Source organism: Cetorhinus maximus, chromosome 6 (genome assembly GCF_964194155.1).
Source record: "Cetorhinus maximus chromosome 6, sCetMax3.hap1.1, whole genome shotgun sequence".
NCBI classification, from domain to species: Eukaryota; Metazoa; Chordata; class Chondrichthyes; order Lamniformes; family Cetorhinidae; genus Cetorhinus; species Cetorhinus maximus.
This window is the reverse complement of record NC_135884.1, coordinates 11,688,662-11,760,750: the sequence shown is the minus strand read 5'-3', so window position 1 is coordinate 11,760,750 and position 72,089 is coordinate 11,688,662. Positions and strand designations below refer to the sequence as shown.

Genomic DNA, 72,089 nt, shown 5'->3' with positions numbered 1-72,089 from the left:
CTAGGGTTGAACAGAGAGCAAGGAATAAGGGTTGGAGATAATGGGAGACAAGTGGTCAATGAGAGGGAGATGAGGAATGGAAGCATTATCTGCAGAGCTAGGAACCATAGCTTAAGTAACTTGGTGAGTATGAATTGGTGTCTCAGAGGAGTAGCCAGTAAAGGGTGTGCAAAATCTGGGGACCTTACTGTGGATAAGCAGCAAAAGATTGTTTCCACTGGTGGGTGAATGGGAAGCAAAAAGTATCTGATCTACAAGGGAGTCCAAGGATTATGGAGGCAGACAGGAAAGTGGAGTTAAGGCCACAATCAGATCAGCCATGATCTTATTCAATGGCACAGCAGGCTCAAGGGACTAAATGGCCTGCTCCTATTTCTTATGATCATATGACCTGGTTGCAATACAGAAAGGAGAATCAGATGGAAAGATTCCTCACTTATCACCCCACCAGCCTCCGCATTCAAAGGATCATCCTCCGCCATTTCCGCCAACTCCAGCATGATGCCACCACCAAACACATCTTCCCTTCACCCCCCCTGACGGCATTCCGTAGGGATCGTTCCCTCCGGGACACCCTGGTACACTCCTCCATCACCCCCTACTCCTCAACCCTCACTTATGGCACCTCCCCATGCCCACGCAGAAGATGCAACACCTGCCCCTTCACTTCCTCTCTCCTCACCGTCCAAGGGCCCACACACTCCTTTCAAGTGAAGCAGCATTTCACTTGCATTTCCCCTAACTTAGTCTACTGCATTCGTTGCTCCCAATGCGGTCTCCTCTACATTGGAGAGACCAAACGCAAACTGGGCGACCGCTTTGCGGAACACCTGCGGTCTGTCCTCAAGAAAGACCCAAACCTCCCTGTCGCTTGCCATTTTAACACTCCACCCTGTTCTCTTGCCCACATGTCTGTCCTTGGCTTGCTGCATTGTTCCAGTGAAGCCCAACGCAAACTGGAGGAACAGCACCTCACCTTCTGACTAGGCACTTTACAGCCTTCCGGGCTGAATATTGAATTCAACAACTTTAGATCTTAAACTCCCCCTCCCCCCATCCCCACCCCATTTCTTCCCCCTGCCCCCCCCCGCTTTTTTTTCAATAATTTATATAGATTCTTCTTTCCCCACCTATTTCCATTATTTTTAAATCTAAAACTAAAACCTTGTTAGTCTTTCCACCCCACCCCCACTAGAGCTGTACTTTGAATATCCTGTCTTCCATTCTTAATTAGCACTTTTCTCAGACAAATATCACCACCTTCAACACCTCTTTGACCCTTTTGTCTGTGACATCTTTTGATTATCTGCTCATCTCCACAATCACCACACCCTCAATGTCTCTCTCTCCCCCCACCACCCCCCCCCACCCACCTTAAACCAATTTATATTCCTCCCTTCTTCTAACTATGCTTCAGTTCTGCCGAAGGGCCATGAAGGCTCGAAACGTTAATTGATTTCTTCTCCGCCGATGCTGCCAGACCTGCTGAGTTTTTCCAGGTAATTCTGTTTTTGTTTTGGAAAGATTGCATGTTGTGTTTGTGCTTGTGAAGTTAAGATTTACTTGGATCTCACTAAGTGAGTCCCTTATTCTGTCCCCTGAGGTGATGCAGCAGGGTTCCATCTACTTATACTTGTTTCTGATTGAGTCAGTTCCAACTTTGCTTGGATCTCATGAAGCTTTGTGTTATTTGGCAGATCCTGCTTGTTGATGAAGATTAGGGTGACAGCAACCATAATCTCCTATTTTTTGGTAAATCAGTGCAACAATCTTGCCTTTAAAATGTACTTTTAATGTAATAAAATGTCATGGCACTTCACAGGAGTGTAATCTGGAAAGAACAATTGACAAGCCAAAGAAGATGGCATTCGAACGTGTGGCCAAATGCTTTCTTAGGCATAGGTTTTAAGGAGCATCTTAAAGGATGAGAAATACACTGAGATTTAGGGTGATAATTCAGAGGCCTAAACAGCAAAAGGCACAACTGCTAAATTGGGCAAAGGACAGACAAGACTTGAAGGAATGCTCAGCTCTTGGACGGTTGCAGGGCAGGAGAAGGTTAGAGATAGGGAGGAGCCATAGACAGATTTGAACACAAGGACGAGAATTTTGAAGTTGAGGTGTTGGTGTACCAGGAGTCAATGTACATCAGTGATCAGGATTTGGTGTGAGTAATGATAGGAGCAGTAGAGCTTTGGGTGAGCTCACGTTTATGGAAGGTGGAAGATGGGAGACTGGCCAAGAGAGCATTGAGATATTTGAGTCATACGGTAACAAAGGCATGGAAGAGAATTTCAGAAGTAGATGCATTGAGGCATGACTGAAGACAGGTGATTTCTATGGAGGTGGACATCACAGAATCACAGTGCAGAAGAGGCCCTTCGGCCCATTGAGTCTGCACCAACACATGAGAAACACCTGACCTACCTACTTAATCCCATTTACCAGCACTTGGCCCATAGCCTCGAATGTTATGACGTGCCAAGTGCTCATCCAGGTACTTTTTAAAGGATGTGAGGCAACCCGCCTCCACCACCCTCCAAGGCAGTCCATTCCAGACCGTCACCACCCTCTGGGTAAAAAAGTTTTTCCTCACATCCCCTCTAAACCTCCTGCCCCTCACCTTGAATTTATGCCCCCTTGTGACTGACCCTTCAGCTAAGGGGAACAGCTGCTCCCTATCCACCCCCCTCATAATCTTGTACACCTCGATCAGGTCACCCCTCAGTCTTCTCTGCTCCAACGAAAACAACCCAAGTCTATCCAACCTCTCTTCATGGTGACATGGCGGTCTTCATGAGAAACTTAGCTCAGGGTCAGTTAGGAAATCAAGATTTTAAAAAGTATCAGTTACTTAGATGAGGGGATCAAGTGTAATATATCTAATACAAAGCTAGGTGGGAAAGTAAGCTATGCAGAGGATGTAAAGTGGCATCAGAGAAATATAGACCGGTTAAGTGATTGGACAAGAAGGTGGCAGATGGAGTATAAAGTGACGAAGTGTGAAATTATCCAAAACAAAAACAGAATTATCTGGAAAAACTTAGCAGGTCTGGCAGCATCGGTGGAGAAGAAAAGAGTTGACGTTTCGAGTCCTCATGACCCTTCGGCAGAACTGAAGTATAGTTAGGAGAGAGGTGAAATATAAGCTGGTCTAAGGTGGGGGGCGGGGGGAGAGAGAATTTGAGGGTGGGGTGGTTGTGGGGACAAGCAAGCAGTGATAGGAGCAGATAATCAAAAGATGTCACAGACAAAAGGATCAAAGAGGTGTTGAAGGTGGTGATATTATCCAAGAAAAGTGCTAATTAAGAATGGATGGCAGGATACTCAAGGTACAGCTCTATTGGGGGTGGGGTGGAAAGACTAACAAGCTATTAGTTGTAGATTTAAAAATAATGGAAATAGGTGTGAAAAGAAGAATCTATATAAATTATTGAAAAAAAAGGGAGGGGGAAGAAACGGGGTGGGGAAGGGGGGAGGGGGAGTTTAAGATCTAAAGTTGTTGAATTCAATATTCAGCCCGGAAGGCTGTAAAGTGCCTAGTCGGAAGATGAGGTGCTGTTCCTCCAGTTTGCGTTGGGCTTCACTGGAACAATGCAGCAAGCCAAGGACAGACATGTGGGCAAGAGAGCAGGGTGGAGTGTTAAAATGGCAAGCGACAGGGAGGTTTGGGTCTTTCTTGCGGACAGACCGCAGGTGTTCCGCAAAGCGGTCGCCCAGTTTGCGTTTGGTCTCTCCAATGTAGAGGAGACCGCATTGGGAGCAACGAATGCAGTAGACTAAGTTAGGGGAAATGCAAGTGAAATGCTGCTTCACTTGAAAGGAGTGTTTGGGCCCTTGGACGGTGAGGAGAGAGGAAGTGAAGGGGCAGGTGTTGCATCTTCTGCGTGGGCATGGGGAGGTGCCATAGGTGGGGGTTGAGGAGTAGGGGGTGATGGAGGAGTGAATTATCCACTTTGCTAGGAAGAACGGAAGGGCAGAATATTCTCTAAACGATGGGAGATGAGTAAATTTTGGGATTCAGAAGGATTTGGGGATTCTCTTTGGCAAATTACAAAACGTTAACATGCAGGTAAAATTAAAGCGCATATAAAGCGATGGTGGGGGAGTCCAGAACCAGGGGTCACAGCCTGAGGATACGGGGTAGACCATTTAGGACTGAGATGAAGAGAAATTTCTTCACCCAGAGAGTGGTGAGCCTGTGGAATTCACTACCACAGAAAGTAATTGAGGCCAAAACATTGTATGTTTTCAAGAAGGAGTTAGATGTAGCTCTTGGGGCGAAAGGGATCAAAGGATATGGGGACAAAGTGAGAACAGGCTATTGAGTTGGATGATCAGCCAAGATCATAATGAATGGCGGAGCAGGCTCGAAGGGGCAAATGGCCTACTCCTGCTCCTATTTTCTATGTATGTTTCTAGGTAGGTACAGAAAGCAATTAGGAAGGGCAATGGTATGTTAGCCTTTATTGCAAGAAGAGTTGGAGTATAAGAGTGAGGAAGTCAGCTACAACAATTTGCATTTATGTAGTGCCTTTAATATAGTAAAACATCCCAAGAAGCTTCATAGGCGCGCTATCAAACAAAATTTGACAACAAGCCATTTAAGGAAATATGAGAGCAGATGCCCAAAAGCTTAGTCATAGAGGTATCACAGAATCTTTACAGTGCAGAAGGAGGCCATTCAGCCCATCAAGTCTGCACTGGCTCTCTGAAAGAGCATTCTACATAGTCCCACTCCCCTGCCTTATCCCTGTAACCTTACACATTCTCTCTTTTCAGATAGGAATCCAATTCCCTTTGAATACTTCGATTGAACCTGCCTCCACCACCCTCTCAGGAAGTTCGTTAAAGATTCTAACCATCCTCTGGGTGAAAAAACTTTTCCTCACATCACATTTACTCCTTTTCCCAATTATTTTGAATGTGCCCTCTAGTTCTTGGTGCTCCCTTGAGTGGGAACAGTTTCTCACTATTTACCCTGTCCATATCCCTCAGGAACTTGAATACCTCTATCAATTTTCCTCTCAGCCTTCTTTTCTCCAAGGAAAACAGTCTCTCCTCTCCAATCTATCACCATAGCTACCAGTTCTTTATCCCTAGATTCATTTTTGTGAATCTCCTCTGTACTCTCTCCAGTTCTTCACATCCTTCCTCAAGTATGGGGCCCAGAAGTGGACGCAGTACCCCAGATGAGGCTAGTGCCTTATAAATGTTCAACATGACCTCCTTACTCTTGTACTCAAGGCCTCTTTTAATAAAGCCTAAGATACTATATGTTTTATTAACTGCTCTCTTAACATGCCCTGCCATCTTCAATGACTTATGTACACATACTCCAAGGTTCCTCTGTTCCTGCGCCTCCATTAGAATTTCTCCCTTTATTTTATACAATCTCTCCATATTCTTCCTGCCAAAATGAATCACCTCACACTTCTCTGCATTGAACTTCATCTGCCACTTGTCTGCCCAATCCACCAACATGTCTATGTCCTTTTGAAGTTCAAGATTATCCTTATCACAGTTGACAGATCTTCCAGTCTTCGAATCATCTGTAAATTTTGAAATCATGCCCTGAACGCCACAGTCTAGGTCATTAATATATATCAGGAAGAGCTAGGGTCCCAGCGCTGACACCTGGGGAACTCCACTACAAACCTTCCTCCAGTCTAAAAAACAACCATTTATCACTACTCTCTATTTCCTGTCACTCAGCCAATTTCTTATCCAAGTGTCTACTTTCCCTTTTATTCCATGAGTTGGAATTTTGCTCACAAGTCTGTTGTGTGGCACTATATCAAATGCCTTTTGGAAATACACATATACCACATCAACAGTGTTAGCCTTATCAACATTCTCTGTTACCTCCTCAAAAAACTCCAGCAAGTTAGTTAAACATGATTTTCTTTTAATGATCTACATCCCAGGATACTAAAGGAGGTGGCCATATAGAAATAGTGGATGCATTGGTTGTCATCTTGCAAAATTCTGTAGATTCTGAATGGTCCCGGAAGATTGGAGAGTGGCAAGTGTAACCCCACTATTTAAAAAAGGAAGGGGGGTGGGAAAAACAGGGAATTACAGACCGGTTAGCGTAACATCAGTAGTAGGGAAAATACTAGAGGCTATAATAAAGGATGTTATAATAGGACATTTAGAAAATATCAACGGGTTTAGACAAAGTCAACATGGATTTATGAAAGGGAAATAGTGTTTGACAAACCTACTGGAATTTTTTGAGGACGTAACTAGCAGAATTAGGTAAGGGAGAACCAGTGGATGTGCTGTATTTGGATTTTCAGAAAGCTTCTGATAAAGTCTCACATAAAAGGTTAGTGTGAAAAATTAAAGCACATGGGATTGGGGGTAATATATTAGCATGGATTGAGAATTGGTTAGCAGACAGAAAACAGAGAGTAGGAATTAATGGGTCTTTTTCAGAGTGGCAGGCGGTGACTAGTGGGGTACCGCAGGGATCAGTGCTCACCATATATATGAATGATTTGGATGAGGGAACCAAATGTAATATTTCCAAATTTGCTGATGACACAAAACTAGGTGGGAATGTGAATGGTGAGGGGGATGTTAGGAGGCTTCAAGATGTTTTAGACAAGTTGAGTGAGTGGGCAAATACATGGCAGATGCAGTATAACATTGATAAGTATGATAAATAACATAGAGGGAGTGCCGCGAAGGTTCACCAGACTGATTCCTGAGATGGCAGGATTGTTGTATGAGGAGAGATTGGGCCGACTAGGTCTGTATTCACTGGAGTTTAGAAGAATGAGAGGGGTTCTCATTGAAATGTATAAAATTCTGACAGGGTTGGACAGACTGGATGCAGGGATGATGTTTCCTCTGGCTGTGGGCGTCTAGAACAAGGGGTCACAATCTCAGGATATGGGGTAGGCCCCACTCGAAGGGTGGTGAACCTGTGGAATTCTCTACCAGAGAGGGCTGTGGAGGCCAAGTCACTGAATATATTTAAGAAGGAAATAGATAGATTTCTAGATTCTAAAGGCGTCAAGGTGTATGGGGAGACAGTGGGAATATGGCGTTGAGATAGAGGATCAGGCATGATGATACTGAATGCGGAGCAGGTTCGAAGGGCCGAATGACCTACTCCTGCTTCTATGTTTCTATGAATCCATGCTGGCTTTCCTTAATTATCCTGCATTTGTCTAAGTGATTATTGATTTTGTCCCAAATTATAGTTTCCAAAAGTTTCCCTACCACTGAAGTCAAACTGACTGATCTGTATTTGCCAGCTTTATCCTTGCACCCCTTTTTGAACAAGGGTGTAACATTCACAATTCTCCAGTCCCCTGGCACCTACCCTGTGTCTAAAGAAGACTGGAAGATTATCACTAGTGCCTCTGCAATTTCAACTTTCACTTCCCTCAGTACCCTTGGATGCATCTCATCTGCTCTTGGTACCTTATCTATCTTAAGGTAAGCCAATGATGAGCAGATTGAGAAAGAGAGATGGGAGCAGACAGTTCAACAGATGCTTTTTAATTTGTTTGAACTACATGGATGGAACTGGAAGTCCAGGAGAGAAGTCTGAAGCAGGCGCAAAGACTGTGTTATGAGCCACAAACAAAATCAGCAGTGGACCCTCAAGCTATTGTATTTCTTAGATTGCAAGTTTAGCAAAACCTTCTGAAATAAAGACCACCCAGCACATACCATAGCACAAAATAAATAGTTATAACATTGTAATTGTGAAATGCATTGTATGGACATTATAATGAGGTGTTCACTCATTGTTCACAGTGTCAGGCGATAAAAGTATGAAATCTGATCATATACAAGTTAAAGTGTTAGTCTGGGTTTAAGTTAAGTTACGTTTCTCCCTATCATAAGTCTGGCCTCTGTCAGCACAAAATAGAATTAATTTACTTTCAAAGCACAAATTATTGAAAAGTCCACCAGCAGTAAGTGTCCAGACTATGACGGTAAATGCTTCTTTTTATGACTGCTTGAATACACAATAAATAGGCGTCTTTCACAAGTGAACTTTAGCTGATTTGTTCCTTGAGTAAACCTCTTGATTTTCTCATGTTAGCTGCAGTGTTTAAGCAAGAGGCTGGGATCAGGTTGAGCTATTTCATTGCTGAAGGGTGTGTGCGGCAGCATTGAGTCTGATTGCATGACCCTACACAGGTGCCCTGTGATACACCACTTCAGCAGAAAGTCATAAATGATTTCCTTCCATGGAACACTAGCTTTCTTTCACAATTGAGCACATTGGGAACCATATGTGAACAAATAGTGTGTCCATAAACACTGACTCAGTAACTAAAAAATTAGGTTTCTCGGAAGTGACTTAAACTCATGAGGCACCTGGGTGAGCAGCGACTGACTGTATGTTTGCAGTGCATCCAAAGATCACATTTCCTCTTTCATCATTTGCTAATTCATACCGGCTATTTCCCTCGGATTTTTAATCATCTTATAGATTTTATGTCATTTACCTAACTAAATCAATATGCAGACCATCAAGTAAATGACTTAAAACCTATAAGCTGATTAAAAACCTGAGCAAAATAGCCGATGAGAGTTAACAGATGTTCAAAGCAGGAATGTTGTCTTTGGAATACTGACCAACTGCAATAATTTGCATTTATATAGTGCCTGTATAATTCCAATGCACTATACAGGAGTGTTTTCAAACAGCAAGCCACAAAAGGAGATATTAGGACAGGAGGCCAAAAACGTGAAATAGGTTTAACTAAGCCAAATTGGCAGTGAAGCAAATAATTCTCTAATCATCTGCTTAATGCTTTTGTTAGAATCTATAGGTCTGCATGTGTCAAGATAAATAGGCAGGAGCAAGTACAGAACTAAAAGCGTTCAACCTTTCAAAGCTGGTGGAAGCAGACACAATCATTATTTCAAAAGAAATTTAAATAGGCACTTGAGGGAAATAAATTTACAGGGTTACACGGATAGAGTTGGAGAATGGGACTGACTGAATTGTTCTACAGAGAGCTGGCATGAGCTTGGTGGGCCGAATGGCTGTAATGACTCTATAGGTATAATCTTCCCAGATCCATGGAGGCAGATTTGAAGGCAGGACCAGGAGGAAGTTCACATTTCTGGGTATTGGGTCAGTGATCTGGCAGTGGTAGGTAGTCAATTTGAATAATTAACTCCACAATTATGGGCTGATTGGGGACACCACTGGGATCTAGCCAACAGCAGCAGATCCCCATGCCCCAGTCCCCAAGACCAAAACCTGGCAGGTTCCTGGAGGCGGTTCACCAGACCTGTGAGGTCTCCTGTTCTTATCCCTTAACGGAACAGCATTGATCAGTGGCCTAAAGCTGCAGCCACCAGCCATCCTGTGGAGGGTTTCCCCTCCATCTCTGAGATTTTCATGCTGGTAGGCATGTTGCCAGCATGCGCAGGGTTAGGACCCGGAATGGCCCTGCCACTCAATAAAAGGGACGTGAGTCCACGATATGACTCTAAATAACAGTTTGCCTGAAGCAGCGAAGTAGCTTTCCCATAGAGAAAACAGGCCTCTGTATTTCTTTACAGAGTGAACAACCTACAGGATGTCCATCCACGCATTTGGCCTGACCAATCTGTACGTTTGTAATGATGTCCTCCATCTGAATCAGAAAGCTTTCCAAGTTAATTTCTCCTTGCAAACTGTGGAGAGTTTATACCTTTAGAAAAGGCTTTCTCTCATCAGTTGTTTTCAAAGTATAGGCATGCTAGGAACTGCCTACATATCGAGCTTTTCACCTGAAGACACTGAATATTTTAGTAATGATCTAGTGAGACAAATAAAAACTGAAGTGTTAAGTAGCCCAATCCATTTGTGGGTGGAAAAGAATTTTCAGAGTTGGGTTTGAAGGATACCATAATGGTGCAAAATGCCACCAAAATGTTGTCAGTTGCTCCCATGACACTATATTCTGACTTCAGTGGGAAGGCACCTCTGTGCAATGGGCAAGGGAAAAATCATATGGCTCAGCCTTCAAGGTATCCAGACTGCTTCTTTGTATTTCCTTGCTGGTGTATGGCTTGGGGAGAAGGGGCATCAGCTCTGTGACATTGCCCACCTTTGTCTCTACCTCAGCTCATCAGCCGCTGAAACCACCACCCATGCCTTTGCTCACCTTGAGAATCCAATGTTCTTCTGCTGACCTCCCATCGCCCAAACTGCATAAAATTCATCCAACACAGTTGCCCATATTGTGCCCCAATCCAAGCTTTCACTTGCCCATCACCCATTACCACACTGACCAACACTGGCTCCTCCAATTTAAATTCTCTTCCTCGTGTTTAAATGCCACCATAGTCTCATCCCTCCCTATTGCACTAATTTTCCCCAGTCCCTTAATGTCCTCCGAATTCGCCATTCGACTCCAGTGTCTTGTACACCCGACACTTCCACCCAGCTTTGGCAGCTGTGCATTCAGCTAGGTCTTTTGAATTCTATCCCAAAACATCTCTGCCTTTCCACCTCCCTCTCCTCCTTAAAACCATCTTTGAAATTAACTTTTAGTAACCCACTTCTACAGCGGGATTTTCCGCACCCACCCACCACTGGGATCTTCCAGTCCCGCTGCAAGTCAATGGGCTGCTGGCTGGGGCGTCGCCTTGCCCGTGGTGGGTCCCACCCATGACGGGGCCAGAAAATCCCGGCCCTAGTCTCTCATTAATAAAATCAAAAGTGCGAGAAATACTCAAACAGATTTGGCATCTGTTGGGGAGTGGGACTGACTGGATTCCTTTTTGAAAGACTGAGGGCAGGTTCGATGCACTGAATAGCATCATTCAGCGCTGCACTTTTCCAAGGCATTCCAATTATATAGGACTTTACTGAGACTAGTACTGTGTACATTTTTGGTCTCAATACCAAACGTTATTCATGTTATGATGAAGATTTGAGAGGGGAAGGGTCCAAAGGAAGCTATTTGTAGGATCAGTTTAACGTTTCAGGTTGATGACCTTTCCTCCTCTTTGGCTTGGTCTGTTTTCTCCCCAGGTGCCTCTGTGCAGAGTATTTTGATGATTTTCCTATAAAGGTACCTTATAAATGCAAGTTATTATGTAGTCCACGTGGAAAATTTCAGGCTTGGTCTCTCTCTTCTTGCACTCCTTTTAAAATTGTACCATTTAGAATATATTGTCTCTCTTCATTCTTCCATCAAAAATGTATCATCTCACACTTTTCTGTGTTGAATTTCATCTTCCACGTGTCTGCCCATTCTAAGACAAGTATATCCTTCCTCAATAATAAAAGCAAAATACTGCGGAGGCTGGAGATTGAAATAAAAACAGAAAGCGCTGTAAAAACTCAGCAGGTCTGGCACCATCTGTGAAGAGAGAAACTGAGTTAACTTTGAGTCCAATATGACTCTTCTTTGGAACTTCGGTATGGAGACCAAAACCGGGCACAGTACTAGTCTCAGCAAAGTCCTATATAATTGGAATGCCTTAGAAAAGTGCAGCACTGAATGATGTTATTCAGTGCATCGAGCCTGCCCTCAGTCTTTCAAAAAGGAATCCAGTCAGTCCCACTCCCCAAAGGATAAAACAAAAAGATTTCACATTATGTAACAAAGAAACAAAAAGCACCATGACTAAGCACTACTTCAGTAGGCAACTTATACTTCAGCTACAGAACAGAATTGTCCCCTTTTACTTTTAACACAACCAAAAATCTCATTCCACAGTTATACTTTACGCTGTCCCTTAAGTAGACATTCAATTCTCCTGGAACCAGTCCAAAGTGATTCTCAACTCCCAAGGATTTACTTACATTCTTTTCCCCTCTCAGCCAGGTAAATGTTACTCCCAGAATTGTCTTTCACAGGGGGATTTTTCCTAGAGATTCTCCCTCTAAGTCAAGTTACGCAAATCTTCCAGCCTCATTCTAAATCCACACAAATTTTGTCTTTTCAATCTGAGCACAAGTTCCTACCCACATTTCTGCGAGATGAATCCCTCTAGCCTCTAGCTGCGCTCTCTCAGATCCTGGCAGACTGACTTGTTTGTGAGTTTGAGCGCTATCTTTTGGAAGGCCTATAACCTGATCCTACAAATAGCTTCCTTTGGACCCTTCCCCTCTCAAATCTCCATCATAACATGAATCATGTAGGTCTTGTACCCAGGCAGAAATGCTAATTGGCTATCCTTTAGCCTTCCAACTCCATTCTATCTTAAAACTAATAGACAGTTGAAGTATAACCATTTTTTTTTTATTCCTTCACAGGATGTGGGTTTTGCTGGCTAGGTCAGCATTTATTGCCCATCCCTAGTTGCCTTTGAGAAGGTGGTGGTGACCTGCCTTCTTGAACTGCTGCAGTCCCTGTAATGTAGATACACCCACAGTGCTGTTAACCATTTACAAAACCTGATTTTAAACAATTTCCTGGTATTTAGAAACTAACAGTCTATCCACTGTCAGCACAAATGCTTCTGTTGTTGTGTACGTGTAAAACCTTGCACTTTCTTCCCAGTTAACAATCTTAGTGACTGAGCCTTCAACTTAGGGGAACAGCTGCTCCCTATCCACCCTGTCCATGCCCCTCAATCTTGTACACCTTGATCAGGTTGCCCCTCAGACTTCTCTGCTCCAATGAAAACAACCCAAGTCTATCCAACCTCTCTTCATAACTTAAATGTTTCATCCCAGGCAACATCCTGGTGAATCTCCTCTGTACCCCCCCCAGTGCAATCACATCCTTCCTATAATGTGGCGACCAGAACTGCACACAGTACTCCAGCTGTGGCCTCACCAAGGTTCTATACAACTCCAACATGATCTCCCTACTTTTGTAATCTATGTCTCGATTGATAAAGGCATGCGTCCCATGTGCCTTTTTCACCACCCACTAACATGCCCCTCCGCCTTCAGAGATCTATGGACACACACGCCAGGGTCCCTTTGTTCCTCAGAACTTCCTAGTGTCATGCCATTCATTAAATACTTCCTTGTCAAATTACTCCTTCCAAAGTGTATCACCACACACTTTTCAGGGTTAAATTCCATCTGCCACTTATCTGTCCATTTGACCAAACCATCTATATCTTCCTGTAGCCCAAGACACTGAACCTCACTGTTAACCACCCGGCCAATCTTTGTGTCATCCGCAACTTACTAATCCTACCCCCCACATTGTCATCTATGTAGTTTATATAAATGACGAATAATAGGGGATCCAGCACAGATCCCTGTGGTACGCCACTGGACACTGGCTTCCAGTCACTAAAGCAGCCTTCTGTCATCACCCTCTGTCTCCTACAACTAAGCCAATTTTGAATCCACCTTATCAAATTACTCTGTATCCCATGTGCATTTGCCTTCTTTATAAGTCTCCCATGTGGGACCTTGTCAAAGGCTTTGCTGAAATCCATATAAACTACTAATCAACTGCACTACCCTCATCTACACATCTGGTCACCTCCTCAAAAAATTCAATCAAATTTGTTAGGCATGACATCCCTCTGACAAAGCCATGCTGAATATCCCTGATCAAACCTTGCCTCTCCAAGTGAAGATAGATTCTCTCCTTCAGAATGTTCTCCAATAGTTTCCCTACCACTGACGTGAGACTCACAGGTCTGTAGTTCCCTGGCTTATCTCTTCAACCCTTCTTAAATAGCAGAACCACATTAGCTGTTCTCCAGTCTTCTGGCACCTCCCCCGTAGCCAGAGAGAAATTAAAAATTTGGGTCAGAGCCCCTGCAATCTCCTCCCTTGCCTCCCTCAGCAGTCTGGGACACAAATCATCCGGACCTGGAGATTTGTCCACTTTTAAGCCTGCCAACACCTCCAATACCTTGTCACTCCCTATATCAATTTGCTCAAGAACCTCGCAGTCTCTCTCCCCAAGTTCCATACCTTCATCCTCATCCTCATTCTCATTCTCTTGGGTGAAGACGGATGTGAAGTATTCGTTCAACACTCTACCGATGTCCTCTGGCTCCACCCATAGATTGCCCCCTTGGTCCCTAATGGGCCCTACTCTTTCCCTGGTTATCCTCTTCCCATTGATATACTTATAGAATATCTTGTGATTTCCCTACTTTTACCAGCCAGAGCTTTCTCATTTCCCCTCTTTATTATCCTAATTGCTTTCTTAATTTCTCTGCAATGACTGGACATATTAGATATTGAGATCACAATCAGTCTCAGATTTCTAGACTCTGAGTCAGAAGGTTGTGGATCCAAGTCTTACTCCAGAGACTTGAGCACAAAAATATAGATTGATACAGTTTGAGGTGCTGTCTTTCAGATGTGAAGTTAAACTGTGGCCCCATCTGCCCTCAACAGATGAAACTAAAATATTTTGTGGCACTATTTCGATAAAAACTTGGGATTCCTCATCAATATTTACCCCGATCAACAACACTAAAAATAGATTATCTGGTCATTACCACATTGTTATTTGCGGGTGCTTGCTACACGTAGATTGGCTGCCACATTTCTTACATGACAATAGTGTCTATATTTCAAAAGTACTTAACAACATGGAAACATAAAAACAGGAGCAAGAGTAGGTCATTCAGCCCTTTGAGCCTGCTCCGCCATTCAATATCTCAACACCATACTCCCACTCTCTCCCCATACCCCTTGATGCCTTTAGAGTCCAGAAATCTATCTATTTTCTTCTTAAATATATTCAGTGACTTGGCCCCCACAACCCTCTGTGATTGAGAATTCCATAGGTTCACCACCCTCTAAATGAAGAAGTTTCTCCTCATCTCAATCCTAAATGGCCTACCCCGTATCCTGAGACTGTGACCCCTCGTTCTAGACCCACCAGTCAGAGGAAACATCATCCCTGCATCCAGTCTGTCCATCCCTGTCAGAATTTTATACGTTTTATACTTAACTAGCTGTCAAGCACTTTGGGATGTCCTGAGGTTTTGAAGCATGCTATATAAAAGCAAGTCTATTTTCATTAAGCACATCCTCCATTTTTCCCTTACAATTGCAACTATAATTCATCCTTCTGTAGTTCCTTGGTTGCTTGGTCCCTGTTACTTTGTATAATTTGCAACAATGACCAACTTGTATTGTTATTTATGGATAAATGTTTATCAGAAATAGTGGGGCCCAGCACTGGAATGTTCCACTTAGCAGATCTCCTCAGCATGACATTAACAAGAACAACTTTGCATTTATAGAGCACCTTTAAATAAAGAAAAATTCACAAGTAAGTGTTAACAAAATAGACACTGAGACAGCAAGCACAGATTAAGGAGAGATAACTCAAAGCTTGACCAAAAAGATGTGCTTTGGTGACATTTTTAAAAGTGGAGCAAGAGGTGCAGAGTCAGAGAAATTTAGGAAGGGAGTTAAGGAGACTGGGGCCAAGGAGACTGAAGGCTGTGTCACCAATGGTGAGAAAAGTTGGGGACCTAAAGAGGGAATTAGAGGAATGGGGCATTCAAGAGAGCATTTAGGAAATTACAGGGACAGAGTGAGACAAGGATATTGAGGGGATTATAGATGAGGATGATGATCTTTATTTTAATGCATTGGGGTATGAAGAGTCAGCATAGGTCAGTGAGGATGGGAGGTGGTGTGCTCCATGTAGGACAGGATGTGTGTGGCACTGTTTTGGGGTGTTTATAGAGGCTGGAAAATGTAAGGCCAGCAAGGAGAGCATTTGAAATATTGATTCTAGAGGTGAGACAGGTATGTGCAAGAGAGTGTCAAAGAGGTGGAAGTTGTGGCAGAGGGGCGGAGGTTGAGGCAGAGGGGCGGAGGTTGAGGCAGAGGGGCGGAGGTTGAGGCAGAGGGGCGGAGGTTGAGGCAGAGGGGTGGAGGTTGAGGCAGAGGGGCAGAGGTTGAGGCAGAGGGGTGGAGGTTGAGGCACAGACAGTCAGTGCTGCAAAGGTACAAGTATGTAAATGTGGTGATGGATCACATGTGGATTTAAAGCTCAATTCAGAGTCAAATATGATTGCACAATTGCAAATGGTATTGTTCAGCCTGACAATGTAGCTGGGGAATCAATGACAGGGTAAGAACTTTGTGAAGGTGAAGACAATTACTTTGATTTTCCAAAGATTGACCTGGATGAAGTGGAGGGAGAGCTAGGTATCATCAACACACAAGCAAAAGTTGTCATTGTGCCTGTGATGATGTCAAGGATGAGCAGCATATAAACAACAAAACCTACTTTTATATAGTGCCTTTAACATAGAAAAGATCCCAAGATGCTTCATAGAGGGTTAAAGGGAAAAAATGGACAAGTCTATTCTCAGTTCTGATCTCATTTGCATTGTTGAGAAGTGTATTCATCACATCAACAGTCAGGGGAGAAGCGATTTCACAAATGAAAGTTGTTTTGTGTAGCATGCAGATAAAGAACTGAAGAGAACTGGGAAAACAATCCCAAATAAAAAAAAATACATTTAATGTACCAGGGGATGTGAAATCCATTGGCATTGGTTAAATGCTGGCATCACCACAGCCACAATGTTCACTTTCCTCATTTCAATAATGCTTCAACTTCAATTTTCTCCTCCTACCTCTGTCCCGAAGATGTTGACTCCTTCACTGGGTTCTATGGCCTACAGTTAACTTGCTGGTACCAAGGTGGCTATTATTCACACATGATTCTTCACTGCCTATCCAAATACTGAAGCTATCAAGGGCAAACCCAAACCTGTTCTCACCTGTTGTCCACACATATGCACATGCAGCTAATTGTGGTGCCCGCATTATTGGGTCAGCTAATTTGTAGAGGAGAATAATGCTGGCGAGGCATGTACTGCCCAATCCTCATTGCCCTAAGAAGGTGATGGTGGGTCTTATCCTCAAACCGCTGCGACCCTTTTAGTGTTGATATTCTCAAAGAGGGGTTAGGAAGAGACTTCCATGATTTTCACCCAGCAGCAATGAAAGAAGTAAAAACAGAAAATGCTGGAAAACTCAGTAGGTCTGACAGCATCTGTGGAGAGAGAAACAGAGTTAACGTTTCAAGTCTGTTTGACTCTTCTTCAGCTCTGAAGAAGATATAATTGCAGCAATATTTCCTTATTGTTATTTTTTGACCCTTTTGAAATAAAAGCTAACATATCATTTACCTTTCCAATTGCTTGCTGTGCCTTGGGCCTCCTATATGTGTTTGGGCATGTCCTGTGATAGGGGTTATGCCCTTAATTTAGTAGTAGTTGAATTTATTGGAAAGGTGTTGGAAAGTGAGGTGATTGGGTTTGTTTTGTGCAGCAGCATGTTGTCTGCATATAGCAATGCTGCCATAGGGAATAACATAGAGTCGTTACGGTACAGGAGGAAGCTATTCGGCCCATAAGTCCATGCTGGCTCACTGTAGCATAATCCAGTCAGTCCCATTGCTCTGTTCTATTCCTGTGGCCCTGCACGTTTATTTCCCTCAAGTGCCCGTCCAATTTCCTTTCGAAATCATTGATCAACTCCATTTCATTCCACTAAGTCATTACTACTCACTACGTAAAAAAGTTCTTCCTCACATCTTCTCTACATCTTTTGCTGAAAACTTTAAATCTGTGTCCTCTAGTCCTAGTATATTCAGCTAATGGGGACAGCTTTTCTTTGTCTGACTTATCTAAACCTGTTATAATCTTGGGTTTTTATTTCCTGCACATGTGCTTCATGGATGTCTCAGTTTGCCCTGATCCATGTTGCCAAGGATAAAAAGTAGGTAAATGGCGAGCATCCCAATCTGATCCCCTCATGGGAACAGGGCATATTAGGGAAACTGATATAACTGGTGCACATAAGTGGCACATTTAAATCTAAATTAATCCAAATCTACTTCTAAAATGTATTTTTTTCTGGGTCTGCTGACAATATTATTTGTTCCTTTCACATTTTCCCTCATTCATTGTGTAGGCAAGATTCAGTCTAGGCACAATTTCATTCTACTTCCCATCCCTTGGCTCTCATTCAAGTGTGCATGACATCTCTATGGGCATCACATCATCAGAGCTATTATCTTTTGCTGAGTTCGAGGCTGGAAGTGGCGAGGCTTGGCACAGTGGGCAAGATCTTAGGACAACTGAAAGCAACAGCATGCGAAAAATAAACGGGCCACCAATACATGGATACTTTAATCAGTTGGAGAGCTGAACTTCACAAAGAAATTTGTAAGCAGCTGATTTCTGATGTGTTTCTTAAGGCAGAGCTGTCCTGCTACATGCCCCAACCTTGTTCCAGTGGTGAAAGGATGAATAAGCTGCAAAGAAAGAAGTGAGCCAGCACTCATTGAATTTAACAACTGCCACTTAGAGGGAAAACCTTTTTCTAAAATTAAATAAATTAAAACAGAACTTTCTACCCAGCTTTCAATTACAAAAATGACCAGTTGCCTATCATAAAACCAGTTTTGTTCTCCTCATCATTAACTGAAGGCCACACGCTATCATTTTGAACGTGCGTCAAATATGAGCAATGGGAACAGGGGTCTCTGGCTAAATTTGTTCCTTTCCCTAGCCTAGGGGCACTCAGGCCCCAAAACATCCCTTGGGAATCTTTGTCTCACAATTTGAGCTTTCTCTCAGCAACAACAACTTGTATTCATATAGCACCTTTAATTAAGGAGCTTCACAAGAGCATTATAAAACAAATCTTGACACTTAAACACTCGAGATGTTGTGGCAGATGACACAAGCTTGGTTTTAAGGAGTGTCTTAAACGAGGAAAGGGAGGCAGAGAAATTGAGGGAGGGAATTCCAGAGCTTAGGGCCTTGGCAGCTGAAGGCGCAGACATCAATGGTGCAGCAATTAAAACTGGAGATGCTCAAAGGGCAGAATTAGAGGAGCACAGATATCTCGGAGGATTAAGGAGGCATTGCCTAACTGGCAGCCAAAATAGGTCATTGAGAACAGGGATGATGGGTGGCTGGGACTTGTGCAAGTTAGGACATGAGCAGTAGAGTTTTGGATGATATTGAGTCTATAGAGGATAGAAAGTGAAAGGCTGCCATGGAGAGTGTTAGCATAATCAAGTTTAGATGTAACAAAGGCATGGATGAGAGTTTCAGCAGCAGATCAACTGAAGCAAGGCAGAGTCAAGTGATGTTATGGAGGTGGAAACAAGTAGTCTTAGTGATAACATGAATATATGATTGAAAACTCACCTCTTGATCAAAAAAGACACCTGTTACAGACATGGAAGGGAGGCAAAACTGAACTCCTTTATTTTCTCACCATCTATTCGTAAGCAAAGGTATTTTAATTTTTGAAATAGGCTGTGGCGTGTTTCCCCAAACCCTGTTTGTGGGTCAATTTTTAAAGTGACTTGCAGCAAACTCTCTTCAGAGTTAAATCAGAAGTATAGTTTATTCACACATTCAAACCCAGGGAATTGTCTCAACTTCATACAGACACACAAGCACACAGTAAGAAGATAGGAAAGAGGAGTTTACAACTATGTATAACTTAAAGGAAAAGCACCACTAATATGGATATCAGTTCATGTGATTGCCAGAGTCCAGAAAGTCAGAGTCCAGTGGGGGTTCCTTCATGGGCGAGCTACAGTTCAGGTTTCCTAAGGTAGCTGAACCAGGATTTTGCAGAGTTATTTTAAAGTTGATGGTGATGCAGTGAGATGAGGCTGGTATACAGAGACTTGGTCTGCTTGGCAGGCGATGGCGGGAATTTTCCAGAGAAACAGGGTTCAAGGAGGCTTAGACTTGATGCAGACTGTTAGTCAGTCTGGAGTCCTACTTTGATGTTTGCAGGCTGGAGTTTAAACAGCAGACTGAGTTGTGAGCCTAAAAATGTAATATTAAAACTTTCCAAAGGGCAGAAGCTTAAGTCATGTGATGTTGCCCATTAATTAGTCAGTTGCAGGCTAATAAGCAGTTTCTATGTCTTTGATCAAAATACATTGTTTGCCTTGGGAGATGAATGGTGGCTAAGTTTCAATGGCTTCCCCTTTGTTATAATACCAGGCTCAGGAGATGGATTGTCTGCTGATCCCTAGTTTTGTAATGTATCCTCACAATGAGAGGTATGAGATCCCACAAGGATGACGGTTCAACTTTTGTCCTATAATTGCTATTGGAAATTTCCAGAAGCTGTAGCCAACTTGTGAATCAGGTGACCCGTAGCAGCCATCTTTTGGTTCAGCAGAGTCCACTTTTTAAATAAGCAAAAAAATAAGGTTTGATTTAACAGTTTATGATCTCTTTCATGTCTTAGGGACATGACACACCAAAGTTGCAAACAGTCTGATTCAGCCTCAGAGAGTTGCCAGGGAGAGGGATGAAGTCAATGGCTAGGGAATGGCTCCAGTCTTCCTAATGTTTAATTTGAAGAAATTTCTACTCATCCAGTACCGGATGTCAGTCAAGCAGTCTGACAATGGAAGGGTCGAGAAAGGGGTAGTGAAGTAGAGCCATTATAGGTGATTGTCTGGCTACGATTAGATAGGTAAGAACGAAAGCACAATGAGAGCAGCCCCACCCAGCTGGATGTTAGTGGAGAGGCGTTGGAAGGACGATGGCGTGATCAACCATGTCAAACATTTCAGAAAGGTGGAGAAGGAAAAGGAGTATGGGTTTACCTTTGTCGCAGTCACACAGAATGTAATTTGTGAATTTGATAAGAGCCGTTTTGGTACTGTAATGGGATGGAAGCCTGATTGGAAAGAAATTCTCTTGACAATTTCATATGTGCCATTTCATTCTGCACAGTGGGGTTTTCTGTATAAGGTATGGTTGCACACTGTCTACTTCCTTGCTTAGTCTTCCATCTGGACATGCCTATTGTGATAACTTGCTGGCCAACAAAGGTGAGCATCCCTAGGTGAAGGATCCTCCCCTGAATCACCGAGGACCTAGGGTTGAAAGTGTTACATGGATTGCTGGCCTCCAATATCCATCTGACCTATATTACAGATACGAATGCCATATGTATATTTTGCAGCTTATATGAGCCCATCTTCCTCACATATATACAGTGACAAAGATTACAGCTCCTCTTCAATTATCTTGAAAAGCTGCTTGAATTTCAACCTCACATTCAACCGTAATCAGCTGGCATGCAGAGGACCAAACAACCCTGCTCCTCGGCCTGACTAAAATTACCATCCATCGGTCCAGGGTCCACTGGGAGGGTCACTCTGACTGTTTGCCACTTTTCTCTGGCCTTATGCAAACCCAGGTGACCCCGGAAAGAGATCACACAGTACCCAAAATCTCCTACGACCACTGAGCACTACAGGATACTGTTTGTATCATTAGCCAAGAGAAACTAATTTTAATTTAACCCGCATACAATTTTAGTTCATATAGACTATTCATATTAGTGGTGCTGTCCTCTTGAGAAGAGGACATTTCAAATGCATATTTTAGTTTTCTGGAACTGGGTTGGCACAGTGTCACCCTATTGGAGTATTTAAAACAGTTCTTTGAGCACTCAGCTGAATTTAATTGTCATGCCCCCAGATCAGGGATTGAATCTGAAACTTTTCAAGTGTCTATGGCTCATTGTACGCTATAGAATGCATTTTTACCACTGAGAGGGTTAATTTCGTCTGTTAGCATATTTGTGATTAATGCGTCGGCATAAAATTGCTTTTGTGATTTATGGCAATCTAGTCATTAAAGCAGGCACAGAGGAATTTTTCTGTAGATGTGTTAACTAGTGCAGTGCCAAAGCCTTATCATCAACAATCATAATTTGAGGAACACACACATCCCCACCCTAATCTAAATTCTTTCTTTCTCTCTCTCTGCAGGTCCTTCACATGATTCAGTACCAGTTTGTTGAGGAAATAGAGGCTTGTCTTTGAAGAAGGGCTGCCTGTATTGCTTTGAATTGTGGCTGCCACCCCCTCAGGCGTGGCCACGTTGATCTGGAGGGCGCGTTGTCTGAGCCTGGGCTGGTTGCAATCGAGAGAGAAGAAGAAAAAAAGGAAGCGGCGCCAGAGAGAGAGAGAGAGAAAAGGGACAACAAAACCTACCCCTACACACAGAGGCAGAGGCAAAAATAAAAACCCTGTGGGTAAGTCACCTTCCTTCAATCTTGCCTCTAACTGGGGGAAGATCCTTAAGAGCCTTTTTTAGAAATAGAAATTAACCAAAAAAAGCCTCTTTTATCGAGAATAAACACCCCCCCCCCCCCCCACCCACCGTCTTCTTTTGGGGAGGGGGTGTTTTTCTTGTTAACAGGAATTGGTTCTGACAGGACATGTTTTGTCTTCAACTGACAGGATTTTTTAAGGGAGGGGAGGGGAAGCAGTTTATTTTTAAATAAATATATTTTAGTATATCACTTGTGTGAGAATCTATGCGTGTCTGATGTGTTAGTCTCTTGATGTCTTGGGTTAGATTTCAATGTTTTTTTTTTGGCCTAATTTTCTCTCTTTAATCATCTGTTGCTGGCGGCCGCCATCTTGTGTTTGGAGGAGTTTTCAGGGGGTTTGGCCCAACCCAAGGAAAATATGAGCATCTTGAAGGGTGGTGGTTTTATATTTATAACCAAAAAAATATATATATAAATAAATAAACTTTAGTGGTTTTAGAAAGCACAGGTTAATTAACTCCGAACCCTTTCTTTCCCCACCCACCCAGTACAAAGTTGGTGTTTCTTTTGCAGGTCAGTATTGCTTTTCCTAACTGTGGAGGGAGAAAGTTTTCTTTTGACTTTTTTTTATTTGTTGTTGTGTTGTTTGTTTGTGTTTGTTTGTTAATTCCTGAAGTCAAATCGATTCCTGAACTTTCAGACTCTCCTTTAGTCTGGAATGCCAATTAAGGCCAAAAATATTGTAGGTTCATGGGTTTTCTCTCTCCTTTTTTTTGTTGTAATTCGAAGAGGAAACAATATAAATGGAGGCCTTTGTGTGTTTATGAAGGGGATTTATTTTTTTTTTATAAATTTAAAAACTGGAAGGTTTGAAGGGTTTTAATTTTTTTTTTGAAACCCTGAAAGCGCCACAAGGTGTCTTTGAAATGCTTGTCGCGCTTCGCGTGTATTTGGTGTTTGTTCTGAATTTGAAGCATAATCAACGTTTTCTTTTATATTTAAAAAAAAATTTCAACAAAACGGAAATATCAGGACATCTAAAATGAGGTAATCTATTTTAAAATGGCAACCGCCCTAAATTTAGATTTTTTTCTTTGGCTTCAGTGTTTCTGTTCTTTAGGCACCTTGGCCATATTTTTGTTAAAAGATTTTTCGACCCTTTTTTAAAAAAAAAAGGGCGGGGGATAGAAAGTTTTGATTTTTTTTGTCCTTTTTTGTGTAAATGTGGCCCAGATTAGAATAGTTTTTTTTTAAATAAAGAATAAGATGCCTATCGTTTGATGTATTTGGTCTGTGCTGTTTTCATAGGTTTCCTCTTTTTATGTATAAAAAAATTTACGTGAACGTCCCTAATTAAAGGGAAATGTTAAGGCACTCGGACGTGGTGTCATTCCCCTATTTTTAAAAAAAAATCTGTTTTTTCCTCCCTCTCGATTTTGAGTAACTATTAATGCTATTTCAGAGCTGCAGTCTGTGAATATTCCCTCTTGTTTTGAAATGGTTATGGCGGCTTTTCTGTTTTCAAGCCACGTTGACTTTTTCATGACACAAATGGGAAGATTTTTGAATGTTAATTTTTATAGTTTACAAATCGACAGAAGGAAGGAAACAAAATAAAGCTCGTGAGATGCGTCCCAAACAGAACTGATGTCTTAGCTAACGCCACATCTCTGGGGATGACATTTTCTCAGTGAAGGAAGCTTTTATTGTTTCCCATAAGCAAAAAAAGGGGAACTGGTGCTGATCCTATTCAGACAGCAAAAAGCACAATTTCTTCCCTACATTAAAACTGAAAACATTTACAAAATGTATTTGGACTGGATTAATGGTTCTCCAACGTTTTAATTGTTATTGGTAAATTGAAATGCACTGTGTCATCCACCATTGCAAAATCTATTGTGCTACACTGTACCCTGACATTTGATCAGTCAGACATGATAAGTGAGTTGCAGTGAATTTCACCAAAACTATTTGTGTGGCAAGATTTTAAACCTGACCTCCTGTAAATCTCAAAATATGTGACATATACCAATTTTATTGAAGGGGGGGGGGTCCCTGTCTCAAGACAGTTGCCATCTCAAGAGCGTAGGAAAATCCATGTTTTGATCCCCTGTCTTTGAGTTAGCTGATCTCAGCTGAGATAGCAATGCACATACTATTGTCTGCTCTGTATCTGTGTTAGGGACCGGAGAATTGGCCATTGTTCTCGCACCTCCTCATCATGCGAAGAATCCTGCTAGGTGCGCATGGTGAGCTTGGTTGTGATGCCTTCCAGAGTCGGATAGTATGTTAATGCCAGTAGTCGAGGCCCACACGAATGAATAATGGCCATTTGAGTTGTTTTGATGTCAACTGGTGAGTGAGAAGCCAATGCTTGCAGCTTGGGAGAAATTTTTAAAATGGTTTACTGCAAGGAGGCCAGATGTCTGAGCCAGTTACCATGTTCGGTGTTCACATATCTTCCTGTCAAACTTTAGTGGGATGTAAATATGTCACATGGTTGTTTTGGCGAAGAAAATGGTGAGGAAAGACTAGGAAAGGAAAATGGTCAGCATAATGAGGAAATGCGTTGATCCTTCTAATGATAGAAAAATGTATGAGCAAGGCTTTTAGTCATCCCTTCTAATATCTCCTTTTTTTTTGGATTAGTGACAATTTGTCACTTTTAAAAAATTCCTTCATGGAATGTTGGCATCGCTGGCAAGACCAGTGCTTATTGCCTTGGAGTTGGTGGTGGCGTGCCCCTGCTTGAACTTCTGCAGTCCTTGCAATTATGTAGGGAGTTGTGGGATTTTGTCCGAGTGACAATAAAGGAACAGTGCTATATTTCCAAGTCAGGATGGTGTGTGACCTGAGGCGAATTAGAGAGATAGCTGCGACCCCTTGTGCCTGCTGCTCTTTTCCTTCTAGGTAGTTGAGGTCATGGGTTTGGGAAGTGCTGTTGGAGGAGCCTTGGTGAGTGGCTGCTTGCTTCTTGTAGATGGTACAGGCAGACTGCAGATATGGTGTGCCAGTGAATGTTTGAGATGATGGGTGATGTACCTATCAAGCGGGCTGCTTGTCCAGGTTGGTGTCAAGCTTCTTGAGTGTTAGAGCTGCGCTTATCCAGGCAAGTGGAGAGTAAGTTCCTTGGAATATTTGCCTACATTAAAGGCCTACATAAAAATTATTTTTATAACAAGTGCATAATCCAAGTGAGGAATTTCAGAGCCCCCCACACATACAACTTTCTGGTTTAAAAACTTGCATTTGGACATTATCTTGAATAAAGCTAATATTTAACCAGCATCCTGATGTAAAACAATTCATTTGTGAAAGGGCCTCATTATTGTACCTGGGTCCTGGAACATGCACAAAATCACCTACAAATCTGTGTAGTTATGGATTATGGTAGCATAGCAGTTATGTTATTGGACTAGGAATCCAGAGGCCTGGAATGATCATCCAGAGATAAACTAAAATCCCATTATGGCAGCTGGGGAACTTAAATGCTGCTAATTAGGTAAATCTGGAATTAAAAAGCGTAGCCTCAAGTAATAGTGACCATGAAACTACTGAATTGTCGGAAAAAAAACCATCAGGTTCACTAATGCCCTTCAGGCAAGGAAATCTGCCGCCTGATTGGGTCAAACCTGTATTTGACTCTAGACCCACGGTAATATGGTTGGTGCTTGTGGCCTGGTGAAATGGCCTAGCAAGCCACTCAGTTGCATTAGGATAAACAATAAATGCTGGCCTTGCCAGTGATGCCCACATCCTGTGAATGAATTTATATTTTAAAAAATTCTCACTAGACATAGCATATTGATACCAATACGCTACAAGTAAATTCGCAATTGACCCAGTAAGCTTTAATGTGTGATGTTCTTGGTTCACCTCAAGTTGTTACCACAGACCTGTCCCTACCAGTACTTAAGACCATAAGACATAGGAGCAGAAATTAGGCCATTTGGCCCATCAAGTCTGCTCTGCCATTCAATCATGGCTGATAAGTTTCTCAACCCCATTCTCCCGCCTTCTCCCCGTAACCTTTGATCCCCTTACCAATCAAGAACCTATCTATCTCGGTCTTAAATACACTCAGTGACCTGGCCTCCACAGCCTTCTGTGGCAATGAATTCCATAGATTCACCACTCCCTGGCTAAAGAAGTTTCTCCTCATCTCTGTTCTAAAAGGTCTTTCCTTTACTCTGAGGCTGTGCCCTCGGGTCCTAGTCTCTCCTACTAATGGAAACATCTTCCCCACCTCCACTCTATCCAGGCCTTTCAGTATTCTGTAAGTTTCAATCAGGTCCCCCCTCATCCTTTTAAACTCCATCGAGTATAGACCGAGTCCTCAAACATTCCTCATATGTTAAGCCTTTCATTCCTGGGATCATTCTCGTGAACCTCCTCTGGACCCTCTCCAGGGCCAGCACATCCTTCCTGAGATACGGGGCCCAAAATTGCTCACAATATTCTAAATGTGGTCTGACCAGAGCCTTATAAAGCCTCAGCAGCACATCCCTGCTTTTATATTCTAGTCCTCTCGAAATAAATGCCAACATTGCATTTGCCTTCCTATATTTATATACTTACTTATAATACTTACCCTAGACTTGTATAGCTTAAAGACACAGCTCAAGTTTGCAAATAACAAAATCTGTAGTTGTACTGCTGTTTTTCATAGTTCATGGATATAGCATGCTAATGAATAATTCTGCTTATTGAAGTCTTGCAGACAACTAGGTAGGTTATATAGAACCGTTGCGCTTAAAGTCAGAGAAGCGACAGCCTGGAGAACCTCGCCGTTCTAATTGTGATGTTTTTGTGAATAGTTGAAATGCAAATTGTAATCAGATTACACATATTGGAAAAGGAGTCAGTGCAGCAGTTTCCTTTGTTAACGACATTGTGCTAATCTGTATTGTAATTCCCTGGACTCTGGATATGCATCTATACTGTTTATACAAAAAGAACAGGCTAACTATTTTAAGCAGGCCAGGTGACCCAGTTGGAAAGAATGTCCCCCACATTTTAAAAATAAATGTAAGCAAAGTTATTTTTAAAGGATGCTGATGATCTAGAACTGTACAAGTAGAGCAGAACACATCATATTGTGCCTCTCTTAGTATTTAGCATCAGTCGAATCCCATTTCCCTGTATCCTTTTACTTTTTTTTTGTTTCAAATACCTATACAGATTACCTATACAGAAGGGTTTGAAATTGATAAGGAGATGGTTTTGGATAGGCTGCCTGTACTTAAAGTTGATAAGATACCAGGACCGGATGAGATGCAGCCAAGGATGCTGAAGGAAGCGAGAGTGGAAATTGTCGAGAGACTGGCCGTAATTTTTCGATGATTCTTAGACTCAGATGGTACCAGAAGATTGGAGAATTGCAAATGTTACACCCTCGTTCAAACAAGGGTATAAAGATAAGCCTAGCGATGACAGGCCAGTCAGTCTAACTTCGGTGGTGGGGAAACTTATAGAAACAATAATTTGGGACAAAATTCATAGTCACACGAACAAATGAGGGCTAATTAAGTCAGCACAGATTTCCTAAGGAAACATGAAATATTCCAACAGTGGTCTATGTGTTGTACCAACTCAATATTACTTTCCTATTGCGTGTCCCCGTGTTTAACTAACTTGCTTGAGATTTTTGAAGCAGTAATGGAGAGGGTTGATGTGGTCAATGTTGCTGATGTGGTGTATGTGGACTTCCAAAAGCCATTTGATACAGTACCACACAATAAACTTGTGAGCAAAGTTATAACTCATGGAATAAAAGGGACAGTAGCAACATGGGGACAAAATTGTTTCCTGTCGCTCAGTCAGAGAGTAGTGATTAATGGATGTTTATCAGGCTGGAGGAAGGTTTGTAGTGGAGTGTCCCAGGGGACAGTGTTGGGACCCTTGCTTTTCCTGATATTTATGAAGGCCTAGACCTTGGTGTACAGGGCACAATTTCAAAATTTGTGGTGATATGAAACTTGGAAGCGTTGTGAACTATGAGGAGGATAGTGTAGAACTTCAAAAGGGCATAGACAAGTTGGTGGAACGGGCAGACAAGTGGCAGATGAAGTTCAATGTGGAGAAATGTGAAGTGATTCATTTTGGTAGGAAGAACATGGAGAGACAATATAAAATGAAAGGGGTGCAGGAGCCTCCTCCAGTACTGTAACAATTCTGTGATTCAGTTTCATTTTCAGTGACAGTCTCCACCTTGTGATGAAGCATTCAAAGTTTGAATGACCCTCTGGGGGTTAATTATAACTTCTCTCACTCTTATAGCAACAATCCTCAGATTATGTTCCTTATTCCAATTTACCAACCAACAGAACAACCTTTCACTGTTTACCCACTCAAAATGTTTCATATTTTTGCAAATCACAATGAGATCCCCTTTAAACTTTAATTGAGAAAAGCCCCAAATTCCACGTGGTTTTTCAGAATGATGACCTCTTTTTGTTGATTCATTCTAATTGAAACTCGTTATTGCCTTTCCCAGGCTCCAATGCATGAAATATTCCAACAGTGGTCTAACCAATATGTTGTACCAACTCAGTATTACTTTCCTATTGAGTGCCTCTGTGTATAAAAGCCCGAATTACGTTTGCCATTCCTTGTGGCCTTTTTACCTGCATTCAAACCTTTAAAGATCTCTGGACTGTATCTACATCCCTAAATCCCTTCATTCTTTTGTTAAGAATTTTACCATTTAATTTTTTAAATTCTTTTATATAAAATATGGTACTTGATTGGATCTACTATATCTGCTCCTTGGACTAATTTAATGCAAGTCCTTTTTTGCATGCCTCCCTTTGATAAATGACTAATTTTGTACCAGTCTTTCACACCCTCCTTTTACTCTATGTATGTATTCAGTCTTTTTCCTATCCATTCCGAATTTAAATATCTCCCAATTGATCTGTTTCATTTGCCATTTTTCCAATTAGTTAATCTGTCTTGGGTCCCCTGTCATCTAACTGAAGTTAGCTAGTTTCCAATTGATCGCCTTTATCATTGGCTCTGTTGCTAATGTCACTTGAATCCGGTTATTGGTGCTGTTTACCAAAAATGTACTTTCTGCAGGGTCATGTGATGCAATGGGTAGCATCCATGCCTCTGAGCCTGAAGCTTATGGGTTCAAGACCCACCCCAGGACTTGACGGCCCAGGAAGATTTGTTTATAACCCAGCCAAACAGGTTGAGTTTTAACCTGCAAATCCTTCCAATGTATGCCAATGGCAGGCGGTAAGAGTGGGAGAGATTCCAGGTCAGCCATGTGATGGAAAGAAAGTTGGAGACTCTACCATCACTATCCATAGCATTGCAAAAAATGTGTGGTGCAATAACTACTGGGACTTCCTCAGTAAACTGTGACTCATCTGTAACGATCTGTAGGTTGCTTACTTCTCTGCATGTGAACTTGAACAAAAGTCTACAACTCATTGTATACAATCAACCCCCAAAACATCAATAGTAATCTGTATGCTTTAAGCTTTTCTTTCTGCTAAAATTTTAAAACTCCACCCATTTCCCCCCTAAATCACAATTGGAATTGTTTGGTTTTAGCAAAGTCAGAAGCTTGGTTGGCTTACTTGTGGCCGCAAGAGAAATTCTCATAGCCAAAAATTCAATTTTTGTGATTTGGGGCATGTAAAGTTTCTCTCAAACTAGAACTGTTCAACATTTCGAAACTGTATAATGGTTTTTTGACTTTCAAATTTCTGGGATAATTTCCATCCCTGAACAACGTTACAATTGTTTTTCAGAAGAATGCATTATATTAGAAGTTTTATTGTGCCATTTGAGTTCTTTTAATGCAAGGTTATTACTGGGTAGTTCTGATGTCAACATAGTGGGTCTGTGTAGGCTGAGAGGCAGGGGGAAGGAAAAAGTCATCTGAGTGAGAGAAATGCAAACTATTCATACTGAAGAGCAAAGTTTTTTTTAAAAAAAAGTAAGTTGAAAGGAGATTGGACAAAAGTAGAGCTTTGAGCACAAAAATGAACCCAGAGCCTGCTTGTTTTAGTACAGAAATCATGCACCAAAAACTTAAAATGGTGAAGCACAAAGTGTCCCAAAATCTATTTTGAAACTTAAGCCTGGGGTAATGGATGGGCTGAGGTTTGGGTGGTGGTGCAAGGAGAATAAGTAATTTTTTTTAAAAAAGTTCAAATAAACAACATTTTGCTGGCCATGGGTACAGGGAATGAGTAATTAAAAGGGCTGTCAAATACAGTGCACAGCTCTGTATTGGAGATGCATATCCCAACAACTACTGTGCTGTCTATATTCAAAATCCAAATGGGCAAGAGTTGTTTGTCAGTACAGTCCTGATTTGGTTATTGAGTTCTCAAGGTGACTCCTCATGGAAGCAATCTTCTTTAATATATTTTATTTGGATGTTGTTAAGCAGAAAATAACATAGTTTGGATTACTAGACAACAATGTGCAATGGTATTCCTCTACCCCTGTTTTCTTTAATAAAATACTCGATGTACAGTACAAATCTTTGCTCTGTGGAATCCAGTGGGCAACAACTTGAGCACATCCAGCGCAGACCTGGCTCAGCTATCCCTCACCAAACCTGACTGGATCACATTAAGCTTTGGCCTTGCTATCCTCTCTGCCAAAAGCACTCACTAGTTAATCTAGAATCAACCTGTAGAGCAAAGAGAACCTCTTTTCTCTAATATCAACTGTCCCCATAAAGCCCTCTCTCCTGTCCTTTCTGTCCTCAACTCTAACTCACAGATGTTGCTCTGCAAGATAGGGACCATCCTTGCTTGTTTTGTCAACGCCTCTGTGAAGTGCCTTGGAATGTTTTTCTTTGCCAAGTGTAGTATGTAATTGCAAATCATTATTCACCCCCCCTCCCCCATACCTCACTGTTGATGCCTCCGATCTTGCAAACGAATGCCCAATCTTGCTGCCCTTTTCTTCATCTACATGTTGCCTCATGGTGATATTTTCTATAGACTTGGGGCAGCTTCCATTTATATGTTGATGATATTGGAAAAGTAGCGGTGGACATAATTTCTCTCAACCTTTTCACCATCTTTTGTGGTGTTAGACTACATCTCCAACATTCAGTTTTGATGAACTTCAATTTCCTAAACTTCAGGAAGATCAAATCCCTCATCTTTAACCTTTGCCACCAACAAACTCTCTGCTCTCTAGCTCTTTCTCAAGCTGAACCAGACAGTTCATAACCTCGGTGTACTAATCAAACCAAATGAAGCTTCTGAACTCTCCTCACCTACAAGAAGATCACTTCTAACACCAGCTTCCTTCACTCCAACCTAGCTCATTTAAAGTGAAAACTTTCCCAATGCTGTGAACAGATTTGTCTATTTCATTCTCTTCTGACTGGCCTCCCATCCTCGCCTTCCTTAAGATTCAGCTATATAAAATTCTACTGCCCATATCCCGTCCTGTGTTAAGTTCTGCTCACCTATCACCCCTGCACTCATTCATCTAAATATCGCTCCTGCACCCTATCCCCTTGACCCCTCCACCACTACCACCACCACCAGCCATCCTTGTTTATCTGTACCTCAAATTTAAATTTCTCAGAATTCTCATCCTTGTGTTTGAATCTGTGTATGGCTTCACCCTTCTCTGTTCTTGACCTATGCCAGAAATACAAGCCCTACCTCTCCTGCAAATTCGTCACTCATCTGACTTGGTCTTCTGTGCTTCCTCTCTTCTGTCTTGCCCAACATTACTGGTTCTGCTTTAGCTGCCTAGGCCCCACACCTTTTGGCATTTCCTCCTTAAAACCCTGCCTCCTCTCCAAGCCCCTTTCCTCCTGTAAGGCCTTCCTTTAAACCCATCCCTTTGACCAAGGTTTAGATCTAATCTCCTGATATCATTTTTTCAGGGTTCTTGGGCGCCGCTGTGATGAGTTTAGCACCTTTAATGCAGAAAATACCCTATGTAAGAACCTGTTATTACAGATCGGCCAACGATTTAAGGTGTCCAATGTTTATTTGCAGCTGACTGTATTATTTCTTTCTTCCTGTTATTGACTGCTCTAAGATAGCACTGACGTTTTTTTGGCAGCCATGAAGGCAAATGACAGATCTGGATTTCAAAAATTTGTTGAAATTAGTTGTGCATATCTCGTGTCACCTGTCTAATGGCTCATAGGCATCTCTACATTGCCTTTGTACCTATATATTTAGCTCTGATAATTAGAAATTCAAATCTGTTTCTGTTGAGCAACTAATGAAACAAAAATAAAACTTCTGATGTTCATATGATGGATTAAACTCATTGAAAAGAATAAATCTTAATCCTAGACATGCAAAAGTGAGGCAAATTTGGAATTAAGTTTAGCTATTACTTTTCCTTGTGTAACTTCTTTTGTAATAGAATCACTATTGCAGTGATAGTTATTACTGAAATTAAGATTTCAACGGTAACCATACTGCATAGTACATACTATACTGAAAGTCGTCAAAACATTATATAAAATTGTTTTCAAGTACTACAGTTGGTGAGGCATTGTGAGTTATAACTTCGTGATATCAGTAGAACCCAAGGCTATGGTATTAGTGATGTTTCACATACCTGATTGTCATTGGAATGCACAGATGGTCCAAAGTTGACTAGTGTTGGACAATCCATTACATTTACCTTTTATGTTTGTCTAGCAGTGCAGATAAAAGGGTGGATTATGACCTTTTTAAAAAAAACACAGGTGTGATGCACCCATCACAAGTTTAATCTTGATGAAGACCCTGCTGTGCCTTATAGTACAAATAATCGCACCTTTTGAAGTGTTGCTATGAATGTTTCGTGAGAAGATCCATTTTTAATTTTGTTTAAAAAGGTGTTATGTTTAAATCTCACAACTGTTTTATTGCTTCACTGCTTCTGTGGAAAAGCTTGAGATGTGAAAGTGTTCAGTGGGGGTAGTAGCGTACTCTGACGTTATTATAATGTCAGATATTTTATTAGCAAGCTTAAATTTTCACAAGTTTCAACTTTTGTTGGGTGAGAAAGATGTTTAGGTTTTTTATTTGTAATTTTTGCTAGAACACTGGATTTTAAGTTTGACTTTTGCTTTGGAAGAAGATCACGCAGTTAAATATCAATAAATAAAGTTTCAATGTATTGCAGTTCTAGCATGACCCCATTTCCTAGACACCAAATTGTATTGAATTTAACTTGCAAATGTATTATGTAAGGTCTTGATACATCAAAGTATTTTGTGGTTTCACAGCCTGTTTGCTGTTAACCGATCAGAGGGCAAATCAACATTTATGTATTCACAGTTGCATCCTAGCAGTGTTTTGCTTCATTTTTCAGCCATTCTATTTCTCAACATCCTTCAGTTTCTTGAATGTTCTATTATGAACCTTGCTGCTAAGGTGTAACGTACAGCCAGTCTGACTTTTGGCCAGTCTAATTTGAATTGTTTCACTGGTGCGTGAGTCTCTGTGAGCATGTAAGACATACCAAAGCAAAGGCAAGTGGATGAAAACTCAAACAAAACTAACTGCCATGGGCAAGGTTCAGAGCAGTATCCCCCAAAAAATGTAAATTGCTCAAAAGTATTGTGTGCTGCCAAATAATTGTGCTGCTGACATGACAGCATAATTAGGCAAAACTGAGCTAGAATACAAAGTCTATGTTAAGTGCAAACACAAAAAAGCAGAAATTATTTTCTGCACTGCAAGTGGCACTGGTAAAATAGATCGACCAAGTGCAAAATAAACTGCTTCATTTTTTTTTTGTGGAAAATTCAAGATTGTTTGCTGACTCTTTCCAAGGTAGTTTTGTGGCTTCACAATTTTAACTGTGGCATGAAGAAGTTAAGTCCAAGGCTGTCAGATTTGAAATGCCATCATTGATTACCTTGCAGAGGATATTTTTTAATACACATGTTGGAGCATTTTCGCCAAATACTTGCGTTCAATGGGGAGGAATGTTTACTGGGGAAAACCACCTTTCTGCTGTGTGCCAATATAAGGGAAAAGCTTGTGTGAGTGGGGAGACAAGTTCTTACCATGTCAATCCACAAACAAGCAAATTCTGTCACATGGCTATATACATGCTACCAGGCAGCTACGCGCAAAAGTAACAAAAAGATTTGTCACGACCTTTTTCAGTGTGGATCTGGTACTTCAAGAGGCAAGATGAAAGAGAAAAGTGACTGTAATCATTGATAATTCCCTGACTCATCTTAAATTTGCTCATGATTTCAGCGCCACCAAGGTCACCTACCTGCCTGTGGATCAAGGCATATGAAACCGCAACAGTGTTGACTAGCTGTAACTGATGGGCAGTGTGATTGAATGTGTGGAGAAAGGTTAAAGTGAATAACGGTCACATACTATAGGCCATGCAGTTCATTTGTTCTGTATAGAATCGGGTGAAGGAGCAGATGAGTCCCACTGGCTTGAGGGAGCTGGGGAGAAAGGTAAAAGACTTGCAATTTTATAGTAATTTCAAGATTTCAGGACATCTCAAAACCCTTTACCGCCAAATTAAGTCCTTTTGAAACATTACTGTTTTAAATGTAGGAATACAGTTATTAGAAGCTGTTGCTTTCTTGCATAGAAACAATATAGTCCACCTTGATTTAAAACGAGCCAGCTTCCACAAACAGTAATGTGATCAAGTTTAGATAATTTATTTTGGTGATTGGCGGGATTAATATTGGCCTGGACACGAGGACCAGCTGCCACCCCTCCCCCCACCATCTCCCCATCTTTGAAATAATACCATAGGATCTACCAAAGGGTAGATGAAGTCTCAGTTTAACATCTCATCCAAGAAATGGCAGCTCTGACAGTGCAGCACTCCCTCAGTACTGCACTGTGAGTGTTGTCTTAAGTCATGTGCCCAAGTCTCTGGAGTGGGACTTAAACCCATGACCTTCTGACTCAGGTGAGAATACTACCACTGAGCCGCAGCTGACTTGAGGGAGCAATGGGGAAAATCTTTGCTGTCACTTAAGTCCAATGCAGTGAGGGATTATTTCTAAACCAGGAAATATAAACATATATTCAGAATCTTTCACAAAGTAACTTCAGTGGTTTTACAGTATAATTGAACAATCTGGAAGTCACTGCGCCAGCATTTTATTCAATCTTTCATCAGTTTGGGGAAACAAATCATAACTAGTCCAAAATTTATAGAGCTTCTCTTGATCATTATTCATCTATAAATCTAATTGTAAGAATCTAAAAAGGAAAACATAAAACTAGGCTAGATGAACACTGTTAATGCAACTCTTATCTACTACTGTGTGCCTTGAACTAGAAGCAACCCTTTGGGAAGGTGATCTATACATCGAGCTCAAGTAGTGGCTATAATGTGGGTGATGGATATGTTTGTTGAATGTTGCTATATTACGTTACTATTTGGGAATAAATAAACTTCCAGGTTATGTTCCGTAAGTTCGAAATAAATATGGCTACCCAAACAGTAATGTCAGAACGCCAGTCATTTTTTTTTTGTGGTAAAGATCTTGAAAGTCCATGTTGGGTCGCAATTGTAAATATGTTGTTTCAGTTTTCTGAGCAATCCGCGAGTAATGAGGGATTTAACCCAAGATGGGCTTTGAGTTAATTTGAAATTCTCTGTCCATCTGAAAATTACATGCTAAGTATTAATAGTATATTGTTTATGTTTAATTATATGTAGGTGAAGGACATTAATTGGGACCTCACTTGAGCACATTTAAAGATACACTTTGGCCATCAACAGGCCCAGGCAGCGGGCAGCCAAGTGGGTTGTTCAGCCCAACTGTCTGCCTCTCTTCTGCTGCTGTGTCTCCACTGTGGTGTCCCTGGAGAGGGATCACGTGGTGGGTGGGCTGGGATTGGAGTGCATCATCAGCCCTGGGAATGTCACTTTAATCTGATTAACTAAGTTTCCATTAAAATTTTTGGGGATTTCTTTCTGTTACAGTACATTAGTGGTGCCCATTTCAGAAGAGGCATCTTTATTGACAACTTCTGGTTGGATCAGAAGTATAAAGAGACATTTAGCCATCAACAGTTCCAAGCAGTTGAGTGTTTGTCTTCTGCGCCCAGGTGTGCCTGGAGAGGGAATATGTGGCTTCGTCCAGTTTGCTTCAGGCCTTCTGCAACCAGGGGGATGGGGGTGCATCATCAACCCTAGGAATGTCACTTTAATCTGATTTAGCTAAGTTTCCTTAAAAGCTTTTTATGTTTTTTGGTTAGAGTATATCAATAGTGCCTCTTTCAGAAAGGGAACTTGGTTCTTTTTTGGCAACCTTCTGGTTGGATCAAATTAGGTATAAAGAGACAATTACTGAAACTGTGGCATGATTGAGTTAGGAGATATATGCTTGTAATGTTTAACTCTGTAAATAAATGTAAGACTGAGTTAAAATTGGCTATAGCATCATCCTTCAATTGCCTTTCTGGAATATAATACAAAGAACAAAAGTCTGCCATTTAGAGATGTATTTGAGGAACCTGCTCCCACTACCACAAAAATATAGATTGAAGATTTGCATAATTTTATGATGGGGTTGAAATTGTGGATAAGCTACTTTAGTGTCAGTCTTGCAATTTTACATTATTTGAACCGCTAAAATTTGAACTGCTTTTATATTGCACTTTTAACCTCTGTTTTCCTGTCTTATCTGGTACTGTCTTTCCCACTATTTTAGCCGTTGCAAATTCTTATGTTCACACTCCTGCCTCTCAATATGGGTAGAGTTTCAGGTTTGGGTACAATAGGGAAATTGTACCCAAAATGTTTTAAACTGCCCTGGTTAGTTTACAGTTCAAGTTTCCATTAAAAGTCATATGCATAATCATAGACATAAAATCTTACACGGCACTGGTCCATGGAGTAGAATAATGCTTTTTTTTATCTCCATACCCCCTCCCGCACTAACAAGTACTCCTTGATATGTTTAAAAGTAGTATCATGGACCACTTCCCTTATTACAGCTGAAAAAGGGTTTATCACAATAAGCATTTTTAATTAGCGTGCAATCTCCCACCTGTGAGTAACCGGATTTTGAAATCACTGTGAAAGATACTAACCTGAACAATTTACCATTTCATTAGTGTACGCTAGTCAATTTCTTCCAGTTTCTGAGTAAATAAAGCATTTTTTTAAAACAATGTACCTGCTGGTACCTGTATGTCCAAGAAAATTAGCACAATTCAAAGAGCCTTCCTGAACTGGTTCAATTGGCACAAACTCACAGTGGTGACATGGTCAGTTTTGTGTGGGGTGCCTTATTCTGGTAAATTGAATTTTGAAACAGTGTAAAAGATTGCAGAAACCTTGGTGTTTTGGGGCATAATTCACTTGCATTTTAAATTCCTCCATCTTTTGAACTGGTTCAGCTTATTCCGCCAATATTACTGGCATTAACCAACAGAAACTCAACAGCCCCAGTGTTTATTTTTACACTTTACTCCCCTATCTTTTCTCTTCTTTTCTCCCATCCTTTCTGTCCTGAAGACTTGTCTTTTGCTGGGGCTCTGTTGCCCCATGAGTGTTAATGTTGAACTTCAGAGGATAGCATAGCTTAAGCTGATTTCTGCCTTCATCCAACATGGCATGCGCACTTCCAGCAGAGCTTGTTTCTCAGCCCTTAATTGTTGGGACTTTAGTTGCTAATTGTAACGGCATTGACACTGTCCGATTTGAGATTAGCAAACTCTGTACTTTTTGAAGTCTGTATAGAGTAGAAATGAAGAATTTACATTTGAATCAAAAGTGGGCAACATTGTAAATATGATTAGTATGTTGAATGTTATAGACTACTTGGTGGCTGGACAGGGCAAGGTCAATGGGGTAGTAGTGTTGTTGAGTTGGGACAGAGGAAGAGATGTGTTGAGTTCAGTCAGAATTGTGGCAAGTATGTATTAGCCTGCAGAACTTGTCTAGCCCTAAGTTCCACCTAGAAGCACAAGGGCAGCAAATGCATGGGAGCCACCACCACCTGCAAGTTCCCCTCCAAGCCACACACCATCCTGACTTGAAACTATACCACCATTTCGTCGCTGTCACTGGGTCAATCCTGGACCTCCCTCCTTAACAGCACTGTGGGTGTACCTACGCCACATGGACTGCAGTGGTTCAAGAAGGCTGCTCACCACCACCTCCTCAAGGACAGTTATGGTTGGGCAACAAGTGCTGCCTAGCCTGCAACACCCACGTCTTGTGAAAGAATAAAAAAAAGTAACCAAGACACAAGTTAATTTCAGTTTCTGTTAATTGCTTACATTATCGGCTCCATTTACATATTAATACTTAAGTACCTAGGATGATATGACAGAAGATAGCTTTAAAACAAGACCAGTATAAACACTGAAGAAAGGAGCTGGGTGTCACCTAAGGAAACCATCCTACTAACCCCATATTTGAAGTTGAAAGCAGACTAGTTACAAAGTGTAAAAGCAAAAAACTGCAGATGCTGGAAATCCAAAACAAAAATAAAAATACAAATATAAAAATACCTGGAAAAACTCAGCAGGCCTGGCAGCATCTGCAGAGAGGATCACAGTTAACGTTTCGAGTCTATATGACTCTTCAACAGAACTAAGTAAAAATAGAAAAGAGATTTTCTATTTTTTCTATTTTCTATTTTTACTTAGTTCTGTTGAAGAGTCATAATGACTCGAAACGTTAACTGTGTTCCTCTCTGCAGATGCTGCCAGACCTGCTGAGTTTTTCCAGGTATTTTTATAGTTACAAAGTGTCCTCCTTTAAGGAAAGTTGAGATTGTGGATATTTATAATTCATGGTTATTTTCCCTGATCTTGCCCTAAGCTCCATCTGGAAATATCTGTAAGCAGCCATATTTGAGCAGCCTTCACCTCATCAAAAGGCATACAGATGTTTCTTATAAACCGTTTTTTAAAAACCTCACAACTGCAGTACTGGATCGCCAATAGCAAATGCATTAAACATAAGCATTTAGTTAGTTGAGTACTGTTGACTGTTTTGTCATGAGTGGTTATTCAGTTTATTAAACAGATGAAGTATTGTTAATACCATTGAATAATGTCTTCCATTGCCAGATAGTATCCATCTAAGTGAATGGATTTAATTTACACCCAGTGAAAATGTGACGATCACTTGAGTTAATGCTCAAACTTAATTCTGAAGCATTTACAGGGGGTGCTATTGTTAACGTGGAATAGCATGTTACTGTTGTGCATCAGAAATGTGTAAAATTCTGCTGTGGAACTATTTTCATTAAGATTCTGCTATGTGGGCTGTTACCACTTTTCTGAAAAATTAAATTTTGAAAGGCTGATCAGTTTTCAGAATGCTGACCCTAGTAAAACTTAACCTCAGTGTTGAATCTTAATGCTTTGAAAGAATGCTTTAAATTTCATGGTCACTGAAATTTTGTTCAAGATGAGTGCATCGCTCCTGGTAAAACTTTTTTAATAGGCATGTTTATGAATGAAAATTACTTGCCCGTTTATGATTCCAAGGTAATATGATTTTTCATTTATGCCCATTTGCCGATTGGAAAGCTTTTTAGAACTCTAGAACCTCTTAGCAGCATGATACATGTGCTAGAATGGTAGCGGTCTGGGGTTCCCATCATTGTTATAGGAACATAGGAGTTAGGAGCAGAAGAAGGCCATTCAGCCCTTCGAACCTGCTCCACCATTCGACAAGATCATGGCTGATCTGGCTGTGGTCTCCATTCAACCTTCCTGTCTGCCCCCATAACCCTTGACTCCACGAGACTGACCTCCTGCTCCCTCAACCCTATTCTCACCAACCTGCTGACTGCCCAACTTCCTTTCCTGTTCCAAAGAAGAGTCATTTCACTTGAAGAGTGAACTCTGTCTCTCTCTCTCCACAGATGCTGCCAGACCTGCTGCATTTTTCCAGCTCTTTGGTTTTTATTTCAGATTTGCAATGGTTTGCTTTTATTCCTTTCCTGACTCCCTGGTTAGCTGATGTCATGAATGATTCTCTCTCTTCGGGTACTGTCCCTCTCTCCTTCAAATTTGTCATTATCTGCCTCAAAGAAACAACCTTTGGCCACTCCATCCTTGCAAACTACTGGCCCATCTCCACCCTCTTTCCTCTCCAAAGCCCTTGAATGTGCTGTCGCCTCCTAAATTAGTGCCCCAGAACTCTATGCTTGAATCCCTCCAATCCTGCAACAGTACTGGAATGCCTTTAATATTAATGAAGTCACAAATGACAGCCTATGTGACTATTACAAAGGTAAACTATTCCTCCTGGCCCTTCTCAACCAATCTCCAGCTTTTGACACAATTGACCACGCCTTTCTCCTCCAATGACTTTCCATCCATCGCCCAGCTGGGTGGGAGTGCCTGGTCCTTATCTATCCAGTTATAGCTAGGGAAACACCAGCAATAACCTCTCTATATATTGTTTTATAGTTAGGAATTGGTGGACCTTAGTTTTCAACTTCCTGGTGATTATTTTGTTAAACATAACAGCTACTGACAGAAGTATTTGTAGTTAGTTTTTAAAGGCAAATATTTACCTATACATTGAAGTTAACTTCTGAAGGTTGAATTTAAAGAGGTAGATGACCAAGTAAGGTGTCTTAAACAATATTTTACCTAGTCTGTAAACATAAGCTTGATCTATAATATAATTTTACTGAATTGTTGGTATCAAGTTTTTTTTCCCCAAAAAAATCCTGGAGTGAACACCCACCGACAGTGATAGCGTCTGCTACTGATCAAATTTAGTGTCTGCTTGACTTAGTTGTTAGCATCTCCCCTCTGAGTCAGAAGGTTGTGGGCTCAAGTCCATGTCGAGGGTGTTAACACACAATCTAGGCTGACGTTTCACTATTATTAAGTGGTGTTGTGTTGTCGAAGGCATTGGATGTAACAGACTCCATGACACTTTTTAAAGATGAGGAGGAACTTCTTTGTTGTCCTGACCAATATTGTTTCCTGAAAAAAGAGCTCCCTGAAACAGATTATCTAGTCATTCATCTTGTTTGCTGTTGTTGGATCTTGCTGTGTACTTGGTTGTCAGCGTAACAATATTCTTCACAAATTAACAGTAATTTGTTAGTTTTGGGATATACTGAGCATAACATGTGGCACAATATAGATTCAGTATATTTCATTGTTTTTTTCTTACTGCAGCCAACATGCAGGTTTTCAGTAGTTTTACAGAACCACATTTAAAATCAGTAGCTTAGTGTTCAGTCATGCTACATTTTTCTAGTATCTTTTGTATGAAATACTGCTCCCACAAGCAGTGACATTCAGTTGCACTTGGAGTTGAGTATAATTTGCTCCTATTTTAATTTTAAAAATGAGGCTGTTTAACTTTTCAATTTCTCTCCTTTCTCCTCTGCTGAAGACAATAGCTTTTACTAGGTGCAGCATACCTCTCTGATATTCCAGCTAAGCGGATGCTTTTTTTTGTCCATGTGAAGTTGGACTCTATATGTCAGATTATTAAGCCCATCACATCCAATCTCAATTTCATCCTTACACAATGAGTACATACACATTTCCAGCAAGGCTTGATGAACTGGAATAGAAATGCTTCCCTGCTCTCTCTCTCTCTTCCCACCACCCCCCCCCCCCCCCCCCCCCCCCCCACCCCCCACCCCCACCCCCCGCCCCACACTCACCAAACCTTCTGGCCTGGGGTGAAAGACAATTCAAAAGGCAATAGCATGAATTCTTTTTTGTAAAAGTTAGGTTAGAATATATGCTGGAACATGTTTGCTGCTGTCTCTAAATGAATTAAAATAGCTGAAAATCATATTGAGCTAAACAAAAATGTGCTACATCTTGCACATATGTCAGTGTATAAAAGGCACCCTGGTGTAGAGTTTAATATGCAAAGCTAACATATGTAACGATGGTTGTCCTTACGCATTTAAAATATGTATTTAAAAGTAACTTTGAGTTCATATCAAATTCTAATTATAGTTTGTGATGATTGATATAAATATCCCAACACACTGTTCAATTTTATTTTGTGACTGCACTGTGTGCGTCTTAAATACACATTCCCTGTCATAGGAATACTATCAAGTGAAAGCAAAATGCTTTGTTGTAAATTTGCACGATTTACCCAACAAAAACAAATAATCTGGTCATTATCTCATTGCTATAAATAGGAATTTGCTGTGTGCTTTAGCTGCTGCATTTCCTCCATACAACAGTACACTTCAAAAGTACTTCATTGGCTCTAAAGCACTTTGAGGTGTCTGGTGGTCATAAAAAGCGCTATATAAATGCAAGCTTTTTCTTTCTATGTTTGTTTTAAATAGCATTTTAAAACAAAAATTTAAATAGACATGTTGCTGGATTGGGCAGACAAGTGGCAGATGAAGCTCAAGGCAGAGAAGTGTGAGGTGATTCATTTTGGCAGTAAAGATATGGTGAGACAGTATAAAATAAAGGGAGAGCCTCTAAAGGAGGTGCAGGAACAGAGGGACTTCGGTGTATGGGTACATAGGTCATTGATGATGGCAGGGCATGTTGAGAGAGCAGTTAAAAACGCATATAGTATCTTAGGCTTTATTAATAGGGGCATTGAGTACAAGAGTAAGGAGGTCATGTTGAACTTGTGAAAGAGACTAGTTAGGCCTCATCTGGAGTACTGCGTCCAGTTCTGGGCACTATAGTTGAAGAAAGATATGAAGGCATTGGCGAGAGTACAGAGGAGATTCACAAGAATGGTTCCAGGGATGAAGAAATGTAGCTATGAGGATAGATTGGAGAAGTTGGGACTGTTTTCCTTGGAGAAAAGGCTGAGAGGAGACTTGATAGAGGTATTCAAGTTCCTGAGGGGTATGGACAGGGTAAATGGTGAGAAGCTGTTCCCAATGAAGAGAACATCAAGAACCAGAGGGCACAGATTCAAAATAATTGGCATAAGGAGTAAATGTGATGTGATATGAGGGAAAAAAATTTTCACTCAGAGGGTGGTTGGAATCTGGAACAAACTTCTTGAAAGGGTGGTGGAGGCAGATTCGATGGAGGTATTCAAAAGGGAATTGGATTGCTATCTGAAAAGGGAAAATGTGCAAGGTTACAGGGATAAAGCAGGGGAGTGGGACTAGGTGGAATGCTCTTTCTGAGAGCCAGTGCAGACTTGATGGGCTGAATGACCTCCTTCTGCCCTGTAAAGATACTGTAAAATAAGACCTTGAATGGATGAAAATACCCCCAAGGTGTTCCCTAGGCGTAAGGAAAAAAATGGATCCAAAACCAAAGGAGATCTTGGGATGTGTGACCAAAAGCTTTTTCAAAGAAATGGGGCTTTACAGAGGATCTTAAAAGAAGATAGGGAAGTTGAAGAGGCGGTGTGATTTCAGGATGGAATTCCATAGTGCAGGTTGAGGTGGCTGAAGGCTCTGTTGACAATAGTGGGGTGAAGGTAGGGGAACAATGTCAGTATTAGTGAATTTAATTTAGCATTGCTGGTATGTCAGTTCCACAAATCTTGTTTGGTTTCTTTTTTTTCTCTCCACTTGTCATGGTCAAGATCCATCCCTCAACCAACACCTCAAACAGATTAACTGGTCGTCACTGCTATTTGTGGGAACTTGCTGTGTGCAATTTGACTGCTGCATTGCCTACATTAGAACAGTGACTACTCTGCAAAAGCACTTCATTGGCTGTAAAGTGCTTTGCGACACCCTGAGATTGTGAAAGGTGCTATATAAATGGAAATCTGTCTTTCTCTTCACATTCCTCCTCCCTCTACAATGTTAGCTCAATCATGTTATCAGCCTGCTAACCATATGGAGTGGGGGTGAGGGACTCTGCATGTCAGTTCAGACTAGGGTTTTAAAGCTCTTTTTGTCCTTGAGTTTTTCTGGAGGAATCAATTGTAATTTCAAGCTGCTGTAATTCTATTTTTCTTAATTTGTGTTTTTGTGGAACTTTAACTTCCCATGGATACCGGATGAAGTTTTTAAAACATACAGAAGAGAATATAAAAGAACAAATCTCAATTTATAGGATGTCTTTCTTGAGCTATACTCTTTGTAGTTTCAACACATATGAGAAACAGATCTAGAAACATCTTTCTCTGCTGTTTTGTACACGGACAAAATGAAATTAGCAAAGAAGTCTGGAGAAAAATGAGCATAAAGCAGATCAAAATCTTTTAACATTCTTAATAGGAAGTGTACTTTATTGAATTATTACATAACTTTAATTTTACATATAAACATGCATTCCAGCACATACCAGCATTTCTCAGTCACCTTTCATACTGTTTAGTGCTTTAAAAGTAGTGATGAGAGGCACTGCAGTGCTAGGCAGATAATTGCCTGATGTGAGGACATAACTGGAAATGACAGGACTCCCTATTCATAACATGGAATGGAGGAAATTGCTGGATACATCAGTCCATGGCACTGCTTTTGGCCTATACTTCTAAAGCAGAGTACAGAATGACAAATACAGAGGTGACGTAGATGTATGTTGCTCCATTTGTAATCTGGATTAATGATTGTTTTGATTGCACATTGGAGACCATGTTTCAGGCAAAATATTAATGCAGGAGCTTGACTATAAGTTTACGCATTGGATTCATTAAATGCAGTATATTCAACTTGGGTAAAAATATGGATATTTTGGAAATCCAATGTAAGATAACTTTTGTGCCACATTACTGAAGTTTGGAACAACTTTGCAGTCAATGCATTATATTGAGTATTTGCTGCAAACAATGAAAAAAATGCATTACTATTGGAATCTTATTTAAAGTAGCAGCTCGTGTTATATATTAATTATTTTCTAACAGGCAAATTTCCTATGTTTTGGAGAAGGACTTAATCAGGAGTGGGGAAATTAAAGTAGGTTGATTTGCTTAGGCGGCAAGGTCTGGGATACAAACTGGAACTTGGATATGGGAATCTGAACCTTGGGTTTGCCTGTAAACATTCACTTTTTCTAGAAACTGGGTCAGACTTCAAGAATATGGGACATCCCATGGATTAATAGTTTTACGTAGAACTGAACTACTTGTGTCTGCAGCTTGAATAGTATTTACCTTTTGAAACCATGGAATGTTAAGTTTGCATTACGACAAGGATTTCGGTTTGTTTACTTGAAAGATTCTTAAGACATTTATCAGAGTCTAAATTCTAATCTGAAATGTGACGCACTTCTATATTTTGTGTTCTGTCCTACAAAAGGCTAGTAATAATTACAGTCACATTATTTTTAGTGTGGTTGGAAAATATAATTATTTTGAAGGTAATGTTACAATACCATAAATATACACATTTAAACTTTCAGTTTGTTTTCTCTCTGTTTACATTTATCCTGAATGCACACTGAGGTCAAGTAATGGCTGTATTTTCCAGGGCTGTACCAGTGTTCTTCTTGAGCTGATCATTGTGTGTACAAGTTGGTTCAGGTGACATCCCATTGCGTTTTTATTTTGATGTTTTTCTGATCTAAATAATTTCCTCTGACTGGAAACTTGAAGTTCTCCTAACATTCCAGTGCACTACTAAGGGAGTGCTGCACTGTCGGAGGTGTCATCCTTCTGATGGGGCATTAAACCAAGCCTCTATCTGCCTTTTTTCAGGTGAACATAAAAGACTCGTGGAATTATTTTGATGAAAGGCAGAGTAATACTCCCCACCTTTACCAGAGTGTCCTCGCCAGCATCAATAGTTCCTTCAACCAAAATCACTTAAAATGAATTATCTGGTCATTGTCACATTCCTGTTTGTAGGACTTTACTGTGTGCAAGTTGGATGTCATGCTTCCTACGTTACAATGATTATACTTCACAGGTGCTTGGAGTATTGTGAGGTCATGAAAGGCGCTGTATAAATGCAAATCTTTCTTTCTAAAAATGCCACTGTGAAATTGGTTGCTAAGTATGCAAGTTAGCTATGATGACTTGCCCCATGAATTTCCTCTTTTCCCTGTATTACCTGTAATTTGCTAGCTCCAATGCTGCTTTCCAGCTCGCATTTGAAATGATAAATTGTCATTCAACATTAGAACTTGTTGCTGAAATTTGGTTGTCAGCAGCTATAGATGTTGTGGCTTTTGATCATGAAGATTTAATTTGTATTAACAGGAATCCTGCTTGCTGCTCAACCTTACCTTAAGGGAACTATAGCCAGAAGTAAAGTTGGAATTTGTGAAGTTGGAATGATAAAACAAAATGGTGATGCAAATCGTTATACTGTGACCAGTGACTTTCTATTCCAGGTTAGCCATAGAGTTTTCACTTGGCAAAGTCAACAGCAGAACTAGGCAAGTTATTTCTTATCTACGTCATGCTAAGAACATTTTAAAATAGTTTTTGTTGTTTGAGGAGGATTTATTTTTAAATTCCTTGTAGAAGAAATGTTCTTCATGTGAAACTTGACATAGAAATACCTCAAAAGGTGTTGCACCTAAATCAGCAGCCAATGTGATTTATTAACTCAACACCAGCCCTGTATATTTTGATGGCCAATTCCGTTCTCTAGTTTGGTGTTCTGATTTTTTTTTTTAGCTTGCTGCGTTATGTGCCAGATGCTGATTTTCAGTGTTTCCCTACTTTTGCTGCTTTTATCTTGTATGATCTTGTATGCTTTTTTAGCTGGCTGCACACCTCCCACAATCTGCAACAACCCCAAACTAAATGGGAAATGGTGCAGGAGACATTTAACTGGGACAATCCAGACTGCGTGAATGCATGCCCCTGATTCCTGCACAGAATCATGGCATTGGCACATAGATGTATGTAGCTACTGGGAAACATGCATACTGCCTTTGTGACATTGCCAATTCTCAGTTCATATATTTAAAAGAAGCACTTAGTTGTCAACAGGTCTGACAGCATCTTTGGAGAGAAAGACAGAGTTAACGTTTCGACTCCGTATGACTCTTCATCAGAACTAAAGTAAAATAGACATGGTGAAATATAAGCTGTTTAAGGGGGGGTTGGGCAGGTGAAGCTGGATAGAGGGCCAGTGATAGGTGGAGGCAAAGGAGAGATTGCAAAAGATGTCATAAACAAAAGGTGAAAGGGGTGTTGATGGTGGTGATATCAGCTAAAGGATGTGCTAATGGTGACATTAAAGGTAGAAAGCAGGATGAGCAAGTGACAGATAGCCCTAGTGGGGGGAGGAGATCGAAATAGGCTAAAAGGTGGGGATAAAACAATAAATGGAAATATATTTTTAAAATAATAATCGAAATAGGTGGTAAAAGAAAAATATATAAAAGAAATAAAAATAAAATAAAATTTTAAAAATTATAATTTTTGGAAAAAAGCGGATCAAAAAGGGGTGAGGATGGGGGAGAGAGTTCATGATCTGAAGTTGTTGAACTCAAAGTTAAGTGCAGAAGGCTGTAAAGCGCCTAACCGGAAGATGAGGTGCTGTTCCTCCAGTATGCGTTGAGCTTCACTGGAACATTGCAGCAGGCCAAGGACTGACATGTGGGCATGAGAGCAGGGTGGCGTGTTGAAATGGCAAGCAACAGGAAAGTCTGGGTCATGCTTGTGGACAGACCAAAGGTGTTCCGCAAAGCGGTCACCCAGTCTGCGTTTGGCCTGTCTAATGTAGAGGAAACCGCATTGGGAGCAGCAGACTAAATTGAGGAAAGTGCAAGTGAAGTGCTGCTTCACTTGAAAGGAGTGTTTGGGCCCTTGGACGGTGAGGAGGGAGGAAGTAAAGGGGCAGGTGTTGCACCTTCTGCGGTTGCATGGGAAGGTGCCGTGGGAGGGGGTGATGGAGGAGTGGACCAGGGTGTCCCAGAGGGAACGGTCCCTACGGAATGCCAACGGGGGGAAGGGAAGATGTGTTTGGTGGTGGCATCATGCTGGGGTTGGCGGAAATGGCGGAGGATGATCCTTTTGAATGCGGAGGCTGGTGGGTTGGTAAGTGAGGGCAAAGGGGACCCTATCAAGGCTCTGGGAGCGAGAGGAAGGTGTGAGGGCAAAGGCACAGGAGATGGTTCGGACACGGTTGAGGGCCCTGTCAACCGCCGTGGGTGGAAAACCTCGGTGAAGGAAGACATGTCAGAAGAACTGTTTTGGAAAGTGGCATCACTGGAACAGATGCAACGGAGGCGAAGGAACGGAGAGAATCCTGCTTTCTACCCTTAATGTCACCATTAGCACATCCTGTAGCTAATATCACCACTGTCAACACCCCTTTGACCTTTTGTTTATGACATCTTTTGCAATCTCCCCCTTGCCTCCACCTATCACTGGCCCTCTATCCAGCTTCACCTGTCCAAACCCCCTTAAACGGCTTATATTTCACCCCACGTCTATTTGTCTTTAGTTCTGATGAAGAGTCAAATGGACTCGAAACGTTAACTGTCTTTCTCTCCACAGATGCTGTCAAACCTGCTGAGTTTTTCCAGCAATTTTTGTTTTTGTTTCAGATTTCCAGCATCCGCAGTATTTTGCTTTTTTTTCACTTAGTTGTCAACTTCCACAAACTCGGTGGACAAAACGTACCAATCAAAATGGCAGCAGAAGGAAACCACTTGTATTATACATTGCCTTTCATGACTTCAGAACATCCCAAAGAGCTTCACCAGCTAATGAAGCACTTTTAAAGTGCATTTTGTTCAGTGCTTCTATGTCCTTTTTTCAGTATGGATAGCAGAACAGTGCACAATACTTTTAACTGCAGCCTGGCCAGGGCCCTATACAATTAACATAATCATTAATTTTCAATTTTATATCCTGAGAAATCAGTCCCAGTGCTTTGCTAACCTTTTCAATTGCTCTGCTGACTTGTGATTCTGCTTTTAATTATGTGCTCACCAGTATCCCTAGATCCCTATGTTCTTTTAGTTTCCCAATTACTAAGGTGTAGGTGATGTTTCCAATTTTGTTGTCAAATTGTATCACCTCACATTATATCTTTGTTCAAACTCATTTGCCACTTAACTGCCCAGTCTGTGCTTTTTCTGATCTTTTTGTATTATGTTGCATTCTTCCTTAGTGATAGCTAAGCCACACGCCCTTGTTCCGCCAAGTTTGATGTATCATCTGTAGCAGTGCACAAGCTCTTATTGATCTGTCTGCGTGGGCACATAAATCCCTTTGCTCCTCTGCAGCTCCTGTCTCTCGCCATAAAGAAAATATTCTGATGTGTTTCTCAGATCCAAAGTGGATTTTCTCATGCTGAATGCCATCTGCCATAGTTTTGCCCATTTACTTTGTCTCTCTCTATAACTTTCTATTCTTATCTAAACAGCTTGCTGTGCTTCGATGAGAGCAGTGCTGCTCATCGTGTGGTTTATTTCAAAATGGTTGTTATTTAGAGCCTAATCCAATTCCTGGTGGTTATTTAGAGCCTAACCCAATTCCAGTAGATAAGCCTGGAGAATTTTCATTTTCCAAGTGTAATTTTGATACTTTTGGAAGAAAAATCTGCATTCTCTCCGAGTATGTACTTTATTTCTATAAAACCCTTCCGTCACAGCCTTTTATATTGACTTGTTAGCCAGCATTCGTTCAGACAGACCTTCATGGAATGTAGCAACGTTTTGAAGATTGCTGGTGTCCACAGTAAACAGTGTTCCTGGGCAGGTCAAAACAATTACTGTACTGCCTTCTCTTCGTCATAGTCTACGACATAGCCACAGGCGAAGCCATAAAGATTATTGCGTGTCTAAGCAGTTGGATCAAAATTTAAATTGATTTCTTCACAGTAAATGCACTGAGGTTTTATATCGCTTTTAGAAGCTGTAGAGTTGCGAGTTGACGTATCATCTGGTAATACATGTATAGAAAATGTAGGCACCTGCAGTTCAGCTACCTATGCTCAGTAAGGGAGGCGATGCCTCCGTATGCTTCTTGTACCCAGGAAACTGATGGCGATTTCCTTAATCGTGTAGTCTGTGTCGCCTCAGCTCAATGTCTGAAATGTCTGATATTGGAAGCCAGCATCTATTTCCACTGCACATGGTCAGTTTATTCAACCAGCAGATCTTACAGCCTATGTTTTCTTTACCTTTTTTATTACTTGATTTTCCACATGGTATCATGGAGGTTAGTGGCTAGTTAGCTCAGTTGGCTGGATGGCTAGAGTGTGGTGTAGTACTAAGCCTATGGCATGCGTTCAGTCTCCTTACCAGCTAAGGAAGATTTTGGGGCCTGCCTCCTCACCTTGCCCCATAATGATATCATGACATGAGCCATGATTAGCAACACAAGAAATAGAAGTAAGAGTAAACCATATGGCCCATTGAGCCTGCTGCACCATTCAATGTGATCATGGCTGACCTTAGCCTTCAACTCCACTTTCCTGTCTGCTCCCCATTTCCCTTGATCCCCTGAAAGATCAAAAATCTGTTTGAGAGAGAAGAGAGAGTGATGAGTTGCAATTGAAGACCTAAGTGACAATTCTTGAGACCCATGAATAGGAGACTCCAGTGCCAGAGGCAGAGTTGTTTTTTTTATTAATAGACAGCATGTTGGTGGGAACACTGCAACTCAGCATTGACCCACACCCATTTCTCCCTGTACAGGTCTAATGAGAGCTGAAAACAATAAATGAATAGCAATCCTTGCATTTATGCAGTTAGTTCTGTTGTTAGAATACCACAAAGCATTTCACACATTAGACTGATATTTAAATGTTCAAATTGTCATTTAGACAGATACATGGAATTATGATTTACATTCAGTCCTATTGCACAGACGCAGGTCTAGTGGGTGGTACCACTAGCAGCAGAAGTGCCTGGAGGAGGCTACTTTATTTTAATATTTATGGCTCTGTAGGTTCCGCATGCCATTTCCTTCTGGTTCTGACATGCAATCCACCCATTGGAACAGGTATTCAGGGTTGCTTGGCAGTAACAGGGATCCTGGAGGTTGTCGAAATACATAGTAATATAAATAGTAAGTATATTTCAGCCATTTCTAAGTTTTTCTTCAGTTTCTTGTTTTCTTTAATGTTAGAACTTGCATTCTTATGAGTTTTTGAGCCTATTTTTTTGTCCCCAGCGCCACCAATGCCGGCTTGAATAGGCTACGCAATGGAACTATTCCCCCGCGCCCCCCATCTGACATGTCTGGAGTGAAGAGGGCCTTCTGCAAGGATGCCAGGCAGGTTAGGCTGCACAAGGTGCCACATATGGGAGAAAACACCTTGCTTTAGCAGACCAAAAGAAGCTGCAACAGTAGATCCCAATGATAATGCCAAAACAATGGGCAGCATTCTGCAAGTTTTCAGACATTTTGCAGTGCAACCCACGAGTTAAGGTTATATGGAGAAAAAGAAATGAATAAAACATTAAAAGAAATCAAGTTCTGAAATCAATTTTGAACACTTCATTTTCAAAATGATGCTGACTTGTTGAGGGTTCAAGGCAGAATGACAAGGGGTTTTGAGCATTTAAGTATTGGAAACCAGGTTAAATGTGTTTGAACTCTTTTGGAAGGAATGGCTTGCAGGGACTAGATGGAAAGGATTTTTTTTAGCAAGTTTCAGTAAACATATTTGCATAGAAATCTGTGGTATGGAAAGAACTTTGTTTGCTATACTGTCATCTTCTCTGAATTTTCAATCAGCAGTCGCCTGGTTTGCCTTTAGGGTGGATGATTTGTGCTCTACTAGTGAAGCAGAAAGATATGAAGAAAAATTTTAAAAATCAGTTTTGGAAAGTATTGTTTATATTTCTAGAGTTAACACAAAATCAAATCACAGAATCTTAAGAAATAGAAGGGAAGTGTTGTCCAAGTTTACTATAAAAATAATTACCACTGCCCCATTTTTGTGGAATGCTAACAATATTTCTCATACATAATACTTCTGCATTTTGTTTGCAGTTCCTGCTTCTGTTTCTAAGTAACAACAGCTGAAAATTTTGCCTTGTACATGCATTCATTTAACAATTCTGTTTACTACGGTTTCTTTTATTTTTTTCTAATCTTGTGCAATAATCTTGGCTTACATTATTAATTCCCTTGAGTGAGCAGAGAATACATTTGCATGAAACTTGGATATCTAAATTCATTCTGACAAAGGTTTTGAATCAGAAATTTGTTTGCAAGAAACAATTCTTTAAAAGCATGTGAATAAGATAATATTTTTATATCAACTAACTTCTGTGAAGTGCTGGAGAAGCATTTTTTAAATCTGGGTTTGGCCTGAATACTCCTCACCATATTATTCTTGTTGAGAACTTGGACGTTTCTTTTTAATCTAAAGATTGTGTTTCAAGGTAAGGCTTCTAGACTGATTATTAGATCAACATGCAAGAATGCTATTCTCTACCCTGTACAAAAGCATAGTAATAATAATGATGTAATCTCCATTTACAAAGTTTAAAAGTTTGTACTGTAAGGATTGATTGAGTGAGATCTGGGAATTGTGGTAACATTCTGTATTTTATTCTCTCCCCCACACCCCCCACCCTTGCCATTTTAAAAAAACTGAATATTTCACAATATTGGATTGACTCTCATTAGCCTTCATATTACTACCCACTTGAGAGGAGCAACTGAAGGCTTCCTTTAGGACCTCACAAGCTGGCAGAAACCCATTTTCTGTCCTTCACCAATGCCTGGCCTTCATACACTAATTCTCATACAATTATGCTGTCGTAATTGGCAACCTCACAGATAGAGAATCTGCAGAAACCTGTATGCTCCACCACAGTATACTAGAGCTCTGACGCACTGAGCTATTGTGCCACCCACATTTTTCAAAGACATTACATCAGTTAACTTACTGATGCACCCATTGTGCTTGCTGAGAATTGTCTAAACCTATAAAATAGGACTTATTATTGGTAAGAAATAAATGTGTGCCTGAACAAATGACGCTTCTAATTTGTATTTAAACATATTGGCAACTGTCTGATTTGTGCTGTATTCCAAAATATTGGCTCATCTAAAAGTTATTCATACTTTTCAGAGCTTCTGTATTAAGCCAGAGAATTGCATTACTGGGAGCGGAAATAAGCTGTATGGGACACTAGAAGCCCTAGGTTCATTTTCCAGTCTGTACTAAATTTGTTGTTTTCAGTCATTTGACCAACTACAATTGACCTTGGTGTTCCTAGCAAGAGGTCCCATTGGTACTCTCAAGATCCAACTGCATTTTGAACTTCTCAAATTTTTTAATGAATTTGAATGAATGAGATCTTAAATATCTGCAGCGTTTTAAAAGAAAAATCTCCTGACATTTAGAATGGCACATAGCTGAAAAAAAAAATTGATTTGTCCTATAGTGGTTATGTAATTGTAATTTTGTCCTTTTGCAGTGATGGCTGCCATACGCAAAAAACTGGTTATAGTTGGTGATGGTGCCTGTGGGAAGACATGTCTACTAATCGTCTTCAGTAAAGATCAGTTTCCCGAGGTGTATGTTCCAACAGTTTTTGAAAATTATGTAGCAGATATTGAAGTGGATGGAAAACAGGTTGGTAGTAAACAATAGAAGGTTCCATTGTTTGGTGCATTATAGATGTAACATCATTTACAAGATTTTAATGACCATATTCTGTTGCCTGACATTCTCTATAAGGCCAAAATCCATCTTATATTTACAGTTTACCCTTTCCTCATTTACTTGTGTACATTAATATAGGTACCTTCTCAAATTTGGGGTGGGAGAAGAAGGGGCTGGTGGATGGAGCATTGATCGGAGTGCCACATAAGTTGTTTCTCATCTAAACTACTCGTGGAAACCATTGCTCCTAAACTGAATAAATACTGTAGGCCAAACCTCTTTCTCTTCATGATGAAGTGATTTTTTAAAAACCATTCTCAAAAGTTCTTTTGCACCAGTTTAAGTTTTTTTTTTGAATTAGTAGCCACAATATGTTTCTCCTCTCACGTGCATGAGTTGAGTAGCAGAATGGTTTTTGAAATTGATGTCAAGATCCAGATATTATTTAGACTTGCAAACAACTTTCCGTGCATAAACTGGACCCCCGGCCCAACTGATCTTTTTATGCTCCATCCCACTTCTCTTCATCCAACCCTATCAGCACATCTTCTATTCCTTTGTCCCTTGTGCTTATCTACTACTTGAATGCATCTGTACTTTTTGTCTCAGCTACTCTTTGTGGTAGCAAGTTCCTCAACTGAACCACTCTTTGGTTAAAGTATATCTCCTGTATAACCTGTTAGATGTATTGTTGATTATCTTATATTTATGGTCTCTAGTTTTGATACTGGAATTATATAAAGAAATGTGAAGTTGGTGGGTTGAGGCACACGAAATAAAGGAAGACTGTATCTTTTTTGTGCTCCATCGGACTTGAGAAGTCTTGATCCTAACACACAATGCAAAATGAAAATGTGTTTCAGCCTTCAAATATCCTTCTTGCTGAGCTTAATTTTTCAACGGCGTCAACTAATTAGTAGCTCATTGATTCTTGAGTAGAACATTCACCCACTGTTTTGAGTTCCTAACAATGTTCACCTTCTCTGGAAAATTGTGCTTAGCAGACCCTTTAGAAGAGATTGCTGGAATATGGGCAAGTTTGTTTTCTTGAATGGATAAAGACTAGTTTGACCTTCTGTCCAGTGTATATTACCACAGTGCATGGAGAGAATTTTAAGTATTCCACATTTAAGATTCTGAAAATTGATTACTTTCTTCTCCAGGTTGAACTGGCACTTTGGGACACAGCAGGACAGGAAGATTATGATCGACTTAGGCCTCTCTCCTATCCAGATACAGATGTTATTCTAATGTGTTTTTCTATTGATAGCCCTGACAGTTTAGGTAAGAATGTGCCTTTTTTATACTGGGTGGCATGAGCATTTAATCTCTCTCTTATCCATTGGTTACATATATCAGGGTTTTTATTTTGTTCGTTTTAAGACATCATTCAGGTTTGCTTAATTATAAATTATTTCCTTTTTAATGAAGGTTAATCATTTTAATACAAGAGAATTTTAAAGTAGTTAAAGCCTGTTAAATAGAAAATCAAAGTGAATTGTGATGCCACATTTTTGAGAAGAATATATAGCCATAATTTTAATTATTTGAGGATTTTACAAATGAAAATTGCGCAACTTACCAATGATAACTTTTTTTTAAAGGTCTGTCTCCAGACTCTATTGTTCATTACCTTGTAAAGTAATATCTATAAGATGGTGTGCCAACTAAAATCTTGTTCTACAGTCGCATTACAGTTAGCCTGTCATGTCTTTGGCTTTAATCCTACTACCGCATTCCTTGCAGAGGGTCTTTTAGCTCTTCTCAGCTTTTTACGTACCATTGCTATTTAAATGTCCTCTGAAATGGCTTAGCAAGCCACTCAGTTTATAAAACCATTAAAAAGCCTAAAAGGAATGAAACTGGACGGACCACCCAGCATCAACTTAGACACCGGAAGCGACAGCGGCAAACTGAGCCCTGTTGACCCTGCAAGGTCCTCTTTTAATAACATCTGGGGGTTTGTGCCAAAATTGGGAGAGCTGTCCCAGACTAGTCGAGCAACAGCCTAACATAGACTTACAAAAGATGCCCCAGACACCACCATCACCATCCCTGGGTATGTCCTGTCCCACCGCCAGAACAGACCCAGAAAAGGAAGGTGGCACAGTGTATACAGTCAGGGAGTTGCCGTGGGAGTCCTCAACATCAACTCCAGACCACACGATGTCTCATGGCATCAGGTCAAACATGGGCTAGGAAACCACCTGATTACCACATATTGTCCCCCCTCAGCTGATGAATCAGTGCTCCTCCATGTTGAACACCAATTGGAGGAAGCACTGAGGTTGGCAAGGGTGCAGAATGTACTCTTGAGTGGGGGACTTCAATGTCTATCCCCAAGCGTGGCTCGGTAGCACCACTACTAACCAAGCTGGCCGAGTCCTAAAGGACATAGTTGCTATTCTGGGTCTGCGGCAAGTGATGAGGGAACCAACAAGAGGGAAAAACATACTTGACCTCACCAACCTGCATGCTGCAAATGCATCTGCCCATGACAGTATTAGTAGGAGTGACCACCGCACAGTCCTTGTGGAGACAGTGGAGTCTACTACCACTACCGCTGTGCTAAATGGGATAAATTTCAAACACATTTAACAACTCAAGACAGCGCATCCAAGGGGCGCTGTTGGCCATCAGCAGCAGAATTGCACTCGACCACAATCTGTAACCTCATGGCCTGGCATATCCCCCACTCTACCATTACCACCAAGCCAGGGATCAACCCTGATTCAATGAAGAGTACAGCAGGGCATGCCAGGAACAGCACCAGGCATACTTAAAAATTAGATGTCAACCTGGTGAAGCTATAACACAGGACTACTTTGTGCCAAACAGCTTAAGCAGCAAGCGATGGACGGAGCTAAGCAATTCCTCAACCAATGGATCAGATCCAAGCTCAGTCCTGCCACATTCAGTCATGAATGGTGGCAGACAATTAAACAGCTCACTGGAGGAGGAGGCTCCACAAATATCCCCATCCTCAATGATGGGGGAGCTCAGCACATTAGTACAAAAGATGAAGCTGAAGCATTTGCAACAATCTTCAGCCAGAAGTGCCAAGTGGGTGATCCATCTTGGCCTCCTCCAGAGGTCCTCAGCATCACAGATGCCAGTCTTCAGCCAATTCGATTCACTCCACATGATATCAAGAAACAGTTGAGGGGACTGGATACTGCAAAGGCTATGGGCCCTGACAATATTCCTGCAATACTACTGAAGACTTGTGCTCCAGAACTTGGCCTGACCCTAGCCAAGCTGTTCCAGTACAGCTACAACACGTTGCCCAGGCATGTCCTGTCCACAAAAAGCAGGACAAATCCAACCCAGCCAACTAACCATCAGTCTACTCTCGATCATCAGTAAAGTGATGAAAGGGGTCATCAACAATGCTATCAAGTGGCACTTGCTTAGCAATAACCTGCTCACTGATGCTGCCAGGGCCATTCAGCTCCTGACCTCATTACAGTCTTGGTTCAAGCATGCACAAAAGAGTTGAACTCTGGAGGTGAGGTGAGACATCAAGGCAGCATTTGACCAAGTGTGGCATCAAGGAGCTCTAGCAAAACTGGGGTCAATGGGAGTCTTGGGGGGGAAGTCTCTGCTGGTTGGAGTCATGCCTAGCAAAAGGAAGATGGTTGTTGGAGGTCAGTCACCTCAGCTCCAGGGCATCACTGCAGGAGTTCCTCAGGGTAGTGTCCTAGGCCCAGCCGTCTTCAGCTGCTTCATCAATGACCTTCCTTCCATCATAAGGTCAGAAGTGGGGATGTTCACTGATGATTGCACAATGCTTAACACCATTTACGACAACTCATACTGAAGCAACCCATGTCCATAAGCAGCAAAACCTGGACAATATCCAGGCTTGGGCAGACATGTGGCAAGTAACATTCACGCCACACAAGTGCCAGGCAATGACCATCTCCAACAAGAGAGAATCCAACCATCGCCCTTTGATCTTCAATGGCATTACCATCACTGAATCCTCCACTATCAACATCCTAGGGGTTACCATTGACCAGAAACAGAACTGGACTAACCATATAAATACTGTAGCTACAAGAGCAGGTCAGAGGCTAGGAATTCTGTGGTGAGTAACTCACCTCCTGACTCCCCAAAGCCTGTCCATCATTTACAAGGCACAAGTCAGGAGTGTGATGGAATACTCCCCAATTGCCTGGATGAGTGTGCTCCAACAACACTCAAGAAGCTAGACACCATCCAGGACAAAGCAGCCCTCTTGATTGGCACCCCATTCACAAACATTCACTCCCTCCACCACCGGTACACGGTGAAAGCAGTGTGTACCATCCACAAGATGCACTGCAGGAACTCACTAAGGCTTCTTAGACAGCACCTTTCAAACCCATGACCACTACCATCTAGAAGGACAGGGCAGCAGACACATGGGAACACTACCACCTGGAAGAGACTCACCATCCTGACTTGGAAATATATCGCCGTTCCTTCACTGTTACTGGATCAAAATCCTGGAACACCTTCACTAACAGCACTGTGGGTGTACCTACACCACATGGACTGCAGCGGTTCAAGAAGGCAGCTCACCTCCACCTTCTCGAGCAATTAGGGATGGGCAATAAATGCTGATCTAGCCAATGATGCCCGCATCCCATGAATGAATTTTTAAAAAAAAAACTCCTTTCAAAATAATACTGAGAATACTGATATCTTGGGGACAAACCATCATGAAAGTCCAGGTCCTTAAAAAATAAATTTTTCTGAGCAGGGTGGTGCTTTAAAATCTGTTTGAAGTTGGCAGGATAGCTTAAAAGAGTTATTAAACCATATGGAATCCTGGGCTTAATAGATAGAGGCATAGGGTACAAAAGCCAGGAAGTTAAGCTAAACCAAAACACTAGTTTATCTGCAGCTGGAGTAATGTATCCAATTCTGGATACTGCACTTTGAGAGGATGTGAAGGCTTTAGAGCAGTTTCAGAAGAGATTTACTCAAATGGTTCCAAGGATGAGGGATTATACTAAAACAGATAGATAGACTGGAGAAGCTGGGGTTGTTCTGTTTAGAGCAGAGAAGGCTAAAATGAGATTTGATAGAGGTATTTAAAATCAGTAAGGATTAAGATAGTTTTACTTTATTTACTCCATCTCCAATGGCTGAGGGGTCGATAACTAGAGGGACAGATTTCAGTTGATTGAATAAAGAATCAGAGGCGACATGAGGAAAAACCTTTTTTACATGATGGTTAGGAATTGGAGTGCACAGCCTGATATGGATATATATCCAGATTCAATAGTAACCTTCAGGAGGGAAATGGATAAATACCTGAAGGAGAAAAAATTGCATGGATGAATGGAAAGAGCTTGGGAGTGAGACTAACTGGAAGGCTCTTCGAAAGCGCTGATACAGACTTGATGGACCAATTGACTGCCTCCTGTGCTCTAGCATTCTATGATTTTATTTCATAACATAAAATCATATCTATTTTATTATTTCTCTCTCTCCGAATTAGAAAATATCCCAGAGAAGTGGACTCCAGAAGTGAAACATTTTTGCCCTAGCGTGCCTATTATCCTTGTTGGGAACAAAAAAGACCTGAGGAACGATGATCACACACGGAGGGAACTGGCAAAGATGAAGCAGGTTAGTGGAGAAGTATAGGAAGAAAGAGATGAGGCTCATCAATACCAGCTTTTAAAAACAATTGATTGAATTTTCCCAGCCCATTGGTGATGGGTTAGAAGGTAGAGGGGCTGGCAAATGACGACAGGAGGGGAGCCTGACATCTTGTTGCCAGCATGCTATATTGCCAGTGCTTGGAAACTGAAGTGGCCAATTAAAGGCCACTTATTGCCTCCACTGGTATTATGCCTGCATCAGGTGGCCATCTGCTACATGGGGAGACAACCAGGTTCTTTGGGAGTAGGGGAGCCCTTGACAGGAACTCCAAGGCCCTTGGAGGAGCCTCATAGCAACAGCACTGCCAGTGCTCCACAACTTTCCCCAGCCACTGGACCCCTGCTACCAGGCTCCCAGCTTCCCCCGACTATGCTGACCTTCCTTCGAGGATGCCTTTTTACCAGTGATGCAGCCTCAGCAAGCGGTGGTGCTGCTGAGCTGCTGGTCCTTTGATTGGCCTGGTAGCTCTTGAAGGTGGGCCGCCATCTTTGTTTGGATATGGCAGCCCCAGCAGCAGAGGCTTATGATGCCCTAGGGTTCCAGTCACCCAAAGTGGGGTTGGCTTCCGCTTTCAGCTCTGGTGGTAGGACTTAACCATCATGAATAAAATTCAGCTCAATGAGTTAATGCTTCAGATTGAGAGTCATATCAGTAAAGGGTACCCACACAAAGTGTCAACTTATTTTTTACCACTTCAGCTATAAGTTTCTTATATCCCACATTCTCTGCTTTAATTTTGATCTAGGGCTCCCTGTTATTTTTTTGTTCAATTTGATGTAAATATAACTCTGAAGTTTTGTTTTTTCACAATACAAATTTTTGGGAGATGCTAAAATAAGCACCAAAAAAAAAGCTTTTAAGGTTGTCAGTCCAGTGTGTATTTTTCACTTTTTTTCTGTGGGATGATTTTTCAAAGAGGGGGACTACCTATAGGAAAGTTGATCTTGATGCACCAGACACTTTCACTGTAGTTCTGGTAACTGATTGCCTATCCATTGTCTTGTCCCAGCAGATACAGTGGGACTCTCCATGTTGACAGAATTTTCAGCATGCAAAACTTGGAGAACTTGAATAAGTTCTTTTGGACCTTTTTTTAAAAATAAAAATCTACCCTTCTAATGACTAAATTTGATGACCCTCACCTGTAGTAAGTTGGGAATGTGTAGATATGCCTAGAACTAATATCAATTTTCCTTTTGTAGGCTAGCAAATTTGGATATGAATTCTACATTTCTGTATAATATTTTTGAAGTAATCCTTTCTTTCTCTCTCTCTCTTTTGCTCACGCGCTCTTCCTCCTCGCTTATACAGGAACCTGTGAAACCTGAAGAAGGCAAAGAGATGGTCACCAAGATTTGTGCATATGGGTACATGGAATGCTCAGCAAAAACTAAAGATGGAGTGAGAGAAGTCTTTGAAATGGCCACACGGGCTGCCTTGCAAGCTAAGCGCCCTAGGCATAAGGCTTTTTGCAGTGTTCTATAAAGCAAAAATGCAAACCAAGTGCACCCTACCACACATTTACAGTCACTTGATTTTTAAAAATATCTTGAATTGATGTTTGTTAAACTTAGTATGATAGTGTCTTGATTATACTGGCCTTTCATTTATCTGTAATACCGTTCCTGACAGCTCCGTTTGCTATCAATATTTAAAAGCCAATCAAGGTTTTTCTTTCCTAGCTCATTGGTGTGCTGATGTATAGCTATGGTCAATTTTACAATATGCATGTATGCACCTAAACTTTGGTTAGCCATTACTGTTAAGTTTTTTTTGACCTATCTACATGATCAACAGGTGCTGCCTTACTGGTAGGAAATAGCATTCTGTCAGCCTGTATTGCTCCACATAAAACCAAACCAAGAAGTGAATTTGCCACAATTGTTTATAGATGTAGCTTAATTCAACTTTTGTATAATTGGATTTCATAACGCTAATACTGTAGCCTCAACTGAAATTTTTAAGTGTATTGGAAATATAAAAGTTGAATTCCTTTGTATAAAAGCTTGGTAACTTTCTGAAACGGATCAGTGATGTAAACCAAATTGGGCTCTAACATACTTAGGTACAGCATGACGATTTTAATCAGGGAAGGCTAAGAGTTGGGGAAAGGCAAGGGGTTTCTTTTGGCTCTCAGACAGCTTGCTGATTAAATGTGTTTAGTTTGTGAGGAGTAAAGCTGGGCAGCAGCTCAATAAACGGATTGGCGTGGTCAACACCACCATGCATTTGATGCCTTCTATTTATCATATGTTAGTATATGTACTGCCTGCCTTTATGATTTGTTTTTAACATTGGAGACGTTTTCTGAGGTTCTGAATGTACCTCACTTGCAGTTTACTAGGTGTGTTGTTATTTTTTTTGGCTGTATCAGTAAATAGTTACCAGCAATACTAATAGCAAAATAAAAGCCAGTTTTTTAAAAAAAAAACAAACAGTGGGTCTATTCTTTTACACTTCCTGTCAATGTTGTGGTTGTATTCTTAATAAAAAAAAATAAAGCACTAGTATACCACTTTCTTTGCACTGTTCAAATAATTTTTAACCCTTAAAACTACCAGAAAAAGATCTGAGTTGATTGCTTTGTAAACTGTTAGCTAATGCACAACACTGAAATGCAAGTTACAGTAATGACACTACTCAAACGCCAGTAGCTATACTGCTCTAAAATATTTAAGCACTTAATATGCAGTTTGAAGAATGTTTTAAAACACAATTCTGCCCACCATTTTTTAAATTTAACTTGAATCCTACATTTTTTTTTTCACTTCCTTCTTAGAACTTACAGTACCAAAACAGGCCATTTAACCCAACTAGCCAATGTCAGTGTTCATGCTCCACACCGCCCTCTACCCATGCTGGTTTATCTATGCATATTCTTCTATTCCTTGCTCAGGTAGTTATCTAGCTTTCCCTTAAATGCTTCCCCTACTTGAATATGCTTTCAATACTATATTTTCCTATTTTAAAAAAAAATCTTAAAACTCTTTATTTTCCACATTTTTCCCATCTGGCTCTCGTTCTTCATTTCTGGAGGCAGAAGCCTCTTTTTAAGAAAAAAGTTGCTGTGATTTGCACCCTGTCTAGCTAGATTGTATGTTTTCAGTCAATTGAATTGCAGAATTTAAAGATTGATGTGTTTAAATCATAGACGCCATTGAGCCTTTTGACTGAAGGAGTATACTTGTCAGAGTCGCTGGAATTTTATGGTGCGCAGATAAATTAACTGTTTTGAGGTTGACATTCAAGCAGCCAAAATTCTTCAGTCTGCTTAGTTTAGCTAAAAAATAAAAATTGTATTTCATCATGTCAATGTAGTTTTGGGGTAAAGAAAGAACAGCTCTATCCAAGTTGTATTGCAATGTGCATGACATTGAGTTTGCTTGAAAGTTCCATTTTATATAAGGTATACACACCCCTTCGAAGGCGAAGGGAGGTAGCGACTCTTTTCCTCTGCAATGATAACACCATCTGCTTTAGTATTATCAACACTTAGATTGGGAACTGGGCAGATGGAAGCGCAAAAGTGTAGCATTAGTATGGCATGTCGGTTTGAGGCAGTAACAAATCACGTTGCCTTAAAAGTATGTTTTTAAACAATACAGGGAAACTTAGGATGTGCTTCCCCCTCATCTTTATTTAATTCTTGATCGTGTTAGTAAAGGAGAAAGAGAGAAATGGAATATAGAACTACGTAAAATTGTAATTTTAAGAATTGGTAATTATTAACTTGCTCTGAGGCCCTGAGCTCTCGAGGTGAGAGTTACTTCCCTTGACTTCAAGGCAGCATTTGACAGTGTGGCATCTAGTAAAATTAAAGTCAGTTGGAATTGGGGTGGGGTGGTGGGGGGAACTCTCCACATAACCAGCACAAAGGAAGATGGTTGTGTTTGTTGGAGGCCAATAATCTTAGCCCTAGGACATTGTTGCAGGAATTCCTCATGGTAGGCCCAATCATTATCAGCTGCTTCATTAATGACTTTCCCTCCATCATAAGGTCAGAAGTGGGGAGGTTCATTGATTGCGCAGTGTTCAATACCATTCCTCAGATACTGAAACTGTCAGTGTCAATATGCAGCAAGACCTGGAAAACATTTAGGCTTGAGCTGATATGTGGCAGGTAATATACCACACAAGTGCCAGACAATGACCATCTCCAACAAGAGAGAATCTAACTATCTCCCCTTGGCATTCAATAGCATTACCATCACTGAATCCCCCACTATTAACACCCTGGGGGTTACCATTGACCAGAAACTGAACTGGACTAGCTGTATAAATACTGTGGCTATAAGAGCAGGTCAGAGGTTGGGAATTCCACAGTGAGTAAGTCATCTGACACCCCCCCCCCCCCCCCCCCAGAACCTGTCCACCATCTATGCGGCACAGGTCAGGAATGTGATGGAATACTCTCCACTTGCCTGGATGAATGCAGCTTCAACAATACTCAAGAAGCTCAATACCATCTAGGACAAAGCAGTCTGAGTTTGCCATCCCACCCACCACCTTAAACAGTAGCAGCAGTGTGTAACATATAGAAGTTGCACTTCAGCAACTTGCCAAGCTGCCTCCGACAGTACCTTCCTAACCTACCAGCTCTGCACCTAGAAGGACGAGGGTGGCAGACGCATGGGTACACCATCAGCAAGTTCCCTTCCAAGGTACTCACCATCCTGATTTGGAACCATATCACCATTCCTTCAATGTCACACAATCAAAATCCTGGAACTTCCTAATAGCACTGTTTTGAGGAGTGTCTCAAAGGAGGTAAAGGGCGGAGGGAATTCCAGAACTTCAAGCCTCAGTATTGAAGGCATAGCCACCAATAATAGAACAAATAAAATCAGAATTGGAGGAGTGTAGATATCTAGGAGGGTTGTATAACTAGAGGAATTAGAGAGATAGGGAGGGGTGAGGCTATGAAGGGATTTGATGATGAGTGCACAATTTAAAAAAAAACTTAGTTTTGGTCATAATATACTTGAAGCAAACATAATTGGGAGAAAATTACAACATGTTGTAGAGGCAAGGCAGGCTATTCGTGAGTGTGTAGCAAAGGACTACTGAAGATGTTTTGAAGGAGATGTATCTTTACCTAAACAAAAACAGAATTACCTGGAAAAACTCAGCAGGTCTGGCAGCATCGGTGGAGAAGAAAACAGTTGACGTTTCGAGTCCTCATGACCCTTCGGCAGAACTGAAGTATAGTTAGGAGAGAGGTGAAATATAAGCTGGTCTAAGGTGGGGGGCGGGGGGGAGAAAGAAGTTGAGGGTGGGGTGGTTGTAGGGATAAGCAAGCAGTGATAGGAGCAGATAATCAAAAGACGTCACAGACAAAAGGATCAAAGAGGTGTTGAAGGTGATGATATCTAAGAAAAGTGCTAATTAAGAATGGATGGCAGGATACTCAAGATACAGCTCTAGTGGGAGTGGGGTGGAAAGACTAAAGTATTCATTGTAGATTTAAAAAAAATGGAAATAGGTGGGAAAAGAAGAATCTATATAAATTATTGGAAAAAAAGGGAGGGGGAAGAAACGGGGTGGGGAAGGGGGGAGGGGGAGTTTAAGATCTAAAGTTGTTGAATTCAATATTCAGCCCGGAAGGCTGTAAAGTGCCTAGTCGGAAGATGAGGTGCTGTTCCTCCAGTTTGCGTTGGGCTTCACTGGAACAATGCAGCAAGCCAAGGACAGACATGTGGGCAAGAGAACAGGGTGGAGTGTTAAAATGGCAAGCGACAGGGAGGTTGGGTCTTTCTTGCGGACAGACCGCAGGTGTTCTGCAAAGCGGTCGCCCAGTTTGCGTTTGGTCACTCCAATGTAGAGGAGACCGCATTAGGAGCAACGAATGCAGTAGACTAAGTTAGGGGAAATGCAAGTGAAATGCTGCTTCACTTGAAAGGAGTGTTTGGGCCCTTGGACGGTGAGGAGAGAGGAAGTGAAGGGGCAGGTGTTGCATCTTCTGCGTGGGCATGGGGAGGTGCCATAGGTGGGGGTTGAGGAGTAGGGGGTGATGGAGGAGTGGACCAGGGTGTCCCGGAGGGAACGATCCCTACGGAATGCCGCCAGGGGGGGTGAAGGGAAGATGTGTTTGGTGGTGGCATCATGCTGGAGTTGGCGGAAATGGCGGAGGATGATCCTTTGAATGCGGAGGCTGGTGGGGTGATAAGTGAGGACAAGGGGGACCCTATCATGTTTCTGGGAGGGAGGAGAAGGCGTGAGGGCGGATGCGCGGGATATGGGCCGGACACGGTTGAGGGCCCTGTCAACGACTGTGGGTGGAAAACCTCGGTTAAGGAAGAAGGAGGACATGTCAGAGGAGTTGTTTTTGAAGGTAGCGTCATCAGAACAGATGCGACGGAGGCGAAGGAACTGAGAGAATGGGAGGGAGTCCTTACAGGAAGCGGATGGTGAGGAGCTGTAGTCGAGGTAGCTGTGGGAGTCGGTAGGCTTGTAATAGATATTGGTGGACAGTCTATCATCAGAAATTGAGACAGAGAGGTCAAGGAAGGGAAGAGAAATGTCAGAGATGGACCATGTGAAAATGATGGAGGGGTGGAGATTGGAAGCAAAATTAATAAAATTTTCCAGGTCCCGACGAGAGCATGAAGCAGCACCGAAGTAATCATCGATGTACCAGAGAAAGACTTGTGGGAGGGGGCCGGAGTAGGACTGGAACAAGGAATGTTCCACATACCCCATAAAGAGACAGGCATAGCTGGGGCCCATGCGGGTACCCATAGCCACACCTTTTATTTGGAGGAAGTGAGAGGAGTTAAAGGAGAAATTGTTGAGTGTGAGAACAAGTTCAGCCAGACGGAGGAGAGTAGTGGTGGATGGGGATTGTTTGGGCCTCTGTTCAAGAAAGAAGCTAAGAATGCCACCACCAAACACATCTTCCCTTCACCCCCCCTGGCGGCATTCCGTAGGGATCGTTCCCTCCGGGACACCCTGGTCCACTCCTCCATCACCCCCTACTCCTCAACCCCCACCTATGGCACCTCCCCATGCCCACGCAGAAGATGCAACACCTGCCCCTTCATTTCCTCTCTCCTCACCATCCAAGGGCCCAAACACTCCTTTCAAGTGAAGCAGCATTTCACTTGCATTTCCCCTAACTTAGTCTACTGCATTCGTTGCTCCCAATGCGGTCTCCTCTACACTGGAGAGACCAAACGCAAACTGGGCCACCGCTTTGCAGAACTCCTACGGTCTGTCCGCAAGAAAGACCCAAACCTCCTTGTCGCTTGCCATTTTAACACTCCACCCTGCTCTCTTGCCCACATGTCTGTCCTTGGCTTGCTGCATTGTTCCAGTGAAGCCCAACGCAAACTGGAGGAACAGCACCTCATCCTCCGACTAGGCACTTTACAGCCTTCCGGGCTGAATATTGAATTCAACAACTTTAGATCTTAAACTCCCCCTCCCCCCTTCCCCACCCCGTTTCTTCCCCTTCCCTTTTTTTTTCAATAATTTATATAGATTCTTCTTTTCCCACCTATTTCCATTATTTTTAAATCTACAACTAATACTTTTTTAGTCTTTCCACCCCACCCCCACTAGAGCTGTACCTTGAGTATCCTGCCATCCATTCTTAATTAGCACTTTTCTTAGACAATATCACCACCTTCAACACCTCTTTGATCCTTTTGTCTGTGACATCTTTTGATTATCTGCTCCTATTACTGCTTGCTTATCCCTACAACCACCCCACCCTCAACTTCTCTCTCCCCCCGCCCCCCACCTTAGACCAGCTTATATTTCACCTCTCTCCTAACTATACTTCAGTTCTGCCGAAGGGTCACGAGGACTCGAAACGTCAACTGTTTTCTTCTCCACCGATGCTGCCAGACCTGCTGAGTTTTTCCAGGTAATTCTGTTTTTGTTTTGGATTTCCAGCATCCGCAGTAGCTTTTAGCTTTTTGTTTTTATCTCTGTATCTTTACCTACTCTGGGCAAGTGTTGATGGATTCAAATCTTTAGGTGTGGTGAGTAGCAAATGAAGGAGGATGCCGATCATTTTTACTTAAAACCAGAGATTCAAGTTCATCAAGTCCTTTTAAAACAAACAAATAAGACATGCCAATTATAGAATCGGAGAATGTTATAGCACAGAAAAAGGCCATTTGGCCTCTCGCGCCGATGGAAATCAAACTAATTGTATTTGATTGAAGTGTAACTATATGTGAATCACTAGGTTGATATGAAACATCTGCATATAATTAATTTTCCTCCCTCGTAAAGCTAAGTAGATGCAGCTAATGAAGGCCCTTCATCATGAAACATAGCATTAGCTCTCTTGTGTAACCACATAACAGAGGTTATTAAATGATTATAAAACTAAATTACAAAGTGATTCCCCCCCCGGCCCCACTAAGGACTACTGAAGATGTTTTGAAGATGGAGGAGACGTGTCTTTACCTACTCTGGGCAGGTGTTGATGGATTCAAATCCTTAGGCATGATGAGTAGCAAATGAAGGAGGATGCCTATCATTTTTACTTAAAACCAGAGCATTCCACTTCATGAGTGGAAATTGCATCAACCTATTAAGGGACATTCTTATTCACTATAAATGGAACTTTCTGTTTATCTTTTTAAGTTGTCTCTCCAGAGTTTTCCAAATCAATGATGTGAGACTAGAATAGTTCAGAGAAAGCTAAACCTGGGACTGGGTAAATGTAGCAGTTCAGTATTATTGCTAAGGGCAGAAAATGCTGGAAATCTACAGGAGGTAGACCAGCATTGGAGAAGTTAACGTGTTCAGTGTAACCCATGGAAATTCCCAGTGAAAATGAAGGAAGCAACACAATGTAAGGATTAAACTGACCCAACCATTGATGGTCAGCAATAGTTTTAGCGGTGCAGAGGAAAATGCAACCTGCAAATGTTTGGAACAAAATAAAACTGATATAATGGATATCGTTACCAGAAACTAACCTGAATTTGTTGGCTATCTGATCAAAGGATGGGGTTTGCTGGCCAAATGGAGATTCATAATATAAGGATCTGACTCAGTTTAAAAGAAAGCTTTAAAATATTGGAATTGACCATCCAATTTGCCTTTTACCACCATCCTACTCTACTGGTGAAGAGTAGTAGCACCTCAAATCTAGCATTTCTAACAATGCATTTAATTTTTTAATAGCAAATTGTAGAGCTGTTTTTATATTTCTAGCATTGTAAAGCTGATCTTGTAAAAGTACTAAGACCAGCTAACTCTTTATTGACCAGACGCTGAACCTGGGCCTGAATTTATATGGTTTAATACCACATCATATAATACTGTGGATCAGACAGTGTTAGGGTTCTGATTAACCTGGCCAACTGTTGGCCCCAAGCCTTTATACGCGGCACTTATTGAGGTTCTGTGAAAGGCACTATTGGTATGTGCAGGTGCTGTACGAGAACTCATTTTTCTTTCCTGTGGAAAACTTTCTTGTACGATATTGCAGGGATAGCCCACCAGTTTGAGGTGGGTGTTAGAGCACCAGTTTCTGCCTTTAGCTATACCATACGCAAACTGCAAAATTGAGATTTCCTTCCTGTTCTGAGTAAGGAAGTGCAAATAAGATGATTTGCATAAATAGGTATTCTATTTTGCAAAACCTATTTTATGGAAGTGAAAGGCAGATACCCTATCCATTAGTTTTCTCCTCAATCATGATGTCTCAGCTGAACCCTATTTTATCTGCTTACTTTCAGACGTTCACATGCATCAATCCCCAAACAGTGAATTCACAAGTTTAACTCATAAACAGGAAGTTCTTAGCAGCACCTCTATCAGATTTTTCTCTCACTTCTCCTCCCATTTACTTCTAGCAAAAAAATGTTTCCTTGGAGTAGCCTTTCCCTAGCTGGTACAACTCAGATTATGAAATATAGGCAGTAGCAGATCAAACCTACACCCTCCCACTCCTTGTGGCTAAGCATTAGTACTCCAGCATACTATGCAGTCTTTGAATTCCTACTCAATCTAATCACAACCTGAGTTTAAAAACATAAAGTTGTGATTGTAACTAACTACGTAATAAGTATGAATCAACACTCAAGATTTCTCACTACAGTCAGTCATAACATTCTTTGCAGCCGATTAGAAACATAGCACATTGGCAGAGTTTTGGTGAGTGGCAGGAAACAACTAAGAGCAGAGCAGGGCTTAAAACAACACGAAGAATGAGACCTCACTGGGTGTGTACAGGAATCAGTGAGAGCGGAGCAGGGCTTTAGCCCAGAGAGAGACTTTACTTAATGAGCATGGATTTTAAGGGAGGGATAAAATAGTTCAATAGCATCAATACCAGATTACGGGATTTGATGGATTGATTTTGATCGGTGTCTCCCAAATTCCTTTCAGTTCTTGTTGATGACACGAGTTGGTCTTACAGTATTTAGTTCACTGGCTGAGCACTTGCCTTTCAATGCCTCTAACAGCGATTTTTCCCTTTTGCCCCTTGACAGGGATTTTCAATGAGAGAGCAGGGTATAGAGATATGAGAAGAAAAAACCGGCTAGCTATTATTGTGGAATTACTGGAATCTTCCAAACACAGGAGATAGAGGTTTTAGGTCTTGTTCCTTTTAGGCTAGGAGCTATTGTGCTGCACTGCTTTCACACAAAACCTGCTCACCTGGTCCGGAGCCAATTAAAACTTTGTTGCCAGGCAGCTCCCTTGGTCCAGGAATCTTTCCGGCACCAACCTGTCTTTCACAGCACACTCTGTTCCAGGACTGCAACATTGTATATATCTCTCATCCTGTTCCAGTGGACATATCTTTCAAAATGCAGCCATTGTAATTTTAATCCACAGTCCAACAGAAATAAAAAGATATGTTCCTTACATGCCTCCACTCTTAAAAGAGATGAAATGCCGTTTCAAAAATGTGTTTCATCACAAGGTATGTGACACATGGACAAAAAAACGTAAGACTTTAATTCATCTTTCCTCCCCCTTACACAATCTTATACAATCTTCAGCATTTCTTACCCCTTTAACTTATTTTAGTATCTTACACCTGGGACAATGCGTCTGCAATCACATTATCTTTGCCGGCAATGTGAACAATCTTTACATTGAACAGTTGAAACAATAGACTCCATCTAAACAGTCTCGCATTTCGAGTTTTAAACTTTTCAATGAACACCAGTGGATTATGGTCAGTGTAAATTAGTGTTTCTTTGTTATCGTGTCAGACGTAAACTTCAAAGTGTTGAACAGACAACAGCAATGCTGGAGTTTCTTTTTCTACTGTAGACCACTTCCTTTGACATTGATTTAGTTTCTTGGAAAAGAACCCCATTGGCTTCTCTGTCCCTAATTTATCATCTTGGAATAGGACTGCACCTACCCCCAAGTCGCTAGCATCAATTACCATTTCAAAAGGTTTGATAAAGTCAGGGGCAGCCAACACTGGTTCATTTATTAAGATTGCCTTCAGCTTTTCAAAGGCTGCTTGGCATTCAGCTGACCTTGCCACTTTTGTCTGTTTTCTTAACAAATTGGTGACATAGATTTTAAGACCCAGGCAAAGTAACACACAATATCCTGAACAGTCAAATTCAAAGTGAGTTTTTCTCAGGTTCAGTTCTTTGTAGACAGCAGCTTGAGACTTAGATGCTGGGGGCTTTCACACTTGTGTTAAATGTTAGAATGCCTGCCCTTACACACAGCCTTCTCTCCTTTATACATATTTTACCCTTTGAATGCAAATTCCCATTATTTCATTATGTTTTTGGACTTTACCTCTCTAATAATAAAAAATCTATCATAGTACCAATTTTACCAGTAATCTTTGGGAAATATAAACACACTGTTTCTTAACTTCTCCTGGTTAGGTGAAACATTTTACCCCCTCCTTTAAATTCAAGCTAGTATGGTTTATTTAAAAATGCAAATGTTCCCTTTACACCTCACATTCTAAAACTTCACCAAGTTTACCTACTTAACATTTCAAACCTAGTTTCTCTTCTGATACATCAAAGCCTTCAGATCAGCTGCCTTTAATTCAATTAAGTCACATGCACACACACACAGACAGACATAGACACAGACCCAATTATTACTCTACAATAAATTCCAATAGCATTATGAAAATTACTATATCTTCCCACCAAATAGCATGTTTATAGGTAAAAACAAAAAACTACTGCGGATGCTGGAAATCCAAAACAAAAACAGAATTACCTGGAAAAACTCAGCAGGTCTGGCAGCATCGGCAGAGAAGAAAAGAGTTGACGTTTCGCGTTCTCATTTCGAGTCCTCATGACCCTTCGGCAGAACTGAGTATAGTTAGGAGAGGGGTGAAATATAAGCCGGTTTAAGGGTGGGGGTGGGGTGGAGAGAAGTTGGGGGGGGGGTGGTTGTAGGGACAAGCAAGCAGTAATAGGAGCAGATAATCAAAAGATGTCACAGACAAAAGGAACAAAGAGGTGATGAAGGTGGTGATATTATCTAAGAAAAGTGCTAATTAAGAATGGATGGCAGGACACTCAAGGTACAGCTCTAGTGGGGGTGGGGTGGAAAGAGTGACAGGGTATTACAGTTATAGATTTAAAAATAATGGAAATAGGTGGGAAAAGAAAAATCTATATAAATTATTGAAAAAAACAAAAGGGAGGGGGAAGAAACGGGAAGGGGGGTGGGGATGAGGGGAGGGAGTTTAAGATCTAAAGTTGTTGAATTCAGTATTCAGCCCGGAAGGCTGTAAAGTGCCTAGTCGGAAGATGAGGTGCTGTTCCTCCAGTTTGCGTTGGGCTTCACTGGAACAATGCAGCAAGCCAAGGACAGGCATATTTATAGGTGTGGTCACCACGCAGCTTAAGAGCATGCAGGGAGAGGGGGAATGGGTGGCCACCAGACAATCAAGTAGAAACACGCTGGTAGTGCAGGATTCCCCAGAGTGCTTGATACTTATGAAAGTAGTCGTTCATCTGGTGAGTGCAGCCACAGCCAAGTCCATGATGCCATGAGTGGCTCAGCTGTGCAGAAGGGGGATGGGAACGTAGAAGGAAGACTGGAAGAGCAATAATGATAGATGATTCAATAGGGGAACAGATAGGCCTTTCTGTGGCT

At 41.3% G+C, this 72,089-nt stretch overlaps 1 protein-coding gene across 3 annotated transcripts; it reads left to right on the top strand.

Moving 5' to 3' along the window:
• Window positions 1–21,510: 21,510 nt before the first annotated feature.
• LOC144681526 (transforming protein RhoA-like) lies at window positions 21,511–61,456 on the top strand. 3 transcript variants are annotated; one of them, XM_078543172.1, is made up of 5 exons: window positions 21,511–21,973; window positions 53,176–53,333; window positions 54,527–54,647; window positions 58,855–58,985; window positions 60,333–61,456. In XM_078543172.1, exons 2-5 carry the CDS (start codon window positions 53,178–53,180, stop codon window positions 60,504–60,506), a joined length of 582 nt encoding a protein of 193 aa, XP_078399298.1. In that variant the 5' UTR covers window positions 21,511–21,973; window positions 53,176–53,177; the 3' UTR covers window positions 60,507–61,456. The 3 variants fall into 3 exon arrangements, with proteins under 3 accessions (XP_078399298.1, XP_078399299.1, XP_078399297.1); XM_078543173.1 differs by lacking the exon at window positions 21,511–21,973 and adding an exon at window positions 22,381–22,567; XM_078543171.1 differs by lacking the exon at window positions 21,511–21,973 and adding an exon at window positions 50,571–50,806.
• Window positions 61,457–72,089: the final 10,633 nt, after the last annotated feature.

What these genes read in the sequence shown, in the direction of transcription:
- LOC144681526 (XM_078543171.1), top strand. Translation starts at nt 50,578, where the DNA reads ATGATTTACATTCAGTCCTATTGCACAGACGCAGGTCTAGTGGGTGGT. An exon ending in AATACATAGTAATATAAATA is followed by an intron (nt 50,807 to 53,175) that starts GTAAGTATATTT and finishes GTCCTTTTGCAG; the next exon opens with TGATGGCTGCCATACGCAAA. An exon ending in AACTGGCAAAGATGAAGCAG is followed by an intron (nt 58,986 to 60,332) that starts GTTAGTGGAGAA and finishes TCGCTTATACAG; the next exon opens with GAACCTGTGAAACCTGAAGA.